Below are 72,089 nucleotides of genomic sequence, written 5' to 3'. Positions count from 1 at the left end.
GTATTCTTTTAAATCCTTAAACAGGTACATGTTATTTGCTGCCTCAGGATCCTCTCACATGCAGGCACATCACCTGAATGCATTTTTCCCCTCACCTGGGTTTCACTTCTTATGTTATAGGTACCCAACTAAATGTTTCCCCTCCTTTCAGAATCCTTCCTGAAGCTCGAGACCAAATTAAGGACAGCAGTTATCCCCCAATGGCACCCTGAGTATTTTCTTTGGAATAGTCAGTGCACTCGCAGTTACAGAATCAGTATTTGTTTTCTCCACAATGTTGGAAGCTTCACAGAAACACTACAATGTCTTTTGTCTTTCCCCGAGCATCGAATTTTCACACAGTTTCTGGAACATAGAAAGGATAAATACGTATTTGAAATGAATGATGAAAAATTAACAAATGAATGGATGGCTGAATGAAGCTTTTGCTCTGGCACGAACCACTCTACTCTACTGACTTGACTCTACTGGCTTGAATCTTGAATCTCAGCCTGATTCAACTGATTGAATGTTTGTGTCAGATCCTGCTACAACTGGGACAGGCTTTTACACAAACTCATGCTCACCACAATTATGCCACTGCCTCAAAACTGTTTCACTCAGATTGTCAACTAGAATCCCAGCCTAGTTCAGTAAAAGTCTTCTAATCACCCTCTGCTGAATAATATCTCCCTTATGTGTTGGCACGGTCGGAGAGTTAGAAAATCTAGACGGCAAATGTGAGTAATAGTAGAAGTAGCAGTAGTAAGAACATTAGCAATAGCGGCCATAATATGAGTTTGCTCACTACATTCCAGGTACTGTTCCCAGTGATTTACAAGTATTGACCCAAAAGAATCCTCAGGATAACCCTATAAAGTTCGTTTTTAATCTGTATTTTACAGAGGATGTAACTGAGTCACATAAACATTAAATAAAAGATAAAGGTCACAAATATCCTCTTAATATTTTGACTTATTTTAGAGCATATAATCTCTGTGGAGGGGCAGAGTGAGGAGATCTTTGAGAGTACTTCATCACCAGAGGACTTGCATTTGTATCTGACACATTCCATTCTAGCCAACCCTTTTTGTTCAAAGTAAATATGGAGACTTCTACATCTGGATATGTCAGGCTAATTTGTATTAGACTAAGTTTCTGGCACAAAATAAGTAGGAAGCTGGGTAAAAAATCTTTAAATGTTTGAAGGCATAGACTTATGGTTGCATTGAAGATGAAGTAGCTCCGTTCTTCTGGGTCGTCCCTCTTATTACTAAAAATGCCCCTGGATGTGACACAACAAGCAAGTACAGGAAGACTCTAAAAGGAGGAAGAAGAAGGTATAATCCTAGGGACTTCAGCACCTGAGGAACCAAATAATGGTGAGTTTCTGAGTTTCCCTATTGCTTCCAGATATATTGGACAGGGTGCTGCAGAAGCCTCCAACCCAGAACTGCCAAGAGACACAGACAAAAAGATCTCTAAGAATAGCCTATTCCTTCTAGTCAAAGAACTGGGAAAATGGTGCCCATAACAGAACAGAAAACCTTTTGGCAATATCTGACCTACTCCAGACAAACACCAATGCAAAAATCGTACCTGCTTCCTACCCCTAGGTTTCAGTGGGGCCAAGCAGGGAGCTGATCTTCACCCCACCCACCCTCTGATTCTCCAGCCAGGGTAGCATCAGTGGGTTCCAGTGGGGAAATGAGCCTGCACTGTTATCTGGAAGCAATGACACTCAATGAGGGAGTGTGAGGTGGGGCTCTTTGGTAGTCTTCTCCCCCGACAATCCCCTGCCCTCTTGTGAGTGGAGTCCCAGTGGGGTGCTGAGTGTCCACTTCCACCCTGCAACAGCAAAGCACAGTGAACTAGCTCTCTACCTCTTCCTTCCCTAGTGGCAATGAGGTGGGGCCCAACAAGGAGCTGAGCTTTCTTAGAAGCAAGGAAGTTTTCAAGTCATGGTCACACTATCACTGGTAAGAAGACAACAGGGCAGAGTGAGGAGCTGAACTTTCATCTCACTTATCTGCAAGGAGGCAGTGTGAGTCAGCACTCCCTTTTGCTAGAGTTGTGTCAATAGTGCTGAGCAGGAATTCACCTGGTGGTTACAATGACACCTCTATGGGGGACTTCCTTCTAAAAAAGTGGTTCAATATGATTCAAAGTCTCATAATATAATATCCTAAATGTCTATGATATAATCAACAATCACTGTCATACCAAGAACCAGAAAAATCACAATTTCAATGAGAAAAGACAATATATGCCAACACCAAGATGAATAGGATGTTGAAATTATCTGAAAGGGATATTAAAGCAGCCATCAAACAAATGCTTCAACAAGCAATCTTTTGGCACAAATGAAAAAATAGAAAATTTTAGCAAATCAATAGAAGTTATAAAAACAACTAAGTAAAAAGTATAGAACTGAAAAATACAATAACTGAAGCTAAATAATAAAACAACATGTTGAGTGGCCTCAATGAAGTGGATATGACAGAGGACAGAATCAGTGAACTTGAATAAAGACGAATAGAAATGACTGATATAAACAACAAAAAAATAGATTGGAAAAAATGGAACAGAGCTATGGGAATCTGTGGAACAATGAAAAACAAGTTAACATTCATATTTTGGAAGTTACAGAATGAGAGAATGAGGAAAGGGGGGCTGAATAACTATTAAAGCATCCTAAATTTTGTGAAAGACATCAAACTACAGATTCAGGAAGTTGAGCGAAACTCAAACAGGATAAAGTCAAATAAATTCATACCAAGACACATATAATTAGAGTTTTGAAAAATTAAAAACAAAGAAAAAATATTGAAAGCACTCAGAGAAAAAGGATTCATTACTTATTGGAAAGAGCAATATGAAAGATGAGTTTCTCATCTGAAACCATGAAGGCCAGAAGGAAGTGGCAATATTTTTCAGTATTAAAAGCAAAGAATACATTTTTAAATGTAAGTTCTGTATCTGGCAAAATACCTTCAGGTATGACAGAAAAAGAAATTGAAGATGTTGGAAAGCTAAGAGAATTTGTTTCCAACAAATCTACCTTTAAGTAATGGCTAAAGGAAGTTCTCTAAACAGAAAATAAATGGTGAAAAGAAGACTTGGAACTTTAGTATTTAAAACACAAATAGAACACAATGAAAAATTTAAAAGACATCATATGAAAACACGTGAGATGCAGATAAAGCAGAGCTGAGAGGGTAATTTACAGTACTAAATGCTTACATTACTAAAGAGGAAAGGTCTGATTGTATAAATCAATCTTGAAAGATAAAAATTAAATGGGAGGAATCACTCTACTGGATGTCAAGTCTCACTATATAGCTACAGTCATCAGAACAGTGTGGTGTGGGTGGAAGAACAGATACACAGATCAATGAAGCTGACTGGAGAACCCAGAGAACGATCCACACAAGTATACCCAATGGATTTTTTCAAAAGGTACAAAAGCAATCCACTGAAAGAAGGAAGGCTTTTCTAAAATGGTGCTGGAGCAATTGTATATCCATGGAGGATGGAAGCACTTCAACCTAACCTCACACCTCATGCAAGAATTAACTCAAAATAGATCATAGACCTAAATGTAAAATGTAGAACTATAAACTATAAGTTTTGGGAAAAATATAGGAGAAAATTGTTAAGATATAGGGCTCGTCAAAAGTTCTTAGAATTGACACTAAAACTATAATCCATAAACAAAAAGACTCATCCAATTACTATTATGAAAATGCTGTGTCTCAAAACATGTTCAGAACAAAACATGTTTTGATTCCTTTACTGCTTGCGTGTTTGTATTATACATACATACATGCACACACACATACACATACCTATGCTAAAAATATTTTAACTGTATCCTGTTTGTACTGGAAAAATGGTGATGTGAAGATATACCAGGTAGTTAGACAATATTTTAATTTCTTTGCACACAAAGTGATGATTTTTATTGGAGGTAGTCCCCTTTTTCCACTTTTATTTATCAGCAATCTGTAAATTTTCTTTTAAAGATTTTTTTATTTTTTTCCTTTTTTCTCCCCAAAGCCCCCCGGTACATAGTTGTATATTCTTCGTTGTGGGTCCTTCTAGTTGTGGCATGTGGGACGCTGCCTCAGCATGGCTTGATGAGCAGTGCCACGTCCGCGCCCAGGATTCGAACCAACGAAACACTGGGCAGCCGGCAGCAGAGCGCGCGAACTTAACCACTTGGCCAAGGGGCCAGCCCCAGCAATCTGTAAATTTTTAAATGTTCAAGGTTCTTTTATTAACCCTCTGAGAGATAAGCCTATTTGCATTGTCTACTACCTTCCTTAGGGCTATCTGCATTTCTTTGTTTCTTAGACTGTATACTATGGGATGAAGCAGAGGTGTCAGCACTGTATATGTCAAAGCCATTGGCGTATCTTCACGGAATGAGTCACTGTCCTTGGGCCTCAAATAAACAAAGCAAGCAAATCCATAGTGGATGCACACTACAGTGAGGTGGGAGGAGCAAGTTGAGAAGGCCTTATACTTCCCCTTTGCAGAAGGCATCTTCAAAACTGTGGATCCAATGAAGACATAGGAAATCATAATTAAAATAAAGCTTCCCACCAACACAAAGGCAGAGAGCAAAAAAATAGCCATTTCATGATACAAAGTGTAATCACAAGCAAGGGAGACCACAGGCGAGATGTCACAGAAGAAGTGCTGGATGGTGTTGGAGTCACAGAAAGATAGGTTGGATACAGTGATGACGATGCAGAGAGAAACCAGGAATCCAACCATCCAAGAGGCCATCATGAGCTGCAAGCAGATCTTATGGGTCATCCGGATGGCATAATGCAGTGGGTTGTGAATGGCAGTGTAACGGTCATAGGACATGGCAGCAATGATGAAACAGTTATTGCCTCCTAAGCCTAAGAAGAAAAACATCTGTGTGGCACACTCAGGAAGAGAAATGGTCTTGTTGTCTGACAGCAAGTCCACCAAAATACGGGGGAGAATTACCATAGTGGTACAAGTTTCTGAAATGGACAGACCACAGAGGAAAAAGTACATGGGAGTGTGAAGGTTGTGACTGAGCTGGATGGCCACCATTATGGACACATTTGCAGTTACGGTAGTCACATGGCAAAAGAAAATCATCACAAAGAGAAGATTCTGCAGGTCTGGGAAACCAGAAAATCCCCACAGAAGGAATGTGCTCACTGTAGTATGATTTCCCATCCTCCTGGTAGGCACAGCAGCTTTGCTCCAAAGGTGCAGAGATTCTTGAGATTAAGATTCTGAGATATTTGTAAAAAGATCCTTATGTACTGATGTCACCTAGACTTTAATCTAAGGCATCTGAGCAAGTTTCAGGCAACTCTTCATGGGAGAGCCTGAGAAAGGGATGCTAAATGCTCCTGACTGAAGTCAAGTTCAGCAGAGAGTGATGAGAATCTGCATAAATGACACAGAAGGGGCCCAAATATCTTCTTGGATTCTACTCAGAAAACACTGTTTAACTTTCTCTTTTCCAATTAGGATCTGCATGTAAGGGGGAAAATGTGAATAAAATTGCTTTATTCTGACACAGGATTTTGTGATGCCACATTTTTCAAATACATTTCGTGATCTAATGATAACCTGGTACTCATGAGTACTTTATAAACTATTGATTGAATGAATAAAATAATTCAACCCTTTAAATCATTTAAAGTGAATATACATTTTAAAAAATTTGGATAGATCAGTGAAACTTTCCAAAAGAACTTTGACTTTTCTTTCACTGCAATACTCTTTTCATCAGTCATCACCATGAAGTGACTTCAAAAGTGATTATTGTGATAATGACTAGACCACAGAAATAAATTTAACGTCCTGTAACTTCTGCTGGGTTCCTATCCAAGGTAATAATTGAAGCTTGAGATACATAATATTGTTAGTTCTTAATGCATATCAATAATTTTTAAGTTCTTAAGAACTTCCCATTAAAGTTTTTTTCCAGATGCCTAATATAATATAATGGACTAGCTTGGAGTCAAATGACTATGAAGATACTGTCTCATTCTACAATGGCATATTCTGGTCATTATATTTGAATCAACTTTTGAGTTTTTAGCTAAACCTCCAGGACATTTTCTAGCAGATATACCTGTTACATCGTTTGCTTTGAAGAACAGAAGTGAATAGAATCAATCCACATTACTTGGATCAATTTGGCAAATCATATTTCTATTTTGATTGTCCATAAAACATCTAATCTTGTAGGAAGTGAGGGCATAAAAGTGATATGAAGACACTTCACAGAATTTTTATTTTAATTTAAATCAGTGTTAAAGGGAAAGGGAAAGAAAAATAGTAAGTAATCAGCAGTGGAAAATGAAGGAGTGTGCAAGATAAAGAGAAAAGAAACATTGGCTGGAAATTATTCTGTAGGATTCACAAAGATTAAAGACAAAAAAATAAATATATTGTTATTTGAAGAGTTGGTATTGTCTACTTGCATGGTAGTTATTGGCAAAGAATACAAGAAGAGTCAGGCCAGGTAACCAGCACCTTTTAATGTCTATAACATGCCAGACCATATGCTGGGGTTAGACAGAGCTGTCTCATGTAATCCTCAAAAGCCTGTGTGCTAAGGATTTTTCATTCTGATTTTATAAAGGAGAAAGCGAGGTACAGAGTGGTTAAGTGATTATAGAAGTCATGAATTTATTCTATTCACTACATATTGACTAAATATGTATGATGTGCCAGGCTTTTTCTGCATGGGAAACACAAAATGGAACCAGATGCATAGGATCTCTGTGATGTCAGAGAATGACCACTCTTGTTTGCGCATTCGAGGAAGCCCAAGAAGGTAACATACTTAAGTGGAGAAAAGAATGGCAATGAGCAACTAACAGGGAAAGATCAGAGGAGAGAGCATCACAGGCACAGTTCACAGCAAACACAAGACCCTTGGGTGGGAAACTCATCTACCCAACCAATTCAACCAAGACCCATGTGGCTTATCATGGAGACCACTCCACACTCTTTCCACTGAAGCTTTCCCAGTCTATTTACCTCTAAAGGAAACATTTTTCCTTTCTTGTTGCTTCAGCTACCATTTACCTTGTGTGACTCTCCAATTCCTGCCTCTACCAGAAAGGAAACCTCTAATTCCCTTTGGCACATCTCCATTGCTGGAATAACCTCCAACAATTGGATACAAAATTTTCAGAACAGAACTGGCCATATTTATCCACATGACAGAGTTTCCTCCTGTACTTTCAATTCGAGTTAGTTACAGTCATCAGAGAGCCACCATCAGACTCCATTTTTTACTGCTTTCTCTTCTTTTTACAAAGTAAGTTACTTCCAAAATTCCAGATGTTTGTTTGCCAACATGTTTATCTTCTTTTTTTATTCCCTCTGCTATTGTCCTGGACCTATCCCACAGAATAAATATGTTGCCTCCATGGTTGTCTCCTGCATTTTTATTATATTCACCCCATTGTGACCAGGTGTTAGGTTCCTAAACACAGGACATATTAATCACTGATAGTGTCAGAAATAGTGAATGGCTATACACTGCTTATAGGAGGAAATCCAAACACCCCAGCACGATATTCAGTGCTCATCACAAACTGATCCCTAGACACTGCCCTAGCTCAGTTTCTATCACATCGATCTACCTACCCTACACTGAAACCAGACAATAGAACCCTCTATTTTCCAAATACGTTATAATCCTTCATGCTGCTGTTCCTTTGCACGTGGTGTTCCCTCTGCCTCAGTTTCCTCTCCTCTGTATTTCTTCTATCAGACTTTTCACTCATTTTTCAGGCCCTCGCTTGGATTATTTTGACTCTTCTTCCTCTGTTCTGTCTACATTTTCTAGATTCCAGGATCCTAACTAAAAAATGTTTCCTGCGTTCTACTCTATTGCTCATTTGGACATTGCAAAAGCCTTCTTTCCTTCTCCCTGTCCTATCCTTCACTGATTACCAGCTTTTCTATGTTTAATCTGCAATCATGATACATCTATTCGTTATAGTTTTTAGACATCCTTTGCTTACACACTAGATAATTCTGATAACGTCTAATCTTTACTGCATGCTTCATTTATATGACCTCATATATCCTCATGGCTATCTTCAGAGTTAAGTGCTATTAGTATCACCGTGTTTGTAGTGAAGAAACTATGGCTTCAAGAGTTACTTAATTTGCCAAAAGTGATACAGCTGGTCAGTGTTCTTGCACAGGATATTTACAGCCAGGCAGTGAGAGTCTGGAGACCCACTTGCTTGGCTGGTTGATTATAAGGCCTCCCTCAGTGCAAGCGCCCTACGTGGCATTCATGGTCTTACCTGCCCAGCCTCATCTCCTGCTGTCATTCTCCCATAGATGGGGAACATCTCACTTTTCCAAAAAATAATATATCCTTCCTGGCTCCTTTACTTTGCACATGTTGTTTTGTATAACCTGTAGTGTTCTTGCTCTTCTCTGCCTGATAAAAACTTAGCTCTCTTCGACAGACAATTGACATCTCACGTCCCTCAGAAGCCTCCCTAAACCACCCTGGTTATGTTAGTCATTTCTTCTTCTAGATTCACATCCCATTTTATTGTGATGAGATATCGGTTTTTAAAAGAATTTTTAAACTTCACTTATATGCTAGACAGGGCAGAGATTTGTTTTAAAATTTTGTTTCCCCAAACTTGAACACTAAGCCTAATGAATGTACAATTTTTACTAAGATTAGTTCAAAGTTTGCAGGAAAAAATGGAATCCCATATTCTCCAGAAAACCTCCATGATTATCACTTCAGTGCATTTATTAATTACTCTTCACTACACTGCTTGCTCAATTTAGTATTTATTTTATTTGGACACGTCCTGAAGATAGTTGGTTGTTCTCTAAGCAGATTTTAAGAATCATATAATCTAGCAATGGGAAATATATACAGTTGCTTTCTACATTCTTGTTTATTTTGATTTACAAAAGGTGAATAAACAAACAAAAAACTTCTGAAAACTCCAGTAGTGGTTGCTTAGATCATAGGAGAAAGAAATTACTATTTGTGAATTCTAGACTCTATTCCTATTTTCTGTAGTATTCAATTACATTTGACAACAGAAGCTGTCATCTACTAAGGGGCATATGAGAATCACTAGAGGAGCTTTATGAAAACAATAGTCTCCACCCATACCTACCACAAGCTTTTGGCAAGCCTCTCCAAGAAGAGAAATCTCCAGGATATGAGGGTATATGTACTTTGACTGTATGAACTAACTTTCACATTAATTTTGGTTAAGGACTTTTGACTGTTATGATCCTTTTTTTTTTTTCATATTTTTGATGGTAATCTCTGTTGTTTTCATACTCTCACAGTGCAGTAGTGATAGAAGATTATGTCAGTATAACATTACTTCCACTCTTCCCAATGACCCCAGCAGGCAATGGAGAACAATATGCCTGTTACGTTTTTTCAGCCCTGTTTATTTTTCCCAGGACTTCCCCTCTTTATTCACCTGGATTTCCAGTGAGTTTGCCATCCTATTCTGTTTGCAGTTCTTCAAAGCTTTGCCCATTCAGTTTTATGGATTCCCTCTCTACCAGGAGTAAGGAATTGACAGACAGCATTCTTAACTTCCAACTTATCTTTGTCCACAGTTTCTTTAATATCTAATAACCAGCTATTAACATCCACAGTACTTGATTATTAGAAGATATAGAATAATGTTCATTATAAAGAGTAAAAAACCTCTAAAATTCCCACCTTACATAGAAGGAAAATCTCCTTCCAGTTGTTTAAAATCATAAGGAAATTAAACTGGAGGAAGAAGTTACCGTCTCACATCTCAGGTCCGGCTTTTTGAAGTTCTTCCTGTGATTTCATGTATCTCATAATTCACGCATAAGTTTTAAGGCAGTTTTTCACTTTGGATGCCTGTGATGAGTCCTCTCTGACATTAGAGTCTCCTATAATATAAAAGCTTGTGTCTTCGCCGCTCTTTAAGCATGGAGCTCAGTACCATGAATATTTTAATGGAGTCCTTGGGCCACTGGAGACTATTATCTTGAGACTAATGCTCTAGAAACCAGGAGTCTTGGGCTCTGTGGATCTATCAGCCAATGTGATGTCCTCAAAAGTGTTTCTTAGATCCTGATATACTGCAGAGACTTTTTAGTGATGTTTGCACTTATTCTCTGAATAACAATTGAAATAATGGAAATTCAACTTGTTAAAAATATATCTTGACGTATAGATGATTCCCTCAGGGATATTTTACTTCCTGTACTATATCGTTTATTTTATAATTCTGAAAATTTTCCAAGTCCCTCAGATATCCTCTTCCCTTACGCAGGGCAAGGGAATGGCAAGTCATGAGAGGTTATTGCCTGGGGAAACATTCAGAAGATCAGTAGGAAGAAGATTAACAAACAGTATGAGCAATGTGATTTCTTTCTTTGCTCGGGAGGACCTTGTTGAAAAAGAAAATTCTCAGTTGCTGCACTGCCATTCATGATTCCATAAGTGGCTCCTAATTGCCTCTCTTGTCAGCTTGGCTTTCAAAGTCTTCCACCATCTGTACTGTCTTCCACCTAATATGTTATCAAGTCTTATCTCCAATACCTGCTTTCATAACCTCAACACTTCTGGGAAACCAGTCAATACATTGTCTCCTGATTACATTCTGCACTTTCTCATTTGTAGTGTGTTCTGTCTGAAAATCCCTTTTCCTGAGTTTATCCATCCAAACTCTTGATGATTATTTTTTCTTATGCATCTACTCAGAGGACAGGTAGTTAATTCTGGGTTCAAATAATTGATTTTCTATGGATGCCTGTGATATGATCTGCAAAGACAGATGGAGTGCACAATGCTGCTGCTCTGTGTTTCTCTACCCTAAATCATCAGTCTATCTTTGCTATTATCTTCATCCACTGCTCTTTCAAATGCAATGGAAGTCAGCCACTGGGAGAATAATGGAAATACCAATGTCATTTCTTGCTAGAAAATAGAGCTAAAAATATCACCACCCATCCTCTCTATTTTGAAGTGGTATGTGCGTGTTACATTTTCTTCATAACACTATTAACAATCTTCCTGGAAATACAAACATAGAGCATTAATCATTTAATTCATTCAAAAAATTATATTCACTGCCTCTTATATCCAGACACTGTCCTAGGCTACAGGAAATATAAATAACAACCAAAGATATCTGCCCTCATGGAATTTATCTTCTAGCATCTCCAAAGTAGAGTGAGAAGAAACTATGATCTAGCATTAACTTATGTCAAAAAATTAAGAGGAGGCCAGCCCCTTGGCCAAGTGGTTAAGTTCATGCACTCTGCTTTGGTGGCCCAGGGTTTCTCTAGTTTGTATCCTGAGCGCTGACCTAGCACCATTCATCAAGCCATGCTGAGGCGGTGTCCCACATAGCAGAACTAGGACCTACAACAAAAATATATACCTATGTACTGGGGAGCTTTTGGGAGAAGAAGAAGAAGAAGAAGAAGAAGAAAAGAGTGGCAAGAGATGTTAGCTCAGGACCAATCTTTTTTTTTAAAAAAAAGAAATGGTTTAAAAAAAATTAAAGGAGGAAAGAATATTTCAATAACTTTGTCAAGCAGAGTAGTCACCAATTGACCTCCAATCATTTTAACTTCCTCTATTAGCTTCTGTCAAGGGACAGAAAGAAGAAGATGAAAAATGGAGATGTGGAAAAGAAAGTAGAGAGAAAAAACATAAGTAAACATGGTGGGAGTAGGAATTATTTGTTTGACTTTAAGGCTCATTTTCTTGAATGAAATAATAATTCATATGATTGATGAAGTTGTTCTGGAAGAGAAAAACATAATCATGTCTGATAGTAATGGTCCTTGTTATTCATTTCAATAATTTTTTAAAAACGAACATGTCCATCAACCTTTAAGGATTCCTCATGTCCATTTGCAGTCAATACTTCCCTAGGCCCCTGGCCCCAGCTAACTGTATTTCTGCTTTTTGATAATGTAGATTAATTTGTTTTTTCTAGAGTTTTATAATTTAGAAATACATAACATGTACTCCACTGTATGCGGTGTTTTATTATCAACATAATTATTTTGATATTCATTCATGTTCTGTGTATTACTAATTTGTTTCTTTTTATTGCTGAGTAGTAATGTTCTATTATATGGATATACCACTTTTTTATCCATTCACTTGTTAATGGGCTTTGAGGCTATTTCCAGTTTGAGGCTTTTGTGAGTGAAGCTGCCATCTATGAACGTTCAAGTAGCCTGGGCATAGATGTACATTTTTACTTGTCTTAGGTTAATACAAAGACGTGATACATGCTGGGTTATATGATAGGAGTATGTTTACATTGTTAAGAAACTGCAGTTTTCCAAAATGTTTGTATGGTTTTATATTCTCATGTATGATACTGAGAATTACACTTGCTCTAAAATCTTGTTAACATTTGACATTATTTTTTAATTTTAGCTATTCTAATGGTTGTATAATGGCAATTTTTGTCATTTTAATTCATATTTCCCTTGTGATTCATGGTGTTAAACATCTTCTTATGTGCTCATTGATCATGTGTCTATCTCCTATTTATTGAAGTATAATTGACATACAATATCCTATTAGTTTCAGGTGTACATCATAGTGATTCAGTATTTATATACATTATGAAATGATCAACATGGTAAGTCTGGTTACTATCTGTCACCATGCAAAGTTATTACAAGATTAATGACTATATTCTCTCTGCTGTTCATTATATCCCGTGACTTATTTATTCTAGAACTGAAAGTTTGTACCTCTTAACCCCGTTCACCTATTTTGCTGGCCACCAACCCCTCTCCCCTCTGGTAATGACAAGTATTTTTGCGATATCTATGAGTCTGTTTTTGTTTAGTTTTGTTATTTTAGTTGTTTTGTTTTATAGGTTCCACATACAAGTGAAATCACACAGTATTTGTCTTTCTTTGTCTGACTTATTTCACTGAGCATGTTACCTTCTAGGTCCATCCATGATGTTGCAAATGGCAAAATTTCATTCTTTTTTATGATTGTGTAACATTCCATTGTGTATACATACAACATCTTCTTTATCCATTCATCTATTGATGGACACTTAGGTTACTTCCAAATCTTGGCTACTATAAATAATGCTGCAATGAAAATAGGGGTGCATATATCTCCTTGAATTAGTGTTTTCATTCTTTTCTTTCAGATAAATATCCAGAAATGAAATTGCTGGATTGTGTTATAGTTCTATTTTTAATTTTTTTGAGGACTCTCGATACTGTTTTCCATAGTGGTTGCATCAATTTACATTCTACCAACAGCGTACAAGAGTTCCCTTTACTCCACAAAAATGTCTATTCAAGTCGTCCATTTTTTTTCTTGTCAGGAAAATTAGCCCTGAGCTAACATTTGTTGCCAATCTTCCTCTTTTTTCTTGAGGAAGATTGCTTCTGGCTAACATCTGTGACAATCTTCCTCTATTTTATGGGGGATGCTGCCACAGCATGGCATAATGAGTGGTGCTAGGTCTGTGCCCAGGATCTGAACCTGTGAACCACGGGCTACCAAGCAGAGTGCGTGAACTTAACCACTATGCCACCAGCCAGCCCCACTTCTGCTCATTTTTGAATTGGAGTTGTTGTGTATCTCCTTTTTGAAGTACATGTTCAAAGTTTTTACCATTTAAAAAATCAGGATTTTTGTCTTTTTCTTATTCAGTTCTAAGGATTCTTTATATATTTTATTTCCTCCTGTTTCATCTTTATGGTTTTTATTGCCTTTGATGGTCTTATTCCAAAACCTAGAACTTCCAGCGTAATATAACTTCCATAGAAGTGGTGAGGGTGAACCACCTTCCTTTTTAAAAAATTTAGCCAAAAGTCATTCAATATTTTACCTTTAGTAATGGTGTTAGCTGAAAGTTTTTCGTAGATGCTCTCTATCAGTTTTTGTTCTTTGTGTTCTTGTTCTCTCTTCCTCTTTTCTCCTCCTTTTGGACGATTTGAATTTTTAGATTTCCATTTAAAATTTTCCATTGGCATTTTAGGCATATTTCTTTGTATTGCTTTTTTAATGGTTGCTCTCATGAGAAGAATATTTGTTCTTAAATTTTCACAGTTTACCTAGAGATAATAATGTAGTCATTTACAGAAAATACAGAGACCCTGAGACCATATGTGTTTATTTTTCTCCATCTATCTTTATATTATAGTTGTTATATGTCTTATATCTTTATATATAAAGCTCCCAGAAGACAACATTATAGTTTTTATTTGGAAAATTATATGTGTTTTAAAGGAATTAAGAGGAATACAATATATTATTATATTAAACTAGGTATTTGCCATTTTAAATTTTCTTCATTCATTCCTGCAACTCAGAGATGTCCATTTTCCCCATTGACGTCCTCCTTCCTCACCGTATCACCAAGGTTACTGCTGTAGCAACAGTAGCTTGATTCCACTAAGCCATGTGAGAAGCCCAGAGATTGCCTTTTAGAATTGGACAGCTGAAGGCTGGGGGAGGAATGTTTACACACTGAATTCCAACCTCCACCGGTTGGGGTTGCCTCTAGGACCTTAACTGCTTCCATTTTGGGACTTAGTTGCCTATGGACTGAGCAGGCTGCTCATGGCTTCCCAGAAGGTCTTAAGTTTCAGGGAAGGACTGAAGCATTGAAGTGGAGATGTTATGGCAGCACTGGAAGGTGGGAAACTGACAATGTGAGCCAGAATCACCCAGCACAACTGACTTAATTCCTCAGTCTCAGTTCTCCCATCTGATCAATGAGGATAATATAAGTACTTACATCATGAAATTGTTGTATTAAATATGTGTAAACCATTAAGCATAGTTCCTGGCAAAAAGTGAGCCCTCAATTAATGTTCTTATCATTTTGTTGATGGTAAACTTCAGTTCCTCAAAAGAGGGGCTTCAGGGATTGGTATAGGAGGTAATAAATTTAGGATCAGCAAGAGAATTAGGGTAAGATTGAATCTTAGGGTTGAAGGTAGCTATATTCTACCACCATCTACCTACACCAGAAGGCACTATTCAGGAGGCAACACTTTGAGGTTATTGACCTGAGAGACTATTCCTTGTCTGGAAGTCATCCAAACCCCTTTTACTTTATAATTCTCTAGACGACTTTCAAGGCTTTTATTTTCTTACTTTTTATATGCTAGTGTATATGTCTTAAAAAATTTTGTTATTTAAAAGTCAACTTTACATCAACTTCCATCTCATATTCCCCCAATGTAATTAATGGCATGTCTCAAGGATATCAATACAAAATACTTATCAATAAATATGTATTGAATGGATAAAGCGAAGGATACCTTTTTATATCTGAAGCTTGGTACCGAGTATTTCCTAATCAGAAATAGCAAATTAAACTTGGAACCAATATTAACCTATAAGACAATTTATTAAATTATATTCTCTATAATTATTAAATGAAGGTTATATAACTATGCATATACACCTAGATAAAAGCAAAAGAATAAATTGACCACTTGAGAATTGGCAGAATCTTGAAAGATTGTTTTTGTGTGTGAATTTGAACTGATATCCAGTACAGAATATAATGATGCTCCATCATTATGATGTTTTTGAACTCACGTTTGAATATCTAGAATCTTCAGAGATTTATCCCCAAAGGTATATCAAAGTAAATGATAGCTATATAACCACAAGGCCTTTAATATGCTACTGAAAGATGAATGAGTTCTTATTCAAAGAGGTAGGATTTTGGCTTTTGCTAATGAATCCAATGTATTGATTTTCATTTGCCATTTGAGAAGTTTACTGCCTAAAATTATATCTGTACTTAGAAGTTAGGGTTGGGAAACAGGGCAGATGTAATTAAGCAATCAGCTAGTAAGCAACTTTGGTTGAATTGCTGTCTCCACCATCAGTTAAAGTGAATAAAAAGGCATAATCTCAGTTACCAGGATTCCTTTTTTGTCTACCCATAAGATGGAAACTCATATGGTCTTTCAAAACTAACCAAACTCAGCACTCCTCCATAATGCTAATAAATTCACCATCTTTGAGATACTCTTGACATTTACTGATATGTAAAGATTTACAGATTTAAACTGAAGATTTAAAAATTGAAAGATATTGGGGCCAGCCTGGTGGCACAGTGGTTAAGTGTGCACGTTCCTCTTTGGTAGCCCAGGGTTTGTCGGTTTGGATTCCGAGTGCGGACCTACACACCACTTGTCAAGCCATGCGGTGTCAGGCGCCCCACATATAAAGTAGAGGAAGATGGGCATGGACATTAACTCAGGGATGGTCTTCTTCTTCAAAAAATTGAAAGATATTGTAAACATCTTTACAAAAAGACTTTATTTATGGGTCAGAGTGCCTTAGCTTCAAGGCAATAACACATTAGACAAAGCTCAAGATATAAAGTCAGAAAATTTGGAGATGAGGGTCAACCTGGCCACAAGCTGGGCGATCCTTTATCAGATTTTAGGCTATCCTTTATTCAGCTACATATTACCTTGAAAATGATATTATTTCATTCTACAAAACTCCATTTGGAAAGCATTGCTACAGTAGGAAGTGACTTGATTTGTTCAAATAAATGTTTTTTAATATATCTGAATATCAATCATATTTTTTGCATAGTGATTCCATTGATATTTCAGATTACTTGATATAATAATGATATTTTGAATTACAAATATTTTTTAAATGTCCAATAAATTAATAAGAGATGACCTCATTCATAACTCTAATTTGAAATTCTTTTGTGCATTAGTATCAACAATAATTTTATTTCTTCTTTTAAAAAATGATATTTAACTAGTTGTGAAATACGTGAGTAACTAGATGCCTCTTTTATGCATAACTGGCAGAAGGTTTAAAGGGTAATCTGTTGTCCGCTCAGATGTACTGAGTCTGTGGTAAGTTTATTTAATTTAATTTACTGTCTAGTTTCTAGAGGAATGGGCAGTCACACTTCCTGGGCTCCATATTTTGGCTCCACCACTTGCTATGTAACCTGGTGTAAGTTACATAACTTCTTTCAGACTCAGTTTACTCTTAGATGAAATAATAATGAGAGTGATTAATATCATTGTATGGGCAATGAAATAAACTATATGCATATATATGTACAAATAAAATTCTTAACCCCATGCTTCTCATTCAGTAAGCATGCAATAAATGTTAGCTATTACTAAAATCTGTATTAGAAAACCTTATATATATATATATAAAGTTGTGTATATATGTATATTTGATATACTCACTAGTCGTTTTTTGTAATATTAATCTGTCTTATATTATTTATTCTTTCAACTTGAAGCCACTTTGTGTACATGTGGAAACACAATAAAAATAAAAAGTGACATTATTTGAAGGAAATTTTCTGGGGTTTCTGTTAAAAATAATTCTAAAAATACAGAGCCTTATCATTGCACGTAAATATGTACTGATGATTCAATATCTTTATTTATAATGACTTCCCATATCTGTATTAACAAAATTGAAACCATCTAATTTACAACTTTTTTAATGTAATATTTCATCACAGGTTCATTTTGGTAGCAATTACATTGTGTTATGGATGCCCTCGGGGATAGAAACCACACTGCAGTGACAGGATTCATTTTATTGGGCTTAACTGATGACCCGATCCTTCAAGTCATCCTCTTCATTATCATCCTGTGTATCTACCTGGTGACCATATCTGGCAATCTCAACACAATCATTCTTATCAGAATCTCTTCTCAGCTCCATCACCCTATGTATTTTTTTCTGAGCCACTTGGCTTTTGTTGACATGGGCTATTCATCTTCTGTCACACCCTACATGCTTATAAACTTCCTGGTGGAGAGAAATACCATCTCCTATTTTGGATGTGGCATCCAGCTTGGTTCAGCCACTTTCTTTGGCACAGTTGAGTCCTTCCTTCTGGCTGCCATGGCATATGATCGTTTTGTGGCCGTTTGCAACCCACTGCTTTATTCCACCAAAATGTCCACACAAGTTTGTGTCCAGTTGCTTATAGTGGCTTATGTAGGTGGTTTTCTCAATGCTTCCTCCTTTACTATTTGCTTCTTTTCTTTACTTTTCTGTGGACCAAATCAAGTCAATCATTTTTTCTGTGATTTTGCTCCTTTATTTGAACTCTCCTGTTCTGATATCAGTATTCCCATTGTTTTTCTCTCATTTACTGCTGGCTCTATCGTTGTGGTCACAGCATTAGTCATATCCGTCTCCTACATCTACATCCTCATCACCATCCTGAAGATGCGCTCCACTGAGGGGCGCCACAGGGCCTTCTCCACCTGTGCCTCACACCTCACAGCAGTCACTCTGTTCTATGGGACCATAACGTTCATTTATGTGCTGCCCAAGTCCAGCTACACAACTGATCAGAACAAGGTAGTGTCTGTGTTCTACATGGTGGTGATCCCCATGTTGAACCCCCTCATCTACAGCCTCAGGAACAATGAGATTAAGGGGGCTCTGAAGAGGGAACTTGCTAGAAAAATATGTTCTAATTAACCTGTTGTTTTATATTATTTGATATAGTAATATGCTGTAAATATAATATTAAAAGGGCAAAGAGTGTCTGAGGTCAAAATATATCAGTCCATATGTCATTAGCCAGTGTGCAGCTTTTTAGTAATGGTGGGGGGTACATTTTCTGATACTGAATTGTAAATCAGAGGCCTATAGTGAGTTATCATTAATAAAATTAAATTAAATTTATAGAGACACATATTGGCTCACAAAATAATATCTAATCTGTTGAAATATTTGAAAAATAATATTCACATTTTCTCCAATAGCTCTTCTCTGCCATAAGTTAAGGTTATTTTACCTCCAAATTTTTAAGACAAATATTTTTTCAACAACAATTTATCTTGTAATGAGTGTGATAATTATAATTATGCCTGAGAACATTCAGAGAGGAAATGATAAAGTAGAACCAGATAGAAAATTGGTGGAGACATTTTGTTTGCAGGAAGGTTATCTGCTAATGATGGGCTTTGTGGACTCATAAAATTCTGACCTATGTACCTGACCTCTGGCTCCAGTCACCATATAGGGGGTCCTCAGAGAAGAACAGAATGGATGTCCCTTCTGACCTGTGAATTCTGTCAGGTTAAAATAGGTGACTTCTCCGTGGGAATGAACAAGATTCCTGACCTCCTCAGGGACTGGATGGGACAAACTCTTGGAGTGACTTTTTCATGGTCAGGCCCACATCCTGCTCAGGAAGTGGGAAGGAACTGGATTGTTTCTCCTCTGAATATGTGACTGCCCCCTGGAGAGGCTTAATCAATCTCTATGTACTAACAACCACATTTATTTATCGTTCCTGTCCCCTCTTTATTGTTTCAGATACAAATTCTATCTTTTTGCTGACAGACTCATAGACCATTAATCATTTCATTTGCTCATTTGTTCTTTCATACATTCAAAAATTATATTGAATGATTTTCTTATTCCAGAGATTGTTCTAGGCTATTGGGAATATAAGTAACAAGCATCCAATAAATCTGCCCTTGTGGTATTTATCTTAGAGCAACATAGAGAAAATAAAACTAACAAGTTAGTGATACAGAATATTCAAAGGGGATATGTGTTGTGGAGAAAGAAAAAGCAGAGCAGAGTAATGGAGATTAACATGCCAGGGGCAGGGAGTGTCAGTGCTGGTCTCACCGGGAAAATAATATCTGAGCCAGGATGCAAGGAGGTGAGGACATGGTGTTACCTGTGTACATTTGTGCAAGTCTAATCTTCCACTCATATGCATATAATTTACCTTTAAGGCTTTTGTTCCAACAATGGCAGGCTTGGTAATTTTAATCAACCCCATGGTAGCACAACCAAAACAATGTTAAATATATCTTAAATATCACATTAGAGCTTACAGGAGAATAAGAAATTGCCTCACCAGAAACTGTGAGAACCCAGAGAAGTAGACTCAAAACTCAGAAATGCTTTTGCCATGAGAGAACTTGACAAGCCACATCCCAGGATGTGGCTTTAGAGTTCTTCCAGGATGAAAGGAGCCTATGTCAAAACCTAGGCCATGTCCAGGTGAGAATTATGACTGATACAACTCACATATATCCTCTGATAAGGGGAAACTTGAAGTGATCAAGTCTTGCCCAGGTGTGCCACCCTAGAGATCCAGAGAGTTTCAAGCCTTGCAGTTGGATATAAGATGGTCAAGGACAGGTGATGCCTCAGGGTGAACTGAATAAGCAAACAAACAACTCAAGCCTCAATTATTCCTAGCAATAATTATTCAAATTCAATAACCAGCACCCAGTGAGAAATAGTGACTAGCACAAAAGGAAACAAAATACCAAAGATGAGAGCCAGTGGAAACCACAAACAAGAGATTCTGAACGATTAAGATTTAAGATACAAGAATGAAAAGTCACAGACTATAGTACTACTTTGCTTATTTTAAAAAGATAAAAGACAATTTCTGATAATAAATACAATCACAGAAAACCAAAAAAAAAAAATGACTAAATAGTATGCAAAACAATCACATAGAATTTCATAACTGACAAATTCACCATGCCAGCAGCTATACCAGGCCTTTCTGTGGGGTGCATAATCCTCACTGGTTTTCACATTCGATCCCATGAGACAGCATAGGAAGAGGAGCTATCCTACCTGAGAATACTCATGACCACAACTGGAACTAATATATCTTGTTATATTTTAGGTATAGCTCCAGGATCCCTATAAGCATTGTTTCCAGTTATCAGAATCACTGCACTCAAGGAAGCATAAAGTAAAAATCAGAATATATTTCATGTATTGTCCTCCCAGTCTAGATATATTTTATAATTAAAGAATCATTTTTTATTGTAAGCAATGTTGCGTGTAACATAATTGACATTCCATTTTTGTCAGGATATAGGCAAAATAGAAAGTTCATTAGGTCAAATTTGTCCTTAGAGAAATCAAAGGATTTTGTTAACCCTTTACCATAAATAAAATGATACGTGTCATCTGCAATCTTAAATTCCATGTAGAGTTCTGAACAAATGCACTGCTTAGGATTCTGTACTGGATCACAGGCAGAACATAAGGACCCTGTATGGTGGTATTTGAGAAATGGGCCACCTACCCTGCATAACACACACAGGGTTCTCAAAGAAATTATGAAACGCCTTTGGGTTTTATAAAAGGCGAACTACTACCAAGTTTTTGACAATCTTCTAGTGTTTCTTTGGCAAAGTTGTCAAGTCTTTTGCCAAAACTATGTACCTATTTACTGGTGAGCCCCTGCTGATAATATAAGTTTAACAAAATATTTACTTGGTTGGTCTTGATGGTTTTTATAACAATTACTCAGGATGTCTACACAAATGTTATTGGCATATGTTACCTCTTTTAGTTAAGAAAAAAATTAATAGCTGGGGAAAAGTCTAAAACTCAGCTAAACCAAATTAAAAGGTGAAAATCTGATTTTTCATAATAGATTTTAACACAACTTTCCTAAGTAGTATGATGTGCAAAATCTGAACTACAAGATTGACAATATTGAACACATATAGAACATACATGGACACAGCAACCAACTAGACAATACATTATTTTTCAATAAACAGTATATCATTTTAATCAGGCAAATATTAGAAAATAAATCTAATCTCAATCTATTTTCATAGTTTTCAGTTTCATAAATATCTTCTCCAAATATAATGCAATAAACCCCGAAATAAATAACAAAAAGATAACTAGAAAACACCTATATATTTGGAAATGAATTAATTCACCATTAAGTATACCATGACTCAAAGAATAAAAATCAAATAGAAATTAGAAAACAACTGGATGATACACACAAAAATTTGTGCTATAGTTATATCAGTTCTTGGAAGGAAACATACTAGAAATACTAGAAAAGGGAAAAGTCTAAAAATTAATAATATTTGCATTCATTTCAATAGGTAGAAAAGAATAGTGATATAACAACCAGAGTTTTAGAAGGAAAATGATTATAAAATTAATAGTAAATATCGATCACATAAAAAATCAACACACAATAGGAGGACCAAAAACGCCAAATATTTGGTTTTTATAGTGATTTTTACTGGACTTATCATTAAAAGTTTTTTAAAAAGAAAGTCCAAATAACCAATATAAGGAAGGTAAAGATGGTATAAATACAGATTTTTAGATTTTGATAAGAATATAAGAGTAATTATGAATCCCAGAGCAATTAGGCAAGAAAAAGAAGTAAAGGCACCCAAAGTGGAAAGTAAGAAGTAAAACTGTCACTATTTGCAGGTGACATGATGTTACATATAGACAACCCTAAAGACTCCACCAAAAAACTGTTAAAACTAATAAACAAATTCAGTAAAGTTGCAGGATATAAAATCAATATACAAAAATCAGTTGCATTTCTATACAGTAATAATGAGCTATCAAAAAGAGAAATTAAGGAAGCAATACCATTTACAATTGCATAAAAACGAATCAAATGCCTAGGAATAAATTTAACCAAGGAGGTGGAAGTCCTGTACGTTCAATAAGATAGTAATGAAATAAACTGAAGGCACAAATAAATGGAAAGATGTTCTGTGAGGTGTGGATTAGAAGAATTAATATTGTTAAAGTGTCCATACACTCAAATCAATCTACAGATTCAATGGACTTTCTATCAAAATTCCAAAGGCATTTTTCACAGAAATAGAATAACTATCCTAAAATTTTGTAGTATGGAATCATAAAAGTCCTTGACTAGTCAAAGCAATCTTGAGAAAGAAGAATAAAGCTAGAGCATCATTTTTCAAACTATATTACAAATGATAGGAATCAAAACAGTTTGGTCTTGTCATAAAAACAGACACATGGATCAATGGAACAGAATAGAGAGCCCAGAAATGAACCCACACATTTATGGCCAGTCAAGTTGTGACAAAGGAGCTAAGAATATACAATGCAGAAATGGATGAATAAATGATGTTGGGAAAACTGGACAGGCACATGCCAAAAAATGAAACTGAACCCCTATCTTCCACGATACACAAAAATTAACTCAAAATGGACTAACGACTTGAATGTAAGACCTGAAACCATAAACCTCCTGAAAGAAAACAAGTGTGGTAAACTCCTTGACATTGGTCTTGGCAACAAGTTTTTGGATTTGACTCAAAAGTGAGGCAACATAAGCAAAAAACAAGTGTAACTATGTCAAACTAAAAAGCTTCTGTATAGCAAAGGAAACCATCAACAAAATGAAAAGCCAACCTACCAAATGGGAGAAAATATTTGCAAACCATATATATGATAAGGGGTTAATATCCAAAACACGTGAAGAACTTATACGACTTAATAGCAAAAACAAACAATCTGATTAAAAAATAGGCAGAATTTGAAGTATGAACAAGGCCTAGACATTAGAGAACTTAATAAAAAGATGAGCAGAGGATCCGAATAGACATTTTTTTTGAAAGAAGACATACAGATGGCCAGCAAGTACATGAAGAGGTACTCAACATCACTAATCATCAGGGAAATACAAATCAAAATCACAATAAGATATCATCTCACATCTGTAAAAATGGTTATTATAAAAAATACAGACTATAACAACTGTTGGCGAGGATGTGAATAAAAGGGAACCCTTGTGCATTGTTGGTGGGAATATAAATTGGTGCAGTCACGATGGAAAACAGTATGAAGAGGTTCCTCAAAAATTAAAAATAGCACTACCATATGATCTAGCAATTCTACTTCTGGGTATTTATCTGAAAGAAATGAAAACACTAACTCAAAAAGATATCTGCACTCTCACGCTCATTTCTGCATTATTTACAATAACCAAGACACAGAAACAACCTAAGTGTCCACCAATGGATGAATGGATAAAGAAAATGTGTATATATGAATGTGTGTATCTATAGATAGATATAGATATACACACAATTGAATATTATTCAGCCATAAAAAGAAGGAAATCTTGCCATTTATGACAACATAGATGGATCCTGAGGGTGTTATGCTAAGTGAAATAAGTCAGGCAGAGAAACACAAATACTGTATGATTTCCCTTATATGTGGAATCCAAAAAAAATGAGCTCTTAGTTACAGAAAACAGATGGGTAGTTCAGTGCTGGGGGTTGTGGGGTGGATGAAACGGGTGAAGGAGGTGAAAAGCTGCAAACTTCCAGTTACAAGAAATAAGTCCTGATGAAGCAATGTATAGCATAGTGGCTACTGTTAATAATACTGTATGGCATATTTGAAAGTTGCTAAAAGATTAGATCTTTAAAGTTCTCATCATAAGAAAAAAATTATAACTATGTTTGGTGATGGATGTTAACTAGAGTGTGCTGATCATTTCACAATATATTCAAGCATCAAATCATTATATTGTACACATGAAACTAATATAATGATATGTCAATTATATCTCAATTAAAAACAACCAAAAAAATATTCTAAAACACGAACAGAAATTTCGCAGAACAGGATATACAGATGGCAAATAAGCTCAGGGAAGAATGTTGAAAATCCTTAACCATTAGAAATACAAATTGAAACCACCATGAGAGTTCGCTCAACAACAATCAGAATTGTTGGCTAAAATAAAAAATAATGAAAACACCAAATACTCACAAGGATGTAGAGAAACTGAATCACTCATACATTGCTGTTAGGAATGTAAAATAGTGCAGCCATCCTGAAAAACAGTTTGGTATGTTTTTATATAAAAACTAAGCACATAATGATTATGTGAACCAGCAAATGTGCTCTGACATTTCTCACAGAGAAAGAAAAACTTACGTTCACCAAATACCTGTACATGAAGGGCTGCAACAGCTTTATTTGTAACAGCGAAAACCTGGACACCACACTGATGCCCTTCAATGAGTTTTTAGTGAGATAAACTGTGTTATAGCTATACCGTGAAAGGCCATTCAGTAATAAAAAAGAAATGAACTATAGATATGCACAATGACCTTGATGAATCTTAAGGGAATTATATTGACCGGAAAAAGCCAATCCCACAAGGTTACATACTGTATGATTCCATTTATGTAACATTTTTAAAAAGACAAATTTTAGGGGGCTGACCTGGTGGCACAGTGGTTAAGTTCGCACGTTCCACTTCGATGGCCTGGGGTTTTCTGGTTCGGATCCCGGGTGCAGACATGTCACAGCTTGGCAAGCCATGCTGTGGCAGGCATCCCACATATAAAGTAGAGGAAGATGGGCACGGATGTTAGCTCAGGGCCAGTCTTCCTCAGCAAGAAGAGGAGGATTGGCAGCAGATGTTAGCTCAGGGCTAATCTTCCTCAAAAAAAAAAATGACAAAATTTTAGAACTGGAGGAGAGATTAGTGGTTGCTAGGGGTGAACGACTGGGCCAGAGTCACGGGATGGCAGGGAAGGAGATGGAGGTAGATATGATAATAAAAGGCCAACATAATGGAAGCTTGTGATGGTGGAGTGTTCTGTATCTTTACTGTAGTGGCTGATACAACAACATATACAAGTGACAAAATTTTTTTTTTAAGATTTTATTTTATTTTATTTTTTCCTTTTTCTCCCCAAAGCCCCCCTGTACATAGTTGTATATTCTTCGTTGTGGGTCCTTCTAGTTGTGGCATATGGGACGCTACCTCAGCGTGGTTTGATGAGCAGTCCCATGTCCGCGCCCAGGATTCGAACCGACAAAACACTGGGCTGCCTGCAGCGGAGCGTGCGAACTTAACCACTCGGCAACGGGGCCAGCCACGAGTGACAAAATTTTTTAGAATTAAATACATTCATACACAAATGAGAGTATTACAATGGGAGATCTGAATAAGATCATTGGATTATATCAATGTCAATATCCTAGTTGTAATAGTGTGCTATAATTTCACAAGATGTTCGCATTAGGAGACATTGATACACAAGAACTCTGTATTATTTCCTAAAACTGCATGTGAATTGACTATTATTTCAAAACAAAAAGTGTACTTCAAAAGGAGGGCCAAGCTGAGGAAGACGCAGGCACGACGGTGTTGTGAGAAGCCATTCCTGCTTTTATCTACTACAGCACTCATCCAGTGAGGTCCTTGGGGTAGGAACCAGATTAGAGTCACAATGTATCTATCCATACAGTTTAGCGCATTAGTTGCTCAATAAATGCTTGTAAATAAGAATCACAGGGAGAAGGCAATTCTAACCAAGGGAAGTCATTGCTGAAAGTTGAACAAGTGAGAGCTGGAAGAGATCTCTTTGGGGGAGGAATGGACAGTGTCCTCATTAAAAGTGTTGAAGTCATAGAAGAGCTCCAAAGGCAAAGATTACTTGAGGGTCCAGAATCCTGGAGAGCAGAAAAAGCTCACATCAGGAGCCCACCATTTTCTATGATTTTTCACCTTGAGGAATTTGCTAAATGAAAAGTAGTGTCTGAGAGGCTAAAAAGCAGATAACCCAGATTCGTTGCTGATAAAATAGAGATTTTTAAAGCTGTATGAGGCTGGGAAATAAAAATTGTGGTTCAGGCTCAAGCATGGAGGGAAGGCCCTAGTAAAAACACCTATGCTTCCAATTGGAAGACCTGAAGTGAAACACACTCAGAGAGCAGGGGCAAGCAGGAATTAGTTCAGTCATCACAAAGATTAAAACTTGAAGTTCAATAATCTCAATATCATTTTAGATACATTGTTCTACCCGATCCTGAATACCTGCCAGGGCCAAACATAAATAGTCTCTGGATGAAATTTAAATTATCCATAGTTTCAAGTTTCCTCTATGACTTTTTTTCAATTTTATTCAGGTATAGTTAAGAAATAGGAATTGTATATATTTAATGTTTACAGCTTCATGTTTTCATATACATATTCATTATGAAATGCTCACCACAATCAAGTTAGTTAACATATCCCTCACCTCATGTAGTAAATCACACAGGATTCTTTTCTTCTACTTCATATTTATCTTCTCTCCTTCCTGGGTTTCTTCTCTCGTCCATCCTTCTTTCTTTCCTCCATCCCTCTTTTATTGTATTATTAGAGCCAACTGATATAAAATTACCATTAAATTGTTATTAATTTTTCTAAGTACCAATTCTCAAAATTCTGTGTACAAGAACCAGGACACTTTATACATAGACTATCATCCCCTTGGCTAGAAGTCATGAAGGATATTGGGGGAAAGTCATTGTGGGAACTGGGCCCTGGGTCAGAATGTTCTGTACGGAGACTAGGATTTAGAGTAGCTAAATTTATGGCTCCTCCAGTTATTCACTGTTCTAAATTGGGCAAATGGTTTTACCTCTTGTGCCTTAATTTCCTTATCTGTAAAGCAGGAATAATAGCAATAATTCCTGACCCAGGTGCCCTGCCCCAGGAGGGGAGGAGTCATGGTCACCGTGGGCCTCTCACTTCTGCCCAGGTGCAGAACCTGTAGATTCGATGTAAAGATTAAATTTGGTAATTATAATCATGCGAACTTAGCCTGAGGTCTGAGAAGTGACAAACAGGGCAAATATCCTGGATGTGGGCCAAATAGCACTGTGAGAATTAGGGTGTCAACAATGGAGATCTCTCTTTTCTTCCTCTCCACATTTATTTTTGGATCTTTCCTGGCTTCTTCCTTCCCTCCCACTTCCTTCTTTCTTCTGTTCTTGTTTTCGTATTTTCTTCCAACTCCATTGCCACCTAACTTTCTGCTTTCCCGTTTTCCTACCCTGAGAATATCACAGTCTTGTAGGGACAAGACATATAAACAAGCCCCGTGCCAAGAGAGGAGACAAATTGAGAAGCAGGGAAAGGAGGTGGAGAAAGCAGATATCAACGGCAGTGAACTATGAATTCTGGCTACCATTTAGTCCTTGGAACAATACAAAATTTTTTGTGTGTGTGTGAAAATATATAACAATGGCTACTGATGATCCCCAGCTACTGAACATTGGAATTTCATTGCCCTCCTAACCAAACAAGAAATTCTTAAGTTTCATTTATTCCTTGTATAAGTCCTCTGATCTCCAGAGTCAGCTTAGCTCCAGTTCTATTCAGACATCTTCACCTGTCATTGTAAATCACCATATATTTTGAAACTGCTGAAAATGAAATTTATAGTTTTTCAAGATACATGTTGTACTCAAGATTTTGGGGGGCCGGGGGATAAAAATATATTTTTATGATTCTAAAATTGCAGTGTTGTGACTTGAAAAGAATGGCTGGGTATAACTTAATATCTGTTTCAATATACATCTTTTTCACTTAATTAAATACACTCAATTTGTTGCAGCAAGTATCAGAGACTTACTGTAAATTAGTACAAATCTATAATATATAAAACTTTTATTTCAGTGTAAAAGATAGCTAACAAAATGATTCTAAAATTTTTCTTCCAAAACAGTATGATCTTCTTTATATATAAAATTAATAAATGAAACACCAGAGTGCTTCCAAGAGTTTCACTTTCTTCATGGCTCTGGTTTTTAGCCTTTAGAGAATTGGACCTTGACGTAGATGTAAAAGACTTAGATATGGTGCAAAATTGAGCCTCAAAATAATCAATGAAATGAAAAAGTTTAACAGATCAATGGAACAGAATTGAAAGCCCAGAGATAAAACCACACATCTATGGACAGCTAATCTTCGACAAAGGAGCAGAGGGCCTACAATGGAGAAAAGAAAGTCTCTTCAACAAATGGTGCTGGGAAAACTGGACAGCCACATGCAAAAGATTGAAAATTGACCATTCTTTTTCACCACACACCAAAATAAACTCAAAATGGATCAAAGACCTAAAGATTAGGCCTGAGACAATAAGTCTTTTGGAAGAGAATATAGGCAGTACACTCTTTGACATCAGTTTCAAAAGAATCTTTTCGGACACTGTAACTCCTCAGTTGAGGGAAACAATAGAAAGAATAAACAAATGGGACTTCATCAGACTAAAGAGCTTCTTCAAGGCAAGGGAAAACAGAATTGAAACAAAAAAACAGCTCACTAATTGGGAAAAAATATTTACAAGCCACTTATCCGACAAAGGGTTAATCTCCATAATATACAAAGAACTCACACTGCTTAACAACAAAAAAACAAACAACCCGATCAAAAAATGGGCAGAGGACATGAACAGACATTTCTCAAAAGAAGATATGAATATGGCCAATCGACACATGAAAAGATGTTCATCATCGCTAATCATCAGGGAAATGCAAATCAAAACTACACTAAGATATCACCTTACCCCCGTTAGATTGGCAAAAACATCCAAAACCAAGAACGACAAATGTTGGAGAGGTTGTGGAGAAAGAGGAACCCTCATACACTGTTGGTGGGAATGCAAACTGGTACAGCCACTATGGAAAACAGTATGGAGATGTCTCAAAAAGTTAAAAATAGAAATACCCTATGACCCAGCCATCCCATTACTGGGTATCTATCCTAAGAACCTGATATCAGATATCTCAAGAGTCCGTTGCACCCCTATGTTCATCGCAGCATTATTTACAATAGCCAAGACGTGGAACCAGCCTACATGCCCAGAAACTGATGATTGGATAAAGAAGATGTGGTATATATACACAATGGAATACTACTCAGCCATAAAAAAAGACGAAATTGGCCCATTCACAACAATGTGGATGGACCTCGAGGGCATTATGTTAAGCGAAATAAGTCAGTCAGAGAAAGACGAACTCTATATGACTCCACTCACAGGTGGAAATTAGTATATTGAGAAGGAGATCTGATCGGTGGTTACCAGGGAAAAGGGGGGGTGGGGGGAGGGTACGGAGGGGGAAGTGGTGTACCCACAACATGACTAACAAAAATGTACAACTGAAATTTCACAAGCTTGTAATCCATCATAACATTAATAAAAAAAAAAATTTTATGAGGACATTGAGGATTTAGTGCTTTTCAGGGAGTATTTGTGAAAATGGAATGATGAAGTTTATGAAATGGGCAGTCAGAGAACTTCTAGCCAAATTATAATTCAACATTAAACAAAGAGAGACCTGGAGACCCAATGGGCTCTGACACCATCTCTAATCAATGAAGTTGTGTTAAGAATCCCAGCTGCATGCTTTTCGGAAGCTCTCCTTAGCTGCATTCACTCCAGCACAACTCCATGCTTCCTCTCTTGAGATTATTCTTTCTTTGCGGGGGTTTTCCAAAGTTTCTTTCCCTAATAATTTTATTGAGATTATAATGGTTTATAACATTGTGTAATTTCAGGTGTACATTACTATTTATCCATTTCTGAATAGATTTCATTGTGCTCACCACCAGTAGTGTAATTTTTGTCTGTCACTGTACATACTTGGCTCTTTAGCTGTTTTCCCACCCTCAGCCCTTTTCCCCTCTGGTAACCACTAATCCGTTCTCTTTATCAACGTATTTGTTTATCTTCGACATATGAGTAAAATCATGCAATATTTTTCTTTCTCTGTCTGGCTTATTGTGCTTAACACCATACCCTCAAGGATCATCCATGTCATTGCAAATGGGACGATTTTGTCTTTTTTATGGTTGAGTAGTATTCCATTGTATATATATATATATACCACGTCTTCTTTATCCACTCATCCATACAAGGGCACTTGGGTTGCTTCCATATCATGGCTATTGTGAATAATGCTGGAGTGAACATATGGGTGCAGAAATCTCTTTGGATCATTAATTTCGAGTACTTTGGATAAATACCCAGTAGTAGGATAGCTGGATCATGTGGTGTTTCTATCTTTAATTTTTTGAGAAATAGCCATACTGTTTTCAACAGTGGCTGCACCAAGTTGCATTACCAAGAGAAGTGTATGAGGGTTCCCTTTTCTCCACATCCTCTCCAATAGTTATTGGTTTTTGTCTGGGTAATTATAGCCATTCTGACTGGTGTAAGGTGATATCTCATTGTAGTTTTTATTTGCATTTGCCTAATAATTAGTGATGTTGAACATCTTTTCATGTGTCTGTCAGCCATCTGTATATCTTCTTTGGGAAAATGTCTGTTCGTATTCTCTGCCCATGTTTTAATTGAGTTGTTTGCTTTTTTGTTGTTGAGTTGTATGAGTTCTTTATATATTTTGGAAATTAACCCCTTGTCAGATATTCGATTTGCAAATATATTCACCCAATTCGTGGGTTGTTTTTTTGTTTTTTTCACGGTTTCCTTTGACTTGCAGAAGATTTTTTAATCTGTTGTAGACCCATTTGTTATTTTTTCCTCTGTTTCCCACGCCCAAGTAAACATGGTATTTGAAAAGATGCTGCTAAGACCAAGGTCAAAGAGTGTACTGCCTGTATTTCCTTCTAGGAGTTTTATGATTTCAGGTCTTACATTCAAGTTTTTAATCCATTTTGAGTTAATTTTTTGTGTCTGGTGCAAAATAATGGTTTACTTTCATTCTTTTCCATATGACTGTCCGATTTCCCAGCACCATTTATTGAAGAGAATTTCCTTCGTCTATTGTATGTTCTTGGCTCCTTTGTCAAACATTAACTGTCCATAAAGGTGTGGTTTCATTTCTGGGCTTTCAATTCTGTTCCATTGATTTGTGTGTCTGTTTATTCCTAGATATTTTATCCTTTGTTGGGATTGCAAATAGGATAGTATTCTTGACTTCTCTTTCTGCTAGTTGACTATTAGTGTATAGAAATGAAATTGACTTTTGCAAGTTGACTTTTTTACCCTGCCACTTTGCTGTAGTTGTTGATTATTTCTAATAGTTTTCTGATGGATTCTTTAGTGTTTTCTATATCTAGAATCATGTCATCTGCAAACAACAAGTTTCACTTCCTCTTTTCCAACTTGGATTCCTTTTATTTCTTTTTCTTGCCTAATTGCTCTAGCCAAAACCTCTAGGCCTATGTTGAATAGGAGTGGTGAGAGTGGGCACATTTGTCTTGTTCCTGTTCTTAGAGGGATGCCTTTCAGTTTTTCACCATGGAGTATGATCTTGGCTGCGGGTTTATCATATATGGCTTTATTATGTTGAGCTACTTTCCATCTATAACCATTTTATTCAGAGTTTTTATCTTAAACGGATGTTGGATCTTGTCAAATGCCTTTTCTGCATCTACTGAGATGATCATGTAATTCATATTCCTGATTTTGTTAATGTGGTATCTCACACTGATTGATTTATGGAAGTTGAACCACCCTTGAGTCCATGGAATAAATCCCACCTGATCATGGCACATGATCCTTTTAATGTATTGCTGTATTTGTTTTGCCAATATTTTGTGGAAGATTTTTGCATCCATGTTCATCAGTGATATTGGCCTGTAACTTTCCTTCTTTGTGTTGTCCTTGTCTGGTTTTGGTATCAGGGTAATGTTGGCATCATAGGAGGAGTTAGGAAGTGTTCCGTCTTCTTCCATTTTTTAGAATAGTTTGAGAAAGACAAGTATTAAATCTTCTTTGAATGTTCGGTAGAATTCTCCAGAGAAGCTACCTGGTAATTTTGTTTGTTGGGATGTTTTTGATGACTGTGTCAATCTCTTTACTTGTGATTGGTCTATTCAGATTCTCTATTTCTTCTTCATTCAGTTTTGGGAGGTTGTATGAGTCTAAGACTTTATACATTTCTTCTAGGTTATCCAATTTGTTGGCATATAGTTTTTCACAGTAGTCTGTTATAATCATTTGTATTTCTGTAGTATCTGTTGTAATTTCTCCTCTTTCATTTCTAATTTTATTTATTAATTTGAGCCTTCTCTCTTTTTTTCTCGGTTAATCTGGCTAAGGGTTTGTCAGTTTTATTTATCTTCTCAAAAAAGCTCTTAGTTTCATTAATCCTTTCTACTAGGTTTTTGTTTTTATGCTTTTGGAGTGTTTTTTGGTGAGGAATATTGGCTCTGAGCTAAAATCTGTTGGCAATCTTCCTCTTTTTTTTTTTTGGCTTGGGGAACCTTGTCCCTGAGCCTGTATCTGTGCCAGTCTCCTCTAGTTTTTATGTAGGATGCCTCTGCAACATGGCTTGGTGAGTCATGTGTATGTCCACACCCGGGACCTGAACCCGTGAACCCCATGCCACCTACACTGAATGTGCAAACTTAACCACTATGCAACCAGGCCAGCCCCTTTTCTACTGTTTTTCTAGTCTCTATCTCACTTATTTATGTTCTGATTTTTATTATTTCTCTCCTTCTGCTGACTTTGGACTTTGTTCTTCTTTTTCTAGTTCTGTCAGGTGCAGTTTAAGGTTACATATTTGAGATTTTTACCGTTTGTTGAGGTGGACCTGTATTACTATGAATATCCTTCTTATGACTGCTTTTGTTGCATCCTATAAGAATTGGTAGATTGTGTTTTCATCTTCATTTGTCTATTTATTTTTAAATTTCTCTTTTGATTTCTTCATTGATCCAATGGTTGTTCAGTAGCATGTTGTTTATCTCCACATACTTCTGACTTTCCGTTTTTTCTTATGGTTGATTTCCACTTTCAAAGCATTGTGGTCAGAAAAGACGCTTGAGATGATTTCAATCTTCTTGAATTTATTGAGGCTCATCTTGTTTCCCGACATATGGGCTGTTTATGAGAATGATCTGTGTGCACTTGAGAAGGATGTGTATTTTGCTGTTTTTGGATAGAATGCTCTCTATATATCTATTAAGTCTATCTGATCAAGTGTTTCATAAATCCACTATTTCCTACTTGACTTCCTGTCTGGATGATGTGCCCATGGATGTAAGTGGGGTGTTGAGGTCCCCTGCTATTATTGTGTTGCTTTTAATTTCTTCCTTTAGGTATGTTAATAGTTGCTTTATGTACTTTGGTGCTCTTGTGTTAGGTGCATATATATTCATACATGTTCTGTCCTCCTAGAGGAAAGTCCGTTTTATCATTATACACGACTTCTCATTGTCTTTTTTAACTTGAAGTCTGCTTTGTCTGATATTTGGTATGGTGACATCTGCTTTCTTTTGTTTGCCATTAGTTTGGAGTATTGTCTTCTATCCCTTCGCTCTGTGTCTATGTTTGTCTTTAAAGGTGAGATGTTTCCTAGAGGCAGCATAATGTTGGTAGTTTTTTAATCTACCCAGTTACTATGTGTCTTTTGATTGGAGAATTCAATCTATTTATATTTAGAGTGATTATTGACATATGAGGGCTTAATACTGCCATTGTGTGTCTTGTTTTCAAGTTGTTCTGTTTCCATTGCTTTTCTTCCTTTGTGTTTCTGACTGCTATTTCATTTTAGAGGTTTTCTGGGGAGGTGTTCTCAGTTTCCTCTCTTTTTATGAACTGTGGATCTTCTCCAATGTTTTGTTTAGTGGTTACTGTGAGGTTTGCAGAAAAGATCTTGTAGATGAAATAGTCCATTTTCTTATAGCCTCTTATTTCCATTAGCCTAGCAGTTTCTATGCCCTCCCTCTTCCACAAATTATCTGTTTTGTGTCATGAGTTTGTGACTAAGTTTAAGCGTTTATTGTTACTGTTAGTGCTTTTCTGCCCTTATCTTTTAAGTTATAATTGAGTATTTTCTTCCCTGTTCTGATAGAGAGCTTCAGTTTTTTAATTTTGTCTGCCTATTTATCTCCTTGCTCAAGGCTTTGTAGACCTTTGCCTTTTTGTTTCTGATATGAGTTCATCTTTAATCATTTCCTGTAGGGGAGTTTTAGTGGTGATAAAATCCCTCAGCTTTTGTTTATCTGGGAAAGCTTTAATTTTTCCATTGTATCTGAAGGAAAGTTTCATTGGATAGAGTATTCTTGGCTGAAAGTTTTTGTCTTTCAGTATTTTGAATATGTCATTCAATTCTCTTCTAACCTGTAAGGTTTCTGCTGAGAAATCTGCTGAAAGCCTGATAGTGGTTTTATATAGGTTATTTTCTTCCACCTTGCTGCCCTTAATAATTTTTCTTTGTTGTTGACTTTTGCCAGTTTTACTAATATATGCCTTGGAAAAGATCTTTTAGTATTGATGTAATTAGGCATTCTATTGGCTTCATGCATTTGTAAATCTGGTTTCTTCCCAAGGTTTGGGAAATTCTCAGCTATTATTTGTTTGAACAAGCTCTCTGCTCCTTTCTCCCTCTCTTCTTGCTCTGGGATACCTTAATCCTTATGTTGCTTTTCCTAATTGAGTTGAATATTTCCCAAAGAATTCCTTCATTTTTTAAAAATCTTAGTTCTCTTTCCTCCTCCACCTGTGGTATTTCTATATCTCTATCCTCTAACTCACTAGTTTTTTTTGTCCATAGCATCAGCTGTATTTTTTAAGGATTCTAGATTATTTTTTATTTCACTAATAGTGTTCTTCATATCCAGATTTTCTTCTTGTTTTTTTATAGTTTCTATCTCTTTTAGAAAGTATTACTTCTCATTAATTTTATTCCTGAACTCATTGAACTGCCTTTCTGAGTTTTCTTGTAGTTCATTGAGTTTATGACAGCTATTTTGCATTCTCTGTCATTTAGATTGTAAATTTCTGTGCCTTCATGTTTGGTTTCTGGAGAATTGTCATTTTCCTCCTGGTGTGAATTGTTGCTGTAGTTTCTTATGGTGTTTGGTGAACTAATCTTATTTTGTCAGCACTTTTGTGGTAGTATTAGTCACAGATTCCACCTGCTATGGCTAGGGGGATGCAGGAGCTGAGTTTCTGATCCTACCCTGTCTACTGGAAGTTGTCAGGGTACTATGCACACTTGTACGAGCTGGGAGAGTGTTTATCTTTATCAATGTTCTAACTCAATTTAAACAGCACTTGAATAATTTGTTTTTTGAGAGCTTAGGGAAGTTAATTATGAAAACTTCTAGCCATATGGTTTGTTGTGGAATGAGAAGAATAGTTCTTAGACAGATTTTTCTATATTATTCCTAGATTTTGGTATGGAATAGACTAAAGAGACCAGAAATAACCCCAAACATATACAGTCAGCTAATATTTGACAAGGGAGCCAAGAACTCTTGATAGGGGGGACAATAGTATCTTCAACAAATAGTGTTGAGAGAACTGGATAACCACATGGAGAAAAACGAAGCTTGACCCCTATCTTACACCACTCACAAAATTTAGTTCGAGATAGATTAAAGACTATCTCCTTAACATTGGTCTTGGCAATGATTTTTTAGATATGACACCAAAAGCACAAGTAACAAAAGCAAAAGTAAGCAAGTGGGACTACAACAAACTAAAAAGCTTTTGCCCAGAAATTGAAACAATAAAAAAAATGTAAAGGCAACATACCAAATGGGGGAAAATATTTGCAAATCATGTATCTGATAAGGGGTTAATATCCAAAGTATATAAAGAACTCATACAACTTAATAGAAAAATACCCCAACAATCCAATTAAAAAATGGGAAGAGGGAGCTGGCCCAGTGGTGCAGCAGTTAAGTTCACATGTTCCACTTTGGTGGTCCAGGGTTCCCTGGTTCGGATCCCGAGTGAGGACCTACCCACTGCTTAGCAAGCCATACTGTGGCAGGCATCCCACATATAAAGTAGAGGAAGATGGGCATGGATGTTAGCTCAGGACCAATCTTCCTTAGCAAAAAGAGTAGGATTGGCAGTGGACATTAGCTCAGGGCTAATCTTCCTCAAAAAAAAAATTTTTTTAATGGCCAGAGGATCTGAATAGACATTTTCCCAAAGAATACATACAAATGGCCAGCAGGTACATGAAAAGGTGCTCAACATCACTAATCTTCAGGAAAATGCAAATCAAAACCACAATGAAATATCACCTCACACTTGTTAGAATGGCTATCATCAAGAGGACAAGAGATGACAAGTGTTGGTGAGGATATAGGGGAAAGGAAACCCAATTTGGGAATGAAAATTAGTTCAGCTACCATGGAAAACAGTATGGAGATTCCTCCAAAAAATAAGAATAGAGCTACTACCTAATACAGCAGTCCCACTCCTGGGTATACACCCAAAGGGAATGAAAACAGGATACTGAAAAAGTATCTGCACTCTCATGTTTATTGCAGTATTATTCACAATAGCCAAGACAAGAAAACCACCTAAGTGCCTGTCAATGGATGAATGGAAAAGAAGATGCGGTATATGTGTGTGTGTGTGTGTGTGTATATATATATATATATATATACACACACACACACAATGGAATATTATTCAGCCACAAGGAAGAAGGAAATCCTGTCATTTGTGACCCCATGGATGGACCTTGAGGGCATTGTGCCAAGTGAGATGTCAGAAAGAGGAAGACAAATACTGTATAATCTCACTTATATATGGAATCTAAAAAAGCTGAACTTGTAGAAACAGAGTAGAATGGTCGTTTCCAGGGGATGGGATTGGGGGAATTGGAGGGATGTTGTTTGAGGGTACATACTTGCAACTAGTAGATAAATAAATTCTGGAGATTTAATGCACAGCCTAGTGATTATAGTCAGCAGTACTGTATTATAATCTTCAAAGTTGCTAAGAGACTAGATCTTAATTGTTTTCACAACAAAAAAGAAATGATAATTTTGTGCGTGATAAATGTGTTAACTAATCTACAGTGGTAATCATATTTCAATATGTAAATGTATCAAATCAACACATTGTACAGCTTAAATTTACCAAATTTTATATATCTATTTATCTCAATTTTTACAAAGTTTCTATCTTCTAGGTCACTTTAATAAGTTAATTTTTCCAGAAATTCCTCCATTCCAATCTAGTTTCCATATTTGTTTGAATAACATTGAAAAAAGTATTTTTGAAAATTCTTTGAAATTTTCTCTGTATTGTGGTCCTTCCTTTATTTCAACTCCAAATTTGTGTACTTTCTCCTTTTTTGATTAAGTGAATTAGTGATCTTTGTCTCTACTCTCCCTCTCCTTCTCTTTCTCTCTCCCTTTCACTTTTTCTTCTTTTCCTTTTAGACCAAACTTTTCCTTCCCAAAGTCAACCAAGATAACAAAAATACAGACTTCCAAAACATGTTTTGATATGTTTATTACAAAAATGTGTGTCCATGTGTGTAGACATATATATCTGTATATATACATGTATATGTGTAATACATTTTAAAATATATCAACACTGTATCTGGCTTTGTAGTAGAACAGTGAGAGTAGCGTATATCAGGCAATTAGAACACACTTTAATTGCTTTGTGCACAAAGTGATGGTTTTTATTGGAATTACTCCACTTTTTCCACTTTTATTTATGAATTCTCTTTAAATCTTTTAAATGTCCTAGGCTCTTTTATTTACCATCTGAGGGGAAAAAATATACATACCTTGCCTAGTACTTTCCTTATCTGCATTTCTTTGTTTCTTAGACTGTAAATGATGGGCTTAAGCAGAAGTGTTAGCACTGTATACATGGAATGAGTTACTGTCCTTGGGCTTCAAATAGACAAATCCAGCAAATACATATGTAGGGACATCACAGTGAGATGAGAGAAGCAAGTTGAGAAGGCCATACGCTTCCTCTTTGAAGAAGGAGTCTTCGTAACTTGAACCCAATGGAGACACAGGAAATCATATGTCAAAGGTGCCCAGAAACACAAAGGTAGGGAATGCAAGAAGAACCATTTTCTGACAAAAGGTGTAGTCACAGGAAAGGGACCACAGGTGCAATGTCACAAAAAAAGTGCCAGATAGTGTTGGAGTCACAAAAGACAAGTTGAATACCATGAGGACAATGCCCAGACACATCACAATCCCAGTGACACAAGAGGCCATCATGAGCTGAAAGCAGATCTTTTAGGTCACGTAGATGGGGTAGTGCAGTGGGTTGTGAATGGCAGTGTAACGGTCATAGGATATGGCAGCCATGATGAAACAGTTAATGCCTCCCATGCCCAAGAAGAAAACCTTCCATGTGGCACCCTCCGGAAGAGAAAATGTCTTGCTGTCTGAAAGCAAGTCCACTAACATGCAGGGGATGATTACCATAGTGATACAGGTATACTAGAAAAGGACAGGACACACAGGAAACAATACATGGGGGTGTGAAGGTGGTAACTGAGTTTGATGGCCACCATTATAGACACATTTGCAGCTAGGATGGTCACATAGGAGAAGAACATCACCACAAGGAGGAGACTCTGCAGGTCTGAGAAACTGGAAAATCCCCAAAGAGAAAACATGCTCACTGTGATATGATTGCCCATCCTCCAGTTTGGCTTGTTATCTTTCCCCTAGAAGTGCCAAGGTGCTTGAGGTCAGGACTTTGAAATAATGCAAAATTCTCCTTCTGCACTGATGCCACCTGGACTTTAATCAGGGTACCTGGACAAGTGTAAGACAACTCTTAATGAGAGAGCCTGAGAAAAGGGAGCCAATTCCTTTTAATTCAAGGTTAGGACACAGAGTGATGAGGAGAAAGGTTCTAGTAAGAGAATCTGTATAAACGCCATAGGTTAAGCAAGTATACCTTCTTGAAGCCTTCTCATTTGGTATCCATTCTCTAATCGAAAGTCAGAATCTTCATAAAGAGGGAAATATGAAAAAAGTGCTTATGTTTTCACCTACAGGAGTATGAGAAACATCATCTGTAAAATGTTTATTTGTTGTCTAATCATAGCCTGGCACATGGAAGGGATCAAAATGTTAACAGTACCAATAAAATCAATTCCTTTTTTTTTCAAATTTTGGAGAAGTAAGGACAATTTTCTGAATGGCTTTCAAAACTTTTTTGCAGGTAATTATATCTTCAGATGTGTTCCCCAGATTTTAGTGGCTGCTTGGCTAACATACCAATGAATAGACATGATAAATAAATTTATAGTGTTGAAATTTGTACAGTTGTCCTATCCTTGACAATAAATTAAGGGTTGAGCTATTTAATGATTGTCTTCTTTCCAGGCATACCTTGGAAGCAAAATTGTTACGGAGAGACCACTCCATTCCAGGATGGCATATCCTTGTTCTGATGTCCTGATAAAATCTTGAGCTGTCAGGAAAACTTCCAGGATAGTTTCTGAATGATATACTGATAGAAAGGATTGCTTTGCAGCACAGACTTGACAAAAACTAACTCAAGTTCCTCAGAATATTTTACCTAGTCATATTTTTATTTCTATCAGTTCTTAAAATATCTACCTGTGTCTGAGATGGCAGCATGAAAGTAACACAAGAACTTTCCATCCAATGTGAAGTTCAGTTTCTGGCGCTGTTGTCAGGGAAGGAAAGGAAGACAGCAAGGAGATAGGGATGTGGGATTGAGGAGTTGGGAACGAAAGAAAGTTATACATTCTCACTCCCACCCATTCCATTTTCTGCCAGACCTTTCCAATAAGAAAAACCAAAAGCTTCAGGAGAAATTGACACATCTAGGTTTTGAAACTCTCACTATGATTCTGTTACTTCCTTTTCCATTTGTACTGATGATAAATTCTACTGTCCTCATAATACTCAGGAGAACTAGTGATGGAGAATGTGACAATGTAACATTTTCCCCATTGTTTCCTGTAGCCTTCTCAGTCCTTGAGGAGAAAAATCTGTGGGAGATGTTTGTGGCCCAGCATTTTGTGATAAATTCACCATGCTTGTGTTGTACCACTTCTGTAGACTGAAAGAGACAATTATATCTATCCCTGGAAACTCCAAGTTTTGACAAACTACTACTCTTGCAGGGAGATCTATTGGGCTTAAAATGTCTAATTTCTTTGAGATGGCAACAAGACCTCAGGAATTTGAGGCCGCTTCTTGATTGTAAGCCTCTTTGCTGACTCTTTTGTCCCTTTCCCGTTCCAAAACTTTGGACAGTGGCCACTGTAAATCAATCTACCTCCAAAGGGGCACCCTGGGGATGGCTTAGTCTACCTTATCAATCATCATTCCCTATCCGACTGAACTGGAGGATTGTTCTGGTAGCTCCACTTAATTGCTGCTCATGGGTCAATGTCTGAAGGTGGAGAAATGACGCATATTTATCACCAAGTCTTTGGAAAAGTGCGTTAACTTTCTTCCAATCCAATCAGAATAAAAGTCAGCATTGATCAGCTTTTTAATGTTGTTTCCTACAAAGATACTGTTATTTTAAATATTTAAATAAAGGGTACATTTTATTGAGTTGTAGTTGTGAATTCTGATCAGCAAATTTGGCCAAATATATGTAAATTAGACGTTCATGAGGTTTAGGCTCTTTCAGGTTAGATTTGGCTTCTCAAGTTCCCTACATATATGTGAAAAACGTATTTCCTGTACCTTCCTACAGTTCTGCTGTGAGCCTTAAAGTGCTCTAAAAAAAATACAGTTTTAATAAAGATATCAATTTCCTCATAAGGTTGTTTTAGATCTACCAAGGGAATTATTGTGGCTCTTATAAACCACAAATGCATAATTATAAAATTAAATCGTCACATTGATTAGCCGAAGAAGAAACACAAACAACAAAATTGCTAATGTTTTACAGTGACAATGTTGCCATGAAGTGTGATGCCCGCAAGTTTAGATTATGGGTAAAACTGGAAATTGCATGAGGAATTTATCCCTATTTTTTCTTTGCCGTTTTTTGCTTGGTTCTTTTGATACAATGGTATAAGTCAACTGGGCTTTACATTAGACCTGTAATTACAACGGCATCCAATGTGTATTAAGATAGGGGATGGAGCAAAATTAGAGGCCTGGGTTCAAATCTCAGCTGCGCTCTTTTGCGCAGGTATGAGCAAGTAATTTAATCTCTGTGATAATCATTTTTCTCATCTGTAATGGACATGAATACCTGTTTGCTGTGGTGACATGGCTGCATACATAAACGTAACACAGGGTATGTGCTCAGTGCTTCCTACTTCCATTCCCATTTCCGAAAACAAATTTATAGATGACAAAATTATAGACAAATCTTCCACAACAGATGCTCAACAATACTTTCCTCCTCATAATTTGCCTGTAACTTCATAATTTACCTTCTTTTTCATCTATGCTGCCTAACTTCTTGCTGCATTTGGCTGTTATCTGGAGTTTACAATCCTATTCTAGATCTGCAGGGTTTTTAAGCTCCCCTCTCTGTTGTTTGTAGGCCAAATATGCCAGGAATAGGAAACAACAACAGTATTTATCTCAAGTCTAATTGTCCCCTTAGTTTTATCAGTACATTCTAATCGATTGTTAATTATTTTACACTTTTTCTGGTGAGGAAGATTGGCCCTGAGCTAACATCTATTGCCAATCTTCCTTTTATTTATTTTTTCTCCCCAAAGCCCAAGTACATAGTTGTATATCCCAGTTATGTCATTCTAGTTCTTCTCATCACAGAATGGCTTGATGAGCGATGAGTAGGTCCACGCCCAGTATCCAAACCGGTGAACCCCGAGCCACCAAAATACAGCATGTGAACTTAACCATTCAGCCACTGGGCTGGCCCCTGACTGTTAATTTTTAAAGCTACTTGATTATTAGTGGCTATAGCACTACACACATGGTATACAGAAATATAAAATTCCCACCTTGTACCAGAGAAGAAGCACATTCAGACCTCTTAAAACCATGAAAAATTAAGCTGTAGGAAGACGTTGGAGTCTCACAAATCATCCTTAGTTTTTTGCAGTTCTTTATACATGTCATTTAAGAACAAGTTCTTAAGCCACTTGTGATCTTTGAATGCCTGCGGTGAGTCATCTCTGTCTGAATTGTGGAGTCTCTTATGAAAATAGAGTAGTGGATTCTCTGTTCCTCATGGCTGGAGCTCAGTTCTATGTGGATTCCAGTGAGAGTTTGGGGGTCACCCGAGAACATTACACCTTGACACTACTTAGAGTTTCTTTCTTTCCATTAGCTATCAGGAGGATTGTCCTCTGTGGACGTAAAACTCATTGTGAGGTCTACAGAACGGTTTTTATTCTGACATATCACAGTGATTTTTCAGTAAAGTTTGTTCTTATTTAACTGAATAGCAAATCAAGTAACTGAAATTCAATTTGTCAAAATGTATTTTTGAATGTGGATGATTCCCCCAGGTGTATTTACTTTGTACTCAATATCATTTATTTTACACCTCTGAAAATTTGCCAAGTCCCATTGGTCTCTTCTTCCCTATTTATAGGGTTAGGGTGAGGGCTTATCATATAGGTTTCTGCCCAGGGAATCAGTCAGAAGAAAGGTTGATGAAAGATAAGGAGCAGAGAATGATTGTTGTGATTGCTTTTGCATGTGACAATTGCTATAAAAGGCCTTGCTGAAAGGAAAATCCTCTCTAACTGAAATTCCTAATGACTCATTGCCACTCAAAACATTCTTCTAATATCCTATTATGAAATTTTTAAAACATAGAGTCTAGCTGAAAAAATTTTACTGCAAGCATCTGTACATACATTACCTAAATTGTACTGGATATCTTCTATTGTGTAATAAACCATTCCAAAACTTAGTGGCTTTAAAGACAACCTCTGTTATTTATACAGAAAAAGCTCACTAGAGATATTAGGGGATATTGAAATTGTAGTTCCTCTCATGTCTGATTATTGATGCTGGCTGTTTTCTGAACCTTAGCGGGGGATTCAGCCTCCCTGCATGGCCATGGTGACTCTGTTCCACAGGCAAACATCTTTCAAGAGTCAGGCAGATGCGGTATCACCTTTTATGCCCTATCTCACTAGCATCCACTCTATTCATTGAGGCAGCCAGAGTTCCTGCCCAGCCTATAGCAAAGAGAAATAGATTCCTACTCTTGATGAGGATGTGGCAAATTTCTGGAAGACTGCATGGGAATGAAATGTTTTTTATTGAGATATAATTGACATATAACATTATATGAGTTTCAGTTGTACAACATGATGATTTGATATTTGTATATATTGTGAAATGATCATTGCGATAAGTCTAGTTATGTCCATCACCACTCATAGTTACCAACTATTTTTCTTGTGATGAAAACTTTTCAGATCTACTCTCTTAGCAGCTTTCAAATATACAATATGGTATTCTTAACTATGGTCACCAAGCTGTACAATACATACCCAGGACTTTATTTTATCATTGAAAGTCTGTACCTTTTGATCACCTTCATCTATTTTGTCCATGCCCCACCTCTCACCTCTGGCAACCACCAATCTGTTCTCTGTGTCTACGAGTTTGGAGATTTTTTTGTTCATTTTTTTTTTAGATTACACATATAAGGGAAATCATACAGTATTTGTCTTTCTTTATCTGACTTATTTCACTTAGCATAATACTCTGAAGGTCCATCCCTGTTGTCACAAATGTCAAGAGTTCCTTTTTTAAGGCTGAATAGCATTCCATTGTATATATATGCCACATTTCCTTTATCCAGTCATCCATCAATGGACACTTTGATTGTTTCCACGTCTTGACTGTTGTAAATAATGCAGCAATAGACACAGAGGTGCAAATATCTTTTTGATTAGTGTTTCATTTTCTTCAGATAGCTACCCAGAAGTGGAATTTCTGGATCATATGGTAGTTCTGTTTTTAATTTTTTTAAGGTAAATTCATATTGTTTTCCATAGTGGCTGCAACAATTTACATTCCCACCAACACTGTAGGAGGGTTCCCTTTTCTCCGTGTCCTTGCCAACACTTGTTATTTCTTGTCTTTTTTATGACAACCCTTCTAACAGATGTGAATGATATCTCACTGTGGTTTTGATTTGCATTTACCTGATGATTAGTGATGCTGAGCATCTTTTCATGTATCTGTTGGCCATTTGTATGTCTTCTTTGGAAAAATGTCTATTCAGATCCTCTGCTTAGTTTTTAATTTAGTTGTTTGTTTCTTTGCTATTGAATTGTATAATTTCTTTATAAATTTTGGATATTAACCTCTTATCAGATGTATGAGTTGAAAATATTTTCTCCCATTTGGTAGATTGCCTTTTCATTGTTTTGATGGTTTCCTTTGCAGTGCAGAAGTTTTTTAGTTTGATCTAGTCCCTTTGTCTCTGAGCCTATGGTGGGGTCCACCATTGGCAGGCTTATTACCAGAGACTCAGGTGAGAGTGTGTGTTGTCTGGTGCCTGGGGGGATGCAGCTGTCTCCAGTACCTTGTTCAGCAGAGTGGTGCTGGGATAAGGGTACACTTCAAAGTCCACAGTTGGATCCTCAGATTATGGGCTTATTATGAGATGTGTGAATGAGTGTGGCTCCTGCCAGGTCCTTGGGAAAGCTGCTTCCTGGTCACTGGTTAGGCCCCTGGGTGGATGCCACTAGCCCTGGACCGTGGCTGAGAGGAGCTGGAACTGAGCCCAAGGTTCCACAGTTTCAGGTTCCATAGCCAAGACTGAGGTCCTCAGGTCTAGTTCTGGAGGCGTGGATGGGCATTTCTCCTACCAGGTCCCTGTGTGGCCTGGAATGATCCCTGATCATGGCTGAAGGGGCTGGAGATGAGTATAGCCTATCTCCAGCTTACTCCCTGTGCTGGTAGGACCACTCATGGACCGTGGTTGGGAAGGGCTGAAGCCTAATATTTGGCCATTTGAAGATCTCCAGGAGTGCAGACAGGAGTATCCCTAGGCTGACAGGTCTGCTGGTGGGCTGCAGTATTGATGGTATTGGAGCCAAATATAGGGCCCTTACAGGATCTCCACGGGTGCAGATGAAAGAGTCTGCTATTTGGTCTCTGTGTCAGCAGGACCGTTCAAGGACTGCAGTTGGAAGGGGCCGGAGATGAGCATATGGCCATTTCTGGATCCCCAGGGTACAGACAGGAAGGTCTCCAGCCTGGGTCCTGTGCCAGCAGGCCTGCTTGCTGACTGCAGCTGAGAGGGGCCTGGCGTCTAGTATAGGGCCCCATCAGGATTTCATGGGGTACAGACAGGAGTATCTACTTCAGGATCCCTGTGTCACAGGACTGTTTGCGCAGGCTGTGTGTAGGACAGCCTGGAGCAGTTACAGGGCCCTTTTAAAATTTATAGTCTGACAGAATTTGATGGGTTTACCTTCCAGGGTCCCCAGACTGTGGCCAAGAGGGCCAGAGCCGATTCACAGACCACTTCATGGTTCACAGCCAGGACAGTAATTTGTATGTCTATTACCTGATACGTGAGTGGGTGTGATTCCTCGCAGATCTCTTGGCATATTGTAATGGTGACAAGCCCAAAATCTACAATACCAGCAACATGGGATTGCTGTTAAAATGAAATGGAGAAACATAGTGGTTTTGGACCCAGACTTTCTGGATTCGAACACTGGTCCCACAACTTTCTAGCTGAATGATTTGAGACAATCTACTTAATGTTTTTGTACCCCAGATGATTTATTTTTGAAAAGAAATAATAGTACTACTTGATAGGGTTTTTGTGAGGAATATACCAGTTATATATGTAATGCTCTTAGAATAAGGCCTGGGACATAGTAAGTACAAATTATTGTTTGCTAAATAAATTAAATTTTAAAAAGTGTTTGGCACCTACAGGTGTTCAACAATATTTATAACTATTACTATCATTATTACTGATTTCAAGGTTTTTCTCAATTAGTTTACAGATGTATAAAAGTGAGAGCTAGCAGAAAATTTTAATTTAAGCGATAAGCAGCATTGGCTAGGTCCTAAGTATGATGCTGGTAAGCAAAAATTTTATATGTCACCTGAAATGCTAAGAATGGATCCTAAGAATATATTCTGACAATTGTCTTTCTCAGAGCCTCCTTTACATCTCTGTTCCTCAGACTGTAGATGAGGGGGTTCAACATGGGGATCACCACTGTGTAGAACAGAGACACCACCTTGTTCTGGTCAGTTGAGTAGCCGGACTTGGGCATGACATAAATGAAGGTAATAGTTCCATAGTAGAGAGTAACTGCAGTGAGGTGGGACGTGCAGGTGGAGAAGGCCTTGTGTCGTCCTTCAGTGGAACGCATCTTCAGGATGGTGATGAGGATGCAGACGTAAGTGAGAGCTATGACAAACACAGTAACCACGATGATGGAGCCAGAAGAAATAGAAGGGATAATTTGAATAATGGAGATATCCGAGCAGGCAAGTTTCAACAAAGGGGAGAAATCACAGAAAAAGTGATCTATTTGGTTTGGTCCACAGAAAGACAGGCTCAATAGACAGCTAGTAAATGTCCAAGCATTTACACACCCACCCAGATAGGAGGCACCTACAAAGAGAATGCAAATTCTGGGGGACATGCGGGTGGAGTAGAAAAGGGGAGAGTAGATGGCCACATAGCGGTCATAGGCCATGGCAGCCAGTAAGAAGCACTCGGCCGTCCCAAATGTGACCCCAAAACAGAGCTGGGCTTCACAGCCAGCGAGAGGGAGGGCTATTCCATGTCCAAGGAATCCTACAAGCATTAGAGGTGTGATTGATGTGGAAAACCCGATGTCCACAAAAGCCAAATGGCTTAGGAAGAGGTACATGGGAGTGTGAAGCTGAGAACAACTTCTTATTAAAGTAATTATGCTGATATTGCCTGCTAAGGTGACAACATAGATTCCTAGAAATATCACAAAGAAGATGGCACAAAGTGTAGGGTCCTTTGTTAACCCCAAAATGATGAACTCTGTCACACTGGTGTGGTTTCCCACCATCTCCTTTGTAAATTGTTCCTGTTGAGGAATATGGAAATATTCATTTGTTTTGTACTTTTGTCCCACACACTCCTGATTTTCTGACTATTCCTCAGACTCATTCACAGTGATTTCTTCCTCTGCACAGCCTATAAATTTGTGCTCTACAGGATTTTTTTTTGTCTCTTTCCTCTTTTGCATAAAATGAGAATGATTCAATGTCACTCTCTGGAATCTCAGTTATATTCTTTTATTTATCTAATATTTATTTTAAAACATCTCTTTGATCTTGACTCCTAGACATATATCTCTCCAAAGGTCCAGATCTACAGTTTCAACTATCTATCTGAAATCTCTAGTTGAAAATCTGACAAATAACTCAAAACTCAGCCTCCTCCATACTGAACTCATCCTTTTCTTGGGCCCCTCTTCCTACATTCTATATCTGTGAAATTATACCACCATCCACTCAATCTCTCATGTCGGAGATGTGGAAGTCATCCTAACCTTCATCCTCTCTTTGTACTACATCTATTAAAATCCTATTCAGTCTATCTATAATTTAGTTCCCAATTTTATTTCTTCATCTCCTCACTTCCATTCCTAGTGTCCCTGCTTTAGTCAAGGCCTCTTCATTTTATTTATCTATTTACTTACCTTCCTTCCTACCCCCTTCTAATTTGCATTACATCTGCCAGAGTGATCTTCTGCCGAAGTGAAAAGTAGGTGATGCCAAAGGCATTACTTTATATTACTTTAAGTCCTTCAGTGCTTTCTCAAGCCTTCAAGATGAGACCCAACCTCTTTAGCACAGCACAGTGCACACTTTCTGATATATCCCTGCATATGACTCTTTGCATTCTCTCAGGATATTTCCATCCAACAATTGCACTCATCAATCCTCCTGAACCACTTCGAGTCCCTCAATACACTCTATTCTCTTTAGCTTTTGACTATTTTTCTCCTACTTGAACTCCCACCATTGTTGCCCTGGGTGACCTACTGATCCTTCAGATTGATTTCTCTCCAAAGCCTTCTCTGACTTCTGAGGGTTAATCAGTCAACTTTCCTTTGTGTTGACATCACACTTTGAAGATGTCTAGATTGCCATTATTTATACTGGATTATGGTTTTTGTTGTTGTTTGTTCATTTACATTTCACTCTTCCAAGTTATTAATTAGATATTCTGCTCAACAACCGTGCATTTTATCACTACATTACAAATAATAACTAGTGCTTGAGAATAAAATGTGCTGAAGAAAAACTTTTTAAACGAATGAGTGAATGGTTAGTGAGTAGGCTGTGGGAAGCCACAGAGAAATATAATTTAGGTTCCCTGTCCAGAGAAATCAGGCTGGTAGAGAAGAAAGACAGTGAAGATATTATTAATGCATAGGAAGTCTGTAATAGTAGTATAAGTAAAGAAATGTCTTATTTTGTTTCTAAAAAAATATCATATAACCATGCTAATGAAAAACAAGAAAATTTGAAAATTCCCCTCAAATCTCGGTACTATCACACTAGTTAACTACTATAAATTTGGTAATTTATTGACAGGATTTTTTCCTGTTGGATATATTTTAATATAGCTTTATAACAATGTAGATAAATTTTTAATACTGATAATTTACTTTAGTTTTTAATATAAGAATATTATCACATTATAATTCCTCACAAATAAGAGTTTTTGAGATCTGCATGATAATGCATTGAGTGGCCAGACCTTAATTTAACTACTCTTCTGTTAATTTCGCACATTTAACTGTTCACAACTTTTTACTGTGGGCACTAGTAATCTCACAAATTGGATAGAGCATCAGGAGGATAACAAACAAAATATAATCAATTTTCTATGTAATTCCATTACTAGGTATTTTTCTTAAGGAATAACTCAAAGAAGTATGTTTTGTGCTCTAAGGTAAGTGTATCCCCATGATTTGCAATCACAAAAATCCTAAACCAAGGTGCTCAATGTTCAATGTTTTGTTAAGTCTTGGCTGCATTTTCATTAAAGAGCTTAATACCGTCTCCATGTTTTGCCATTATGTTTTGACAAAGGCAAAGTCCCTGTGTTTTGAGGCAGTCCTGAGAAAGCAAAATTAATGATAAATAATAAGGGAAGACCCAGAGAAATACTGAAATCTGATGCAAAAATTTCAGGGCATTCTAAAGCTTTAGTGAAAAGTAGCAAAGAGAGTTATATTTATCAGAATGAGAAAATAGAAGTATAAAAAATATTTCTTTTGAATATTATAAAATTTAAAAAAATCTAATTGCGATTTACTGTAATGATTTGAAAACTTCTCTCATGCACATGTTTTCTTTCCATTAACTTCAGCTAAATAACAATCCCTGCAGGTGAGTTGCACAGATTTACAAATCCTTTCTGCATACACTTTCTTTTTTTTTTTTTTTTTTTTTACATATAGTTAACAACTAAAGAAACACACACCTCTTTAACAATGCCTCACAAATTATTTTGGTTTATTTTAATTTAGGGGCATATGTCTTTACACATTTGTAATCATATATGTTATATAATTTATATTTTCACAATATTAACAGTAAAATATTTCCCATTCTACAAGTAACCTTCATAAATGAAACGCTGGATGGAATGCACGTCCGACTCCTTAGTATGGTAGTCATGGGGCTTCATAATCTATCCTGTTACTCTTCTAGGTGTATCTCCCTATACATGCGTCCTTGCAACTTCTTTTTAAAAGATTGACACCTGAGCTAACATCTGTTGCCGATCTTTTTTTTTTTCTCTTTTGTCTTCTCCCCAAAGCCCCCCAGCACATAGTTGTATATTCTAATTGCGGGTCCTTCTAGTTGTGCTGTGCTGGACGCCGCCTCGGCATGGCCAGATGAGCAGTGCTAGGTCCCTGCCCAGGATCTGAACCCGGGAAACCCTGGGCCACCGAAGTGGAGTGCAGGAACTTAACCACTCAGCTGCTGGGCCAGGCCCTCCTTGCAACTTTTGTGCTTTTAAGAGACATGTTAACATGACACTGAAATTTTACACTCAGTGTTATTGGTTCCAATATTCATATAAAGACAATTTTCTTCTAACAACTTTATTTCAGTTCTTAAGGTTTTAAAAATTTACCATAAGTGATAAATATCAATACAAATGTCTTCAAAATGCCTTTATTTCTTAAAAATTAAAAATTTCTTACTTTAGAATAAGAAAGCATTTAATATTTCCAATGGTGGGATTTAGTTCTTTGCTTGAATGAATTGTGAGGTATAATGAACCAATAGGTGAGAACCTGCAGCTCATTAAAAAATATGTTCTATCTCTTTTCTGACTGATCTTCATTAAGTGCACTTAGATTACTGTAATGACAGGCAGCTTACTGCCATTGGTGTTAGCTCTATCATTAAAAATCTGTTTTTAATCTTTATCAATTGACCCTACATGAGTTTAATGGTACAAACCATCTCTTTTCTATATAAAAACTTGGAAATATTTGAATATAATTGCCTGCCTCCATTGCCTCCACTTTCTAAAACTAAGCATCTATAGTTCATCATTCCACCTGTGGCATACTTTTCAGATCCCTCACAATTCTCTTTGAAAGCCTCTGAACACTCTGGTCTGATGAGTGGGGCCAGGCACTGACCAGCATTTATGCTCTTTGCCTTCTGACTCAAGCAGAGTTCAGTGGGGCCACACTGTTTTCATCGTGCACACAGTGTGAACTCGAATCTGTGCTGACAGCAGAATCATGGAGACTGAAGAGAGAAAACTCAGATCCTGGGCCACCACTGGACAGCTATTTTACCTTGCACATGATACTTAATCTTGCTGACTCCCAGTCTTTTTGTTTTTAAAATGGGAATAATTGTCTTTTTAATGCATCTTTCTTGTGAGATTTTAAAAAATGATATCAGTAAAGTTCTTAAAGATGTTTGGTCATACACCAGAGCTAAGTAACAATTTTTCATTAAGTAAAACTGGAGTATTAGTAGATTTTCAATTATTTAAGTTTTTGATGAGAAGTATGGTAAAATCTGTCTTTCAACACTTGTCAGGAGAATTTTACCACAAATCCAGAAAAAGTCAGGAAGTACAGTATCTGATGCCTTCTTAGCTCTGGACTATGCCATTCAGCTACATAATATGACAGCTGATTTTGCCCTTCCCTTCCTCTCCACTGGCCACCTATAGTTCTTTCTGAAGATCTTCATTTTGTGATCTCATTCATGCCTGTCCATCAGGGTCAGGAACTATGGTTCTCAACTATCCTTTCCTTCAGTGCATGGGTCAGTTTTGGTGACGAATAGAGGGCATAGGTGAGCCTCATCCAATCTGACGATCAGGTGATTTCTTCTTGATTTCTTTTTCAGAGATTCAGTTACACAAGCTTAGCAGCGGCTTTGGCTGCTGCAGACCATCCACACCGATCTGGGGACTCCTGGGCAGCCTGACTTGGGTGTCTACAATGACCATTATGCAGTGCTCCTCTTGCTGAGGCCACAGTTTCCACAGGGTCAAGATCTAAAGTTGGTGAGTTTCTTTTATTTTTAATTTCTCACTGAACAAATACAAATTTTAAATTATTTAAATAAAACCCATGAATATTGCACTCACCTTTCAGAAACAGAATTGTTCATGCTGAATTCCAAAGAGAACTTTATAAAGCAGATGTTCTCCACTTAGCTTTATAAGTAGTTGTGGACTGAATAATCAACAATCTAAACTATTGAATGCTCCCCTGAGTCAAAAAACAGTTGCATACATGCTGTGAGAATGAGGGTGGGCGTCTTTGTGTGTGTGGTGGGAGGCAAAGGAAGGTTCTAATAGGACATGACAAATCCCTTAGGACCGTTATTGCTAGCCCCTTTGAGAAAAAAGTTCTTGAATTTGTTGTACAGAAACGACTTATGGAGCCAGGTGTCTCATTAAGGCCAGGTTACCCTCCCCCAAGGGACATCTATATGTCATGATGTCCTTTGGAATTCCTTCTCCCTTGTTTAATGAAAGCGAAGGAGAGAGTTCTTGGTTTCCCAGAAGCACGTCCAACATTCAGAGCAATTAGCGTATCTGCTTGATTGGTGTCAGTATATGATGTCAGGATACTTTCCAATTAAAATAACATTTGAATCAAATTGAAAAGGAACATTGGAGTTGAAGGAGGGAATAGTAAGGAAGGAAATTATTACTTTGACTTAGTGACTATTTAGCTGTAGAAAAAATTAAGATGATTCATCCTGGAATTCAGTATACGTAGGATTGTCCCTTATTTAAGTGTCTTGGAACTCTTTTCTTCCCGCCATTCAACAGAACAATTCAAGCTCATCTTATGCATCTAAGAACCCACAATCCATTGAGGCAGCAGGCAACAGCCAAGTACGTTAGATACCTCATCTTCCTTTACATGCCTCCAAGGGATGCCATTGGGATCCATCATTCCTACAGCTCTTTTGACAAGTTCTGGTGAGCAGAGGCATCCCAAAGTGATTTATTTTGCTATATGTAACCATCATTTTCCACCCTCAAGTTCTACTCAGGGCTGAACTCCTTTACATCTTGCACCTTTCATTTTTACTGTGCCCTTGCCAGGATTGTTTAACCCCACGTGGGAATATGTCCTTCAACCTAAAACCATCAAAATATTTTTCTGAAACATACAAGCTTCCTCATTTCATCAGTCCAATTCAAAAGTACTAAAATTTCTATCAAAAAGCAGAGTGGATTGCAACACTAGAATAAGAAGAGACAGGTCCCAAATCTCCAGAAATGTGTTAAAAATAGATCTTGGGATATAGATGATTCCATCAGGGATATTTTACTTCCTGTACTATATCATTTATTTTATAATTCTGACAATTTGCCAACTCCAAAGGACTTCTCTTTCCTATACACAGGGCAAAGGAATGGTGTGTCATGAGGAGCTATTGCCTGGGGAAACATTCAGAGGATCAGTAGGAAAAAGATTAACACGCTATATGGGCACTATGATTTCTTTCTCTGCTAGGGAAGACATTGCTGAAAAAGAAAGTCCTCAGTTACTGCACTGCCATTCATGATATCCCCAAATGGCTCCTAATTGCCTCTCCTCAGCTTAGCCTTCAAAGTCGTCCACCATCTGTACTATCTTCCACATAATGTGCTATCAAGGCTCATCTCCAATATCTGCTTTTATGACCTCAATACTTGTGGCAAACCAGTCAATACATTGTCTCTTGATTACGTTTTGCACTTTCTCATTCTCTACTCTGTGTTTTGTTTTGTTTTTTTTTTTTTGTCTGAAAATGCCTTTTCCTGAGTTTACCCATCCAAATTCTTACTGATTCTTCAAGGTTCAGGACAAATGCCCCCTTATCCAAGATGCCTCTTGCTTGAATAATATATAAAAACCAAGAGAGAAGTTATAGTCATTAAGAAGGGATTCTGTAAGGAGAGACACTTACTTTGGATGGCTTCTGCTGGATTCCAGAACCTCTTTGCTATCAGGTGTGCTGTAGCGACCTAGGTGGCTGTATACGATAGTAAATTGGGACTTTGAAAGCTAGGTAAACATTTTTGCGCCTTTCCTAGATCTCTCTTATCAGGCATTGAATACATCTCCAAGCTTCTTTGAGAGCTGGCTTGTAATGTTCATAGCCACAGTGTTTTGAGAATTTCTCTTCACTGAAAGGAACATAATTGACTGGAAATATCTGGGCATGCGTGCCCTCACTCCCAGGAAGGCCCATGGCCAACAGTTGACCCAATCATCAACAGTGGTTTAGAAACATCAACAACTATAACACCCTATTGTTACAAGATAGGACAACTCTGAGGTGCCTTTCATGCTCCAGTGCTCCCTGTGGGATCAAACTAAAGTTACACTTTAGCAGAGCCCACGTCTTTATGTAGCTTTTCTGCATGCCTTATGCTTCTCTCTCATCCTTACAGTTTGCCCTGAGATCACTTCTTACTAAAACACTTGCAAAACAGTTGCTGTCTAAAGCTCTGCTTTTGGAGAATTTGTCATAAGACAGAGTCTCAGTGCATACACAGGAATGAGGACTGTGTATACTTTATTACACACACTCAAAATTTTTTAAAAAACAATGGAGTATAAGTGTTAGGTTCTGATTTCTGGCCCAGATTCCTTCTCCCTTGAGGGACTAGTTATAACCCATAACCATCATTTCCAGTCATATAGTCATACAGACTGAATTTCTTCTTCTTCTTGTGGGTCTTATTGTATTTGCTCCTTATGGTGCTAGGATTTCTGCTTCCTGCTAAATGGCCATGATTACTAGAGATAAATATTTTTTTTCTCATGCATCTATTCAGAGGACGGGTAGTTAATACTGAGTTCATATCATTACTCTTCTATGGATGCCTGTGGTAGGATCTGCAAAGACAGATGGGGAGCATGATGCTGCTGCTGCTCTGTGTTTCTCTAACCTAAATCATCAGTCTATCTTTGCTGTTACCTTCATCCACTGCTCTTCCAAATGCAATGTTAAGTCAGCCACAGGGAGGGTAATGGAAATAACAGCGTTATTTCCTTCTAGAAAATGGACTTTGAGACACCATCAGTCCTCCCGTCCATTATGAATAAATTTGTGCATGTTGCATCTTCTTCATAGCACTATTTACTATCTTGCAGGAAATAGTAGCATACAGCATTAATCAATTCATTCATTCCAAAAATTATATTGCCTGCCTCTTATATCCAGACACTGTCCTAGGTAGGCTATGGGAAATATAAGTAACAGCCAAAGATGTCTGCCTTCATGGAATAAATCTTCTAGCATCTTCAAAGCAGAATGAGAGGAAACTATGGTGTAGCATTAACTTACTATTTGAAAAAATTAAAAGAGGAAAGAATATTTCAATACCCTTGTCAAGCAGAGTAGTCACCAATTAACCTCCAATCGTTTAAACTTCCTCTACCAGCTTTCAGCAAGGGACAGAGAGAGGAAGATGAAAAACGGAGATGCAGAAAAAAGTAGAGAGACAAAACATAGGAAAATGTGGTGGGAATAGGAATTATTTGTTTGATCTTAGGGCCCATTTTCTTGAATTAAATAATAATTCATATAATTGATGAAACTGTTCTGCAACAGAAAAGAACAATCTTATCTGATAGTATTGGTCCTTATTATTCATTTCAATAACTTAAAAAAAAATTTCCGTCACTCTTTAAAGATTCCTCATGTCAATTTGCAGTCCATACCTCTGTATGCCCCTGGCCCCAGGTAACTGTATTTCTGCCTTTTACAGTTTGGCAATGTAGATTAATTTACTTTTTTCTAGAATTTTATAATTTAGAAACACATAGCGTACTCCATTGTATGTGATGTTTTTCTATCAACATAATTATTTTGAGATTCATTCATGTTCTGTATATGAATGATTTGTTTATTTTTATTTCTGAGTAGTAGTATTCTATTATATGGATATACACTTTTTTTATCCATTCACTTATTAGTGGGCTTCGAGTTTATTTCCAGTTTGAGGCTTTTGTGAATAAAGCTGCCATCTATGAATATTCTAGTAGTCTGGGCATGCATGTACATTTTTACTTGTCTTGGGTAAATATAAAGTGGAGCATGCTGGGTCATATGATAAGTGCATGTTTACACTTTTAATAAACTACAGATAGCTTTCCAGAATGGTTGTATGGTTTTGCATTCTCATGTGTGGTATTGAGAATTCCACTTGCTCCAAAACCTTGCTAACATTTCTTGTTTTTTAATTTTAGCTATTCTAATGGTTGTATAATGTCATTTTTTTGTCATTTTAATTTTAATTTCCCAAATAACTCATGGTGTTAAGCATCTTCTCATGTGTTTACTGATCTTTTGTGTATCTCCTTTTTTAAATAAAGTATAATTGACATACAACATCCTATTAGTTTCAGGTGTACATCATAGTGATTCAATATTTGCTTATATCATGAAATGATCACCACAGTAAGTCTAGTTACCATACAAAGTTATTAAAATATTAATGACTATATTCCTTATGCTGTACATTACATCCCCACAACTTATTTGTTTTATAACTGTAAGTTTATACCTCTTAATCCCCTTAGTCTTTTTTTTTTTTTTTTGCTGGGTAGCATTCGCCCTGAGATAACATCTGTGCCAATCTTCCTCTATTTTGTAAGTAGGTTACTGCCAGACCGTGGCCGCTGATGAGTGGTGTAGGTCTGTGCCTGAGAATCAAATCAGGCCACCGAAGTGGAGGGCACTGAACTTACCCACTAGGCTGTGGGGCTGGCACCACTTCATCTATTTTGCTGGCCTTTCCACTGCTCCCCCCTCTGGTAACCATGAGCTTGTTTCTTGTATCTTTGAGTCTGTTTCAGGCTTTTTTTGTTTGTTTACTTTGTTTTTTAGGTTCCACATGTAAGTGAAATCATACAATATTTGTCTTCCTCTGACTTATTTCACTTAGCATGGTACCCTCTAGGTCCATCCATGTTGTTGCAAATGACAAGATTTCAATCCTTTTTTGACTGAGTAACATTCCATTGTATATATACACAACATCTTCTTCATCCATTCATCTAACTATGGACACTTAGGTAGCTTCCATATCTTGGCTATTGTAAATAATGATGTAATGAAAAAGAGGTGTACATACCTCCTTAAATTAATGTTTTCTTGTAAGATAAATATCCAGAAGTGAAATTTCTGGATTGTATCATAGTTCTATTTTTAATTTTTTGAGGAACCTCCATACCGTTTGCCGTAGTGGCTGCATTAATTTACGTTCTTACAAACAACGTACCAGGATTCCCTTTTCTCCACATCCTTAACACTGCTTGTTATTTTTTGTCATTTTGGCAGTAGCTCTACTAACAGGTGTAAGGTGATATTTCATTGTGGTTTTGATTTACATTTCCCTGACGGTTGGTGATGTTGAGCATCTTTTCATGTGCCTGTTGGCCATTTGTATGTTTTCTTTGGAAAAATGTCTATCCAAGTCCTCGGCCCACTTGTTATTTGAGTTGTTCATTGGATATCTCCCTTTTTAAGTATGTGTTCAAAGCTTTTCCTCATTTAAAAAATTAGGATTTTGGGGGCCGGCTCCGTGGCCGAGTGGTTAAGTTTACGCACTCCGCTGCGGAGGCCTAGGGTTCGAATCCTGGGTGCGGATATGGCACCGCTCGTCAGGCCACGTTGAGGCAGCGTCCCACATCCCACAACTAGAAGGACCTGCAACTAAGATATACAACTATGTACCTGGGGTGGGGGGCGGTTTGGGAAATAAAGCAGGAAAAAAAAGGAAAGATTGGCAACAGTTGTTAGCCCAGGTGCCAATCCACAAAAAAAAAAAGAAATTAGGATTTTTGTCTTATTCATATTCAATTCTAAGAGTTCTTTATATATTCTACATACAAGCCCTTTGTCATGTATTTGTATTACATTTTCTCCTTTTTAGTGTTCTAGATTTCTTTTTGCATGTTTGAAGAGCTAACACTTTAAAGTTTGATGAAGTCGAATACGTCATTTTTATTTGGTATTGCTAGTGTTTATGTGCCCTATTTAACAAAATCTTTGCCTACTCTAAAATTACAAAGATTTTATCATATATTTAGCCCTAGAAATGTTATAGGTTTGCCTTTTACATTTATATCTATGATAGGTTTTGAGTTAATTTTTGTGTATCATATGAAATAAAGGTTATTGTTCTTTTTCTTCATAGAATGTGAAGTTTTTGAAGTAATATATGATGAAAACTCTTTCCCCATTGAATTGCATTTAACATTAGTCCAAAATAAACTGACTGATATATATATGTACATATCCAATACATATGTGGATCTATTTTTGGTCTGTCTTTTCTCTTCCTTTGATAGGTATGTCTATCATTTCACCAGTACCATACTGTCTTGATTACTTTAGTTTTATGATAATTCTTGAAGTCATGTAGTGTTAATGCTACAACTTTTTTTTTTGTTTTTTTAACATTACTTCCACTATTTTGTCTAGTTTGCAAATCCACATATACAGCTTGTCTATTTATATAAAACTCCTTGTAGAATTTTTCACCATATTGCATAGAATCTATAATCCCTTTTTGAAGAATTGGTCCCTTACTGAAATTGGGTCTTCCAACTCATTTATTTGTGTTTTCTTTATTTCTCTCAGCAGTGTTCTATATTTTTTTTTGAGGAAGGTTAACTTTCAGCTAACATCTGCCACCAATCCTCCTCTTTTTGCTGAGGAAGATTGGCCCAGAGCTAACACTGTGCCCATCTTCCACTACTTTATATGTGAGACACCTGCCACAGCGTGGCTTGATAAGCAGTGCATAGGTCCATGTCCAGGATCCGAACCAGCAAACCATGGGCCCCCAAAGTGGGCCACGTGTACTTAACCGCTACACCACTGAGCTTGCCTCCCAGTGTTGCCTAATTCTTAATAAAGTATTGTGTAACTTTTCATAAATTTATTCCTAAATATTTATAGTTTTTGGCATATTATAAACGTATTTTTCTGTTTTAATCTTTCCATTGTTTGTTCCTAGTATACAAATATAAAATTACTTTTGTATATTATATTTTTATCCTGCAATCTTACTAAATAAGTTGTAGTCTATGTTTTGTAGATTTCTTAGAATTTTCTACATGGACATTTATCTACAGGTGGAGACAATTTCACTTCGTCCTGTTTCGTTTTTAATATTTTTATTACTTTTCTAGCCTTATTTCAATCCCTGGAAATTCCTGTATAATGTAACTTCCATAGAGGTGCTGAGGATGGACCACCTAGCCTTTTGAAAATATTTATATGAAAGTCATTTAATATTTTGCCATTAATAATGATCTTAGCTGAAAGTTTTTCATAGATATTCTCTATCAGTTTTTGTTGTTTGTGTTATTATTCAACTCCTCTCTCTTTCGGCTACTTTTAGATGATTTCAATGTTAAAAATCCCATTTAAATTTTTCCATTGACCTTTCAGGCATACCTCTTTGCATTACTTTTTTAGTGGTTGTTCTCATGATAAGAATATATGTTCTTAAATTTTCAGTTTACTTAGAGTTAATAACATAGTAATTTACAGATAATAGAAGGACTATGAGTCCTTATATGTTTATTTTTCTCCCTCCATCTTTATGTTATAGTTATCATATGTCTTATATCTTTATACATAAAGTCTCCAGAAGACAATATCATAATTTTTATTTCTAGAGTTTTATGCATTTTAAAGGGATTAAGAGGAATACAGTATTTTTTATTAAACCAGCTATTTACCATTTTAGATTCTTTTCAAGTATTCCTGCAAATCAGAGATTTCCGTTTTCCCATTGATGTCCTCCTTCCTGGTTGTATGATCAAGAACACTTCTATAGCAACAATGGCTTGATTCCACTAAGACATCTGAGAAGCTCAGAGATTGCCTTTTAGAACTGTCCAGCTGAAGGATGGGGGAAGAACGTTTATGCACTAAATTCCTGTCTCCATTGGCTGGGGTTGCTCCTGGGAACTAAACTGCTTCCACACTGGGATGCACTTGTCTGTGGACTGATTAGGCAGTTCGTGATTTCCAGAAGGTCTTAGTTTTCAGGGGAGGACTTGAGCGTTGAAGTGGAGATGTTGTGGCAGCACTGAAAGTGGGAAACTGATCATGTGGGTCAGAATCACCCACCACAAGCATTTTAATTCCTCAGTCTCAGTTCTCCCATCTGATCAATGAGGATAACACATGTACTTACATCATGAAATTCTTGTGAGGATTAAGTTTGCATAAACTGTTAATCATACTTCTTGGAAAAAAGGAAGCCCTGAATGAATGTTCTTATCATTTTGTTGATGGCAAGCCCAAGTTCCTCAAAAGTAGGTCTTCAGGGGTTGAGATAGATGATAATAAAGTTAGGATTAGCAAGCGAATTAGGGTAATATTGAATCCTAGGGTTGAAGATCCCTGTATTCCACCACCATCCACCTACACCAGAAGGCACTACTCAGGAGGCAACACTTTGAGGTTATTGACACAAGAGAATATTTCTTGTCTGGAAGTCATACAAACCCTTTTTTCCTTTATAGTTCTCTACATGACTTTAAAGGCTTTTATTTTCTTACTTTTGATCTGACAGTTAATGTATATGTCTCAAAAAATTTTGTCATTTAGAATTCAACTTTACGTCAACTTCCATCTCGTATTCCCCCAAATTAATCAATGGTATGTCTCACAGATATCGATACAAAATACCTATCAATAAACACATATTGAATGGATAAAGCTACAAATATCTTTTTATACCTGAAAGTTGGAACCAAGTATTTCTCAATCAGAAATAGCAAAATAAACTTCAGACCAATGCTTACCTTTAAGACAATTTATTATATTATATTCTCTAATGATTATTAAATGAAAGTTATATAACTATGCACCTAGATAGAAGCAAAAGAATAAATTGGCCACTTGAGAATTGACAGAATTCAGAAAGAGTAATTGTTTTTTTATGTGTCAATTCAATTGCTCAATATCCACTACAAAACATAAGGATGCTCCATGATGCTTTTGATCTCACATTTGAATCTCTAGAATCTTCAGAGATTTATCCCCAAAGGCATACAAAAATAAAAGAGAGCTATATATCCACAATGACTTTAATCTGCTACTGAAAGGTGAATGAGTTCTTATTCTAAGAGGTAAGATTTTAACTTTTGTTAATGAATCTGATGTACTGATTTTCATTTACCATTTGAGAACACTTTACTCCCTGAAATTATATCTGTTCTCAGAAGTCATGCTTGGGAAACAGGGAAGATGTAATTAAACAATCAGCTAGTTAGCAACTTTGGCTGAATTATTGTCTCCACCAAGAGTTCATGTGAATAAACAGGCATAATCTAAGTTACCAGGATTCCTTGTTTGTCCCCAGTAAGATGGAAACTCATATGGTCTTTCAATACTATCCAAACTCAAAAGTCCCCAATTATGCTAATAAATCCAATATCTTTTAAATATTCTGGGGATTTATTGATATGTAAAGATTTACAGGTTTAAATTGAGATTAAAAAATTGATATTGTAAATATCTTTGCAGAAAGACTGACTTTATGGGTCAGAATGCTTTAGCTTCAAAGCAGTAACACATTAGACAAAACTTCGGATATAAAGTCAGATAATTTGGAGGTGAGGATCAACCTAGCTATAAACTGGATGATCCTTTTTCAGTTTTTAAGCTATACTTTATTCAGCTACATATTATGTTGAAATTAATATTATTTCAGTTGGAAACTCCAATTGGAAAACATCGTTTCAGTAGGAAGTGATCTGATTTGTTCAAATAAATGTGTTTTAATTTTTTGAATATCAACCATGCTTTTTGCATAGTGATTACACTATTTCAAATTACTTGATAAAAATGATATTTTGAAATACAAATATTTTTTAAATATCCAATAAATTTACAATAAATGACCTCATTTATAACTGCAATTTGAAATTCCTTTGTGGGTTAGTATCAAGAACAATTTTATTTCTTCTTTTAAAAAATTTTTATTTAACTGGTTGATATTGTGAAATATGTAAATAACCAAGTGCCTCTTCTATACATAACTGCTAGAAGGCTTAAAGGAAAATCTGTTTTCCACTTATTGTCAGATGTACTGACTTCATGATAATTTTATTTAATTTCATTTATTGTATAGTTTCTAGAGGAATAGACAGTCATTCTTCCTGGACTTCGTACTTTGACTCCACCACTTGCCATGTAACCTTGTGCAAGTTACGCTACCTCTTTCACAGTTAACTCATATATGAAATAATAATGAGAGTAATTAATACTATTTTATGGATAGTGAAACAGAAATATACATCTATATGTATATATAAAATTCTTAACCCTATGCTTTCCTTTGGTAAACATGTAGTGTTAGGTATTACTAAAATCTGTATTACAAAATCCTGTGTGTGTGTGTGTGTATATATATATATATATGAAGTTGTACATATATATGCATATTTGATCTACTCACTGGGCTTATTTGTAATTTTCTTCTGTCTTATGTTATTTATACTTTGACCTCAAAGCCACTTTAAGCGCACATGTGGAAACAATATGATATAAAAAGAAAAAGTGACATTATTTGAAGGAAGTTTCTGGAATTTCTGTTAAAAATAATTCTAAAAATACAGAGCCTCGTCATTGCATGTAAATATGCACTGATGATTCAATATCTTTATTTAAAATGACTTCCCATATGTGTATTAACAAAATTGAAACCATAAAGTTTACAACCTTTTTAATGTAATGTTTCCTCACAGCCTCATTTTGGTAGCAGCTACACTGTCTCATGGATTCCCTGGGGGATGGGAACCACACTGAAGTGACAGGGTTTATTTTATTGGGCTTAACTGATGACCCAATCCTTCAAGTCATCCTCTTCATGATCATCCTATGTATCTACCTGGTGACTGTATCCGGCAATTTCAGCACAATCATTCTTATCAGAATTTCATCTCAGCTCCATCATCCTATGTACTTTTTCCTGAGTCACTTGGCTTTTGCTGACATGGGTTTATCATCTTCTGTCACTCCCAATATTCTTGTAAACTTCCTGGTGGAGAGAAATACCATCTCCTACCTTGGATGTGCCAATCAGCTTGGTTCAGTCATTTTCTTTGGGACAGTGGAGTGCTTCCTCCTGGCTGCCATGGCATATGATCGCTTTGTGGCAATCTGCAGCCCACTCCTTTATTCCACCAAAATGTCCACACAAGTCTATGTCCAGTTACTCATAGTGGCTTATGTGGGTGGTTTTCTCAATGCTTGCTCTTTTACTGTTTGCTTCTATTCTTTACTCTTTTGTGGACCAAATCAAGTCAATCATTTTTTCTGTGATTTTGCTCCTTTAATTGAACTCTCCTGTTCTGATATCAGTATTCCCGCAGCTGTCCCCTCATTTACTTCTGGCTCCATCATTGTGCTCACGGTGTTTGTCATAGCCGTCTCCTACATCTACATCCTCTTCACCATCCTGAAGATGCGCTCCACTGAGGGGCGCCACAGGGCCTTCTCCACCTGTGCCTCACACCTCACAGTGGTCACTCTGTACTATGGGACAGTCACATTCATTTATGTGATGCCCAAGTCTTGCTACTCAACTAACCAGAACAAGGTGGTGTCTGTGTTCTACATGATGGTTGTCCCCATGTTGAACCCCCTCATCTACAGCCTCAGGAACAATGAGATTAAGGGGGCTCTGAAGAGACAGCTTACTAGAAAAACATTTTCTTAATTAATGTGTTACTTTATAGTATTTGGTGTAGTAATATGCTGTATATAATAATAAAAGGTCAAAGAGTGTCTGTGGTCTAAATATATTGGTCCATATGTCATTAGCCAGTGTGAAGCTTTTTTAGTAATGGTATGGGGTGCAGTTCCTAATACCAAATTGTAAATCAGAAGCCTATAGTGAATTACCTTTAATAAAATTCAATTAAATTCATAATGAGAAACACATATTGGTTCACCAAAAAAAATCTAATGTGTTGAAATCTTTCAAAAATTTTATTCATGTTTTTTGTTCCATAGCTGTTCTCTGATAAGTTAAGGTTATTTTACCCCCAAACCTTTAAGATATTGTCCATTTTTTTGACAGCAGTTTATCCTTTAACTAGTGTGATAATTATAATTATGACTAAGTACATTCAGAGAGGAAAGAAAAAAGTGGAACCAGATAGAAAATTGGTGGATGTGATTTCTTGCAGGAAGGTTATCGGCTGAGGATGGGCTTTGTGGACCCATAAAACTCTGGCCTATGTACCTGATCTCTGGTTCCAGTCACCATATAGGGGGTCCTCAGAGAAGAACAGAATGGATGTCTCTTCTGACCTGTGAATTCTGTCAGGTTAAAACAGGTCACTTCTCTGTGGGAATAAACAGGGTTCCCGAACTCCTCAGGGACTGAGTGGAACAAACTCTTGGAGTGACTTTTTCATGGTTAGGCCTACAGCATGCTCAGGAAGCTGGAAGGAACTGGATTGTCTCTCCCCTGAATATGTTACTGCTGTCTGGAGAGGCTTACTCAATCTCTATGTACAGACGACAACCACATTTATTTATCGTTCCTGTCCCCTCTTTATTGTTTCAGACACAAATTCTATCTTTTTGCTGACAGACTCATAAGCCATTAATCATTTCACGCATTCATTTGTTCTTTCATACATTCAAAAGTTATACTGGGTTATTCTTATATTCCAGAGACTATCCAAGGCCATTGAAAATATAAGTGATAAGCATTCAGTATATCTGCCCTTGTGGAATTTATCATATAGCAGCAGAGAGGCAATAAAACTAACAAGTTAGTGATTCAAACTATTCTAAAGGGATACGTGCTATGGAGAAAGAAAAAACAAATCAAAGTAACAGAGATTAACATGCTGGGGCCGGAAGTGCAAGTGCAGACCTTACTGGGAAGATAACATCTGAGCAGGGATGCAGGAGGTTAAGACACTTCTTGTCAGATACAGTGTTACCTGTGTACATTTGTGCATATCTAATCTTCCACTCACAAGCATATAATTTACCTTTCAGGCTTTTGTTCCAACTATGGCAGGCTTGGTAATTTTAATCAATCCCATGGTGAGCACAACTAAAACAAATGATAAAATGTTAACCATGTCTTAAATATCACATTAGAGTTTACAGAATAATAAGAAATTGCCTCACAAGAAACTGGCCCCAGAGAAGTAGACCCAAAACTCAAAAATGCTTTTGCAATGAGAGGATTTGACAAGCCAGAAGGGAGTGTTCTCAACCTGGGCTGTGGATTTAGAGTTCTTCTGGAATGAGAGGAGATCATGTCAAAACCCAGCACATGTCCAGATGAGAATTCTGACTGATACTCCACACATATATCCTCAGATAAGAGGAAACTTGAAATGACCAAGTCTTGCCCAGGTGTGCAGCCCTGAAGATCTAGAGCGTCTCAAGCCTTGAACTTGGATATAAGATGGACAAGGACGGGTGGTGCCTCAGGGTGAACTGAATAAGCAAACAAACAACTCAAGCCTCAATTATTCCTACCAACAATTATCCAAATAGAATAACCAGCACCCAGTGAGAAATAATGACTAGCACAAAAGGAAGCAAGATACCAAACATGAGAGCTAGTGGAAACAACAGACAACAGAAACAGAACCACTAAGATTTAAGATATGTGAGTTAATAGACACAGACTATAATATTACTTTGTTTGAAGAGATAAAGGGCAATTTCTGAAAATACAAAGAATCAATGAAAACCAAAAATAACCATTAAAGTATGCAAAACAATCATATAGAACAGCATAACTGAAAAATGCACCTTGCTAGCAGTTATACCAGGCATTTCTCTGTGGTGAGCATAATCCTAACAGATTTTCACTTTGGATCCCAAGAGACAGCGGAAGCACATCCTAGCTTTGGAGCCTCATGACCATAATTGGAACTAATATATCTTATAATACTGCCAGGTATAGTTCCAGGGTCCCTACAAGTATAGTTTCCAGTTATCAAAATCACTGCAGTCAAGGAGACATAAAGCATAAAACAGAATATATTTCATATATTGTCCTACCAGTCTAGATGCATTTTCCAATTAAAGAATCATGTTGATTACAAGCAATGTTGCATTTTCATCAGGATATAGGCAAAACAGGAAGTTCATTAAGGTCAAATTTGTCCTTAGAGAAATCAAAGTATTTTGTTAACTCTTTACCATAAAGAGGATGATGCATGTCATCTGGGGTATTAAATGCCATGTTGTCTATAGAGTTCTGAAGAAATGCACTGTTTAGGATTCTGTACTGCATCACAGTCAGAACATAAGGGCTCTGTGTGAGGCTATTTGAGAAACTGGCCACCTACCCTGCATTCAACATACAGGGCTCTCAGAGAAATTATGAAATATATTTGGATTTTATAAAAGAGGCACTACTACATAAAATCTTTGACAATCTTCTAGTATTTCTTTGACAAACTTGTAGACTCCTTTGCCAAAACTACATACTTATTTACTTGTGAACCTATGCTGATAATATAGGTTTAATGAAATTATATTTTCTTGGATGGTCTTGATGGTTTTTATAACAATTATTTGGGACGTCTACACAAATGTAATTGGTATATGTTAACCTTTAAGTTAAGAAAAAAATTAATAGCTGGGGAAATGTCTAAAATTCAGCTCTTAGCTAAACCAAATGAAAAAGTAAAAATCTGATTATTCATAATGGATTTTAAGCAGTATAAGGTGCTTCTTAAGCAGTATGATGTGCAAAATCTGAACCACAAGATTGACAACATTGAACACATATAGAACATACGTCAACACAACAACCAACTGCAGAAAATACATGATTTTTCAATAGTGTATTTTTTAATTGATCAGATGTTAGAAAATAAATCGTCTCAACCTACTTTTAGTAGTTTTCATTTTCATAAAATATCTTCTGTAAACATAATGCAATAAACCTGGAAATCAATAACAAAAAGATAACTAGAAAATACCCATACATTTGAAATGAATTATTACCCAATTAAATAACTTGAGTCAGAGAAAAACAATCAAATAGAAATTAGAAAACAACTGGATAATACATATAAAAATTTGTGCTGTAAGTATATCAGTTCTTGAAAGGAAACTTATACTAGAAATACTAGAAAATGAAAAAGGCTAAAATTAAAACATTTGCATTAAATTGAATAGGTAGAAAATAATACTAATATAAAACCTAGAGTTGTACAACGGAGAGAATTATAAAATGAATAGGAAATATTTAGCAAATAAAATATCAACATGCAATAGAGAGGTCCAAAAATGACAAATGTTTGGTTTTTATAGTGAGTTTTATTGACCATATCATTAATTTTTTAAAAAGAAAGTCTAACCAATATAAGGAAGGTAAAGATGGATATAACTATATATTTGTGTATATTGATAAGAATATAATTATGAATCCCAGTGCCATTAGGCAATAAAAAGAAAAAAAGTCATCCAAATTGGAAAGGAAGAAGTAAAACTGTCACTATTTGAAGAAGACATGATGTTATATGTAGAAAACCCGAATAACTCCACCAAAAAGCTGTTAGAACTAATAGATGAATTCAGTAAAGCTGGAGGATATATAATCAATATAAAAAATCAGTTGCATTTTTATACACTAATAGTGACCTATCAAAAAGAGAAATTAAGAAAACAATCCCACTCAAAATTGCATCAAAAAGAATAAAATATCTGGGAATAAAATTAACCAAGGAAATAAGAGCCCTGTACATTGAAAACTATCAGGCAATAATGGGAGAAATTGAAGATGTAAATCAATGGAAAGATATTCTGTGAAATGGGTTAGAAGAATTACTATTGTTAAAATACAATATACCCAAATCAATCTACAGATTCAATGCAATTTCTATCAAAATTCCAATGGCATTTTTCACAGAAATAGAACAAACTATCCTAAAATTTAGTGGTATGGAACCACAAAAGACCCTAAGTGGCCAAAGCAATCTTAAGAAAGAAGAACAAATCTGATGCCTCATGCTCCCTGATTTCAAACTATATTACAAATTACAGGAATCAAAACAGTATGGTATTGGCATAAAAACAGACACATATGTCAATGGAACAGAACAGAGAGCCCAGAAATCAACCCACACATTTATGGTCAGTTAATTTGTGACAAAAGTCCTAAGAATATATAATGGGGAAAGGACAGTTTCTTCAGTAAATGATGTTGGGAAAACTGGACAGCCACGTGCAAAAGAATGAAACTGGACTACTATCTTACACCATATACAAAAATTAACTCAAAACAGGCTAAAGACTTGCACATAAGACCTGAAACCATAAAACTCCTAAAAAAAAAACAAAGGTGGTAATCTCTTTGACATTGGTCTTGGCAATGATTTTTTGGATTTGCCACCAAAAGTGATGTAACAAAAGCAAAAATCAACAAGTGGAATTATATCAAGCTAAAAAGCTTCTGTATAGCAAAGGAAATGATCAATAGAAGAAAAAGGCAACCTACAAAATGGATATTTGCAAACCACATATCTGATAAAGGATTAATATCTAAAATATATAAAGCACTCATACAACTAACAGCAAAAACAATCTGATTTTAAAAAGGGCAAAATTTATAGTGTGCACCAGGCAAATCAAAATGCAAATCAACATCATGAGATATCATCTCACATCTGTTAGAATGGTCATAATCGAAAACACAAGATATAACAAGTGTTGGTGAGGATATGAATAAAAAGAAACCCTTGTGCCCTATTGTGGGAATGTAAATTGGTGCAGCCACTATGGAAAATGGTACAGAGGTTCCTCAAAAAATTAAAAATAGAATTACCATGTGATCCAGCAATTCTACTTCTGGGTATTTATCTGAAGGAAATAAAAACACTAACTCCAAAAGATATCTGCACTCCCTTGTTCATTGCCATGTTATTTACGATAACCAAGAAATGGAAACAACCTAAGTGTCCACCAATGGATGAATTGATAAAGAAGATGTGTGTATATATATACACAATAGAATATTGTTCTGCCATAAAAAGAAGGAAATCTTGCTATTTGTGACAATGTGGGTGGACACTGAGGGCATTATGCTAAGTGAAATAAGTCAGATAGAGAAAGACAAATGCTGTGTGATTTCACTTATACATTGAATCTACAAAAAGAAACCTCATAGATACAGAAAACAGATTGGTGGTTGCCACAGGAGGGATGTGGGGCGTGGGTAAAATAGATGAAGGTGATCAAAAGGTACAAACTTTCAGTTAAAAAATATATAAGTCCTGGTTGTGTAATGTATAGCATGGTGACTACAGTTAATAATACTGTATTGCATATGCAAAAGTTGCTAAGAGATTACATCTTAAAAGTTCTCATCATAAGAAAAAATTATAATTATGTATGGAGATGGATGTTAACTAGACTGTGCTGGTCATTTCACAATATATTCAAATATCACATCATTATGTTGTACAACTGAAACGAATATAATGCTATATGCCAATTATGCCTCAATTAAATACAATAAACAAACAAATGAAAAATTCCAAAACATGAACAGACATTTCACAGAACAGGACATACAGAAGACAAATAAGCTCAGGGAAGTATGTTCAAAATCCTTAACCATTAGTGAATGCAAATTGAAACCACAATGAGAGATCACTAAACAGTGAGTTGTTGTTAGTGATCCAAATTGTTGGCTAAAATAAAAAATAATGAAAACACCAAATGCTGGCAAGGATGTAGAGAAACTGAATCACTCATATATTGCTGTTAGGAATGTAATACAGTGCAGCCATCCTGAAAAACAGTTTGGTATGTTCTTATGTAAAAACTAAACATGTGATGATTATGTGAACCAGCAATTGCACTCTTTGACATTTTTCCCAGAGAAATAAAAACTTATGTTCATCAAATACCTGTACATGAATGGTTGTAACAACTTTATTTGTAATAGCCAAAACCTGGGCACCACACTGATGCCCTTCAATGAATGTGTAGTGAGACAAACTGTGGTACAATGCCACTCAGTAATAGAGAGAAACGTAGGGTTGATATGCACAACAACCTTGATGAATCTCCAGGGAATTATACTGAGTGGAAAAAGCCAATTCCACAAGGTTATGTACTGTATGATTCATTTATGTAACATTTTTGAAAAGAAAAATTTCAGAACTGGAGGAGAGATTGGTGGTCGTGAGGGGTGAATGACTGGGCCAGAGGCATGGGATGGCAGGGAAGGAGATGAGGTGGATATGATTATAAAAGGACAACATAAGAGAATCTTGCGATGATGGAGTGTTCTGTATCTTTACTGTAGTGGCTGATACAACAACATATACATGCGATGAAATTGTTTAGAATTAAATACACTCACAAAAATGAGTAATATTACAATGGGAGATCTGAATAATATCAGTGGATTATATCAATGTCAAGATCCTAGTTGTAATTTTGTACTATAGTTTCACAAGATGTTCCCATTTGGAGACATTGATACACAAGAACTCTATATTATTTGCTACAGCTGAATGTGAATTTATTATTTCAAAATAAAAAGTGTACTTCCAAAAGAGGGGCAAGCTGAGGAAGACATAGGCACCAGGGCATTCGAGAAGCCATTTCTGCTTTCATCTACTACAGCACTCAGCCAGTGAGGTCCTTGGGGTAGGAACTGGATTTGAGTCACAATGTATCTATTCATAGAGTTTAGCATGTTAGCTGCTCAATAAATGCTTGTAAACAAGAAGTACGGGGAAGAGGCAATTCTAACAGAAGGAAGTCGTTGCTGACAGCTGAACAAGCATGAGTTGGAAGAGATCTCTTTGGAGAAGGAATGGACAGTGTCCTCATGAAGAGTGCTGAAAGCACGGAAGAGCTACAAAGGCAAAGAAGACTTGAGGGTCCCAAATCCTGGAGAGCAAAAAAAGCCCATATTGGGAGCCCACCATTTTGTTTCACTTTTCACCTTGAGGAATTTGCTAAATGAAAAGCAGTGTCTGTGAGGCTAAAAAGCAGATAACCAAGATTCTTTGCAGATAAACCAAACAAAGATTTTTTAAAGCTGTATGAGGCTGGGAAACAAAAATTGTAGTTCAGGGTCCACCAAGGATGGAAGGCCCAAGTAAAAAATCCAATGCTTTTGATTGAAACACCTGAAGAGAAATACATTCAGAAAGGACAAAAAGGAAGTAGTCCTGGCATCAGAAAGACTAAAACTCAACATCCAATAATCTCAATATCATTTTAGAGTGCTACAAAGAGTTTCATTTTCTTCATGGTTCTGGTTTTTAGCTTTTAGAGAAATGGACCTTGATGTAGATGTAAAAAACTTAGATATAGTTCAAAATTGAGCCTCAAAATAATTAATGAAATCAAATAGTTAAAAAAATTATATGAGTAGATTTAGAATTTAATGCTTAGCAGGGAATATTTTTGAAAATGGAATGAAGAAGTTCGTGAAATGGATGGTCAGAGAACTTCTGGCCAAATTATAATTCAACATTAAGCAGAGAGAGCTGGAGACCCAATAGGCTCTGACACCATCTCTAATCAATGAAGCTGATAAGAATTCCAGTTGCATGCTGTTTCGAAGCTCTCTTCAGCTGCATTCAATCTAGCACAACTCCATGCTTCCTCTCTTGAGATTCTTTTATCTTTGCAGGGATTTCTCCCAAGTTGTTTTGCCTTCATTCTGAAATCTTCTCTGCACTCCACCCATCAACTTTTCACAGAGTACAGTCTCTACCTCTTCCTCTTAACTAAGCCTAGCTGTTTGGGAAGGGCACATCTGCTTCTCAGCTCTGTTGAAGAGAAGTTGCTCACTGTCATATTCTACAGGCACCAGCACACAATGCTGACATTCTCCTAACTTCTTACCGTATTTCTAAATTATTTATTTGCATCTTTATGACAAAACATTTCACTCGTTGATGCCAATATTATCCAGCTACGAAACAATAAACAATAAACAATCGTCCTCAGAGTCCTTTACTGACTACTCACTTTCTTCTCATTTATTAAAGATTTTGCCACTGGCTTCCTGGTCCTTTCCATGTATCAGCCCTTGAGGCCCACCACAGTGTTAGTAATGTTCTTCACCATATGGATGTACCATTAGGCAATGTGACCTCAAAATGCCTGGATCTCCTTGCAGTTTCTAACACCTTCCACAATCTACATGAGAACCTTACTACAATGGCATCAATCAGACTGCAGTTACATATAAAACCTACCATGGATGTAGATATCATAAATTAGAAGCTATTTATCTTTACCTGTGTTCTA

At 36.6% G+C, this 72,089-nt stretch overlaps 4 protein-coding genes and 1 pseudogene across 4 annotated transcripts; 2 read left to right on the top strand and 3 right to left on the bottom strand.

The window, feature by feature from the left end:
• Positions 1 to 4,236: 4,236 nt before the first annotated feature.
• Positions 4,237 to 5,202, bottom strand: LOC106843923 (olfactory receptor 10T2-like). The gene has a single exon (XM_014861178.3). The coding sequence runs from the start codon at positions 5,200 to 5,202 to the stop codon at positions 4,237 to 4,239; it is 966 nt and encodes a 321-aa protein (XP_014716664.3).
• Positions 5,203 to 17,551: 12,349 nt separating this feature from the next.
• Positions 17,552 to 18,499, top strand: LOC106843943 (olfactory receptor 5P76-like). The gene has a single exon (XM_014861196.3). The coding sequence runs from the start codon at positions 17,552 to 17,554 to the stop codon at positions 18,497 to 18,499; it is 948 nt and encodes a 315-aa protein (XP_014716682.3).
• Positions 18,500 to 24,496: 5,997 nt separating this feature from the next.
• LOC106843922 (olfactory receptor 10T2-like) lies at positions 24,497 to 39,016 on the bottom strand (annotated as a pseudogene).
• A 7,395-nt stretch (positions 39,017 to 46,411) lies between these two features.
• LOC106843921 (olfactory receptor 5P1-like) lies at positions 46,412 to 47,329 on the bottom strand. The gene has a single exon (XM_014861177.3). The coding sequence runs from the start codon at positions 47,168 to 47,170 to the stop codon at positions 46,412 to 46,414; it is 759 nt and encodes a 252-aa protein (XP_014716663.3). The 5' UTR covers positions 47,171 to 47,329.
• A 15,262-nt stretch (positions 47,330 to 62,591) lies between these two features.
• On the top strand, positions 62,592 to 63,537 carry LOC106843942 (olfactory receptor 5P76-like). Its single transcript, XM_014861194.3, has one exon. It carries the CDS (start codon positions 62,593 to 62,595, stop codon positions 63,535 to 63,537), a length of 945 nt encoding a protein of 314 aa, XP_014716680.3. The 5' UTR covers position 62,592.
• Positions 63,538 to 72,089: the final 8,552 nt, after the last annotated feature.

Source organism: Equus asinus, chromosome 20 (genome assembly GCF_041296235.1).
Source record: "Equus asinus isolate D_3611 breed Donkey chromosome 20, EquAss-T2T_v2, whole genome shotgun sequence".
Classification (NCBI taxonomy): Eukaryota; Metazoa; Chordata; class Mammalia; order Perissodactyla; family Equidae; genus Equus; species Equus asinus.
The sequence above is the reverse complement of the archived record's forward strand: the minus strand, read 5'-3'. Positions and strand labels throughout refer to the sequence as shown.

What these genes read in the sequence shown, in the direction of transcription:
- LOC106843943 (XM_014861196.3), top strand. Translation starts at nt 17,552, where the DNA reads ATGGATGCCCTCGGGGATAGAAACCACACTGCAGTGACAGGATTCATT.
- LOC106843942 (XM_014861194.3), top strand. Translation starts at nt 62,593, where the DNA reads ATGGATTCCCTGGGGGATGGGAACCACACTGAAGTGACAGGGTTTATT.
- LOC106843921 (XM_014861177.3), bottom strand. Translation starts at nt 47,170, where the DNA reads ATGTACCTCTTCCTAAGCCATTTGGCTTTTGTGGACATCGGGTTTTCC.
- LOC106843923 (XM_014861178.3), bottom strand. Translation starts at nt 5,202, where the DNA reads ATGGGAAATCATACTACAGTGAGCACATTCCTTCTGTGGGGATTTTCT.